At 37.0% G+C, this 72,089-nt stretch overlaps 1 protein-coding gene across 1 annotated transcript; it reads left to right on the top strand.

Moving 5' to 3' along the window:
* The first annotated feature begins 22,404 nt into the window (after positions 1 to 22,404).
* Positions 22,405 to 65,848, top strand: TCTN3 (tectonic family member 3). Its single transcript, XM_044662645.1, has 13 exons — positions 22,405 to 22,878; positions 30,197 to 30,315; positions 32,335 to 32,465; positions 32,747 to 32,855; positions 33,208 to 33,323; positions 34,916 to 34,951; positions 35,261 to 35,335; positions 36,710 to 36,841; positions 38,843 to 38,944; positions 39,431 to 39,525; positions 39,901 to 40,066; positions 46,922 to 47,059; positions 65,379 to 65,848. Exons 1-13 carry the CDS (start codon positions 22,415 to 22,417, stop codon positions 65,613 to 65,615), a joined length of 1,920 nt encoding a protein of 639 aa, XP_044518580.1. The 5' UTR covers positions 22,405 to 22,414; the 3' UTR covers positions 65,616 to 65,848.
* Positions 65,849 to 72,089: the final 6,241 nt, after the last annotated feature.

The following is a 72,089-nucleotide window of genomic DNA, read 5'->3' as shown; positions in this document are numbered from 1 at the left end:
GGCCAATATATGCTTTTTATACATTTTGCTTTTCAAACGTAGATGGTTAGAACTATCCCTTCCACGCTACCGTGATTTTTTTATGGCACAAAACACCTTTATTGGCATGCAATTATCTGAGAGGTATGGAGACTATAAGATCCCATTGTACTGCTAATCATTTACTGATGTTTGGTTTTTAAAAATCAAACAAAATACAGCTTTAAAGGCATTTCTAAAAAAAAAAAAGTGTCTGTCTCAAGAGGAAGGAGTGTGGCATAGTAAAAAGAACATCGGGTTGGCAAAGAGTAGTCAGACCTAATCCCAAGTTACAAGTCCTGAACCTAGCACTTATAGGTTATATGGTCATATTTTATCTCTCTGTGCCTCAATTTTCCTTATCTAAGAAATAGACAGGTAGAGGACCTGACCTTTTAAGGTCTTTTCTAGTGCTAACATTCTCTGGTCCTGTGAAGGCAACTCCTTTCTGTCCATTTAGCTTTGATTTCTTAATGTGTTTTTGTTTCATTTTTAGTGAGTCAATATGAAAGTGGTTCAGTTCCCCACAGACTTTGCTGTCAGTTCCCTGGTCACTGGACAGAAGCTGATTCTTGAGTAACAACAATAAATGAATAGATTTTGGCTATATAAGAAAGTATCCTCTGCCTCCTTTTAAAAATTTTATCGTTATATTCTGTTTTTAGATAATAATCACCCCTCAACAATTCTTACCACCCTCCTGCCCTGCTGTCTCCCGTAGTATTTTTTTAATTGTCTAACTAAACGTTCAGATAAAGCAATTTCAACTGACAGCATGTAACATACTGAGTCTGTGGTTTGCCATTTCTTAACAGAGAAGGAAGTGAGTTTTTCCATCAGCTGAGAACCTCCCCTTAGACTTTAATGAGAAAATAGAGATGATTCTCTTTGATCCCTTTCCTACATCTTAAAACCACTTGGCATTATTCTCTATTTTCTCTTCTTTTCCTCCATTCTTTGATCATGAGATATTGCCTTTGTGTTACTTCTAATTGTATCCTTGATCCCATTCCCTCCCATGTTCTCTAATAGATTGTCCCCATACTTACTCCCCACACTTACTCCTACTCGTCTGTGTGTAATCTTTTTTTTTTTTAAACCCTTACCTTCTGTTTTGGAATAAAGTATTGATTCCAAGTCAGGAGTATCCACTGAACCACCTAGCTGCCCTTATTTAATTTTTAGTATCTTCTTATCTACCTATTATCTACAAATATTCCAAGTCTTTTTGAACCTAAAAAATACAAATCTTGGGGGCAGCTGGGTGGCTCAGTTGATTGAGAGCCAGGCCTAGAGCTGGGAGGTCCTAGGTTTAAATCTGACCTCAGACACTTCCTAGCTGTGTGACCCTGGGCAAGTCACTTGACCCCCATTGCCCGGCCCTTACCACTCTTCTGCCTTAGAACCAATACACAGTATTGGTTCTAACATGGAAGGTAAGGGTTTAAAAAAACATACAAACCCTCTCTAACCCTACCAACTCCTCATTTTATCACTCTATGTGTTAACTCTCCTTCCTAGCCAAACTCCTAGAAATACTTTTTTTATACTCTGATTTCCTCTTATTAGTCACTCAGTCAAAAAACATTTGTTATATGCCATGTACGAGGCACTGTACTAAGTGCTGGGGATATGATAATAAGGCACAACTGTCCCTGCCCTTAAGGAGCTTCATCATTCAGCTGAAACTGCTCTCTCAAAGTCCCCAGAGATCTCAGTTGTCAAATGTGTTGGCTTTTTCTCATTCTTCATCCTTCCTCATTTATCAGAAGTTTTTTACCTTATTGGCTACCCTCTCCTCGTGGACATTCCCTTTCCTTTTTGAGTTTTTGTGATGAGGCTCTCTTTTGGTTTTCCTCCTACCCATGTGACTGATTGCTCCTTCTCATCCTTTTGTGCTGGTTCCTCAAGCAAATCATGCACTCTGACTGAGGATATACCACAAGGTTCTGTTCTGGGTCCTCCTCTTTTCTCTAGACATTCTCATATTTGGTGATCCTGTCAACTCTCATGAGTTTAATGATTATTATCATCTTTATATAGATGATTGCAGATCTATAGTCTCTCTTGAGCTCTAGTTAAGCAACTCCAATTGCTTTTTCAACATTTGAAACCGGCAATCCTATCAGCATCTCAAGCTCAGCATGCCCAACACAGAATGTATTAGGTTTCCCTCAAATGTTCCCCTTTTCCAGTTTTTCTAATTCTGTTAAGGATATCCATATCTTTCAATAACACAGGTTCAAATCCTTGATATTAGCCCTTAATCCTTTCACTCCTGAAATTCGCACCATGGGGCTCTGATGTCTTAAGATATAATTGTTTCATATGCCTACTATATCCAGACTGAACTCCAGCCATGCTTCAGTTCATTCCCCAGCCATTTTCTCAATAGCCAACTTGTCATCACGTATACCTTTTGCCTCCACTCCCTTTGCTTTCCCGTACTGGAACCGTAATCAAATCACCAGTGTCATTGCTCTTGGACAGAAGCTGGCTCCATTTAACATCCCTGTAACTTTCCAACCAAAATATACCTCCCTTGCTACCACTCCCCTATATATATTGCCTATCCTATTTAAATGCAAGCTTTTGGAAAGAGCTATCTATACTTGTGAGCCCTAAGTGTTCTCCTCTAACTTCACACCCACTTGCAATCTCTCTTTAGATCTCATACTGATGAAACTGCTCTTTCCAAAGATATCAATATTTCTCTCTCTTTCTGTCTGTCTGTCTGTTTCTCTCCCCTTCCCTCCTCCTTCCCTCCCTCTGTCTTGTCTCTTTCTCTGTGTCTCTGTCTAGCTGTCTCTCTGGCTCTGGATTTTAGCCTGACTCTTCCCATCTTACCTAGATTAGAAGTACAGCATTCCCTCACATATTTGATACCACTACTATGTGGCAACAAAGTTCTGACCTTCTCCATTTCCAATCTGGGCTGATTCTCCCCTCCTTACTTCTTATTGAGCCTGGTGAATCCTGGGGGTTCATGACAGCTCCCCATCTTGTTGCTAGACTCACTGTAGACATCCAATTGGCTTAGCCCACTGCAGCTTAGAAACCTCAAGCCCAAGCCTCAGCCTCCAGGGTAGCATGTATTGCAGGCGCCACCACCACATCTAGCCCCATGACCTTTAATTGTCAAATCTGTTAGTCTTTTGTACCCTGGCCTTCACTTCCAGCATCCCCTTCCCTGTGCCCCCATGTTTGTGTCTTCTGTTATAAAAATAAGGTAGATGTAGAGGAGAGGATACCCTAAACTGGATACTACCACTGGTAAATGTGTGACAACAGTGATAGCCCAGATAGGTGGCTAGGGCAAGATCAACTGAGGCTTGCCCTAGCTAGATGATATGACACCTCCCTCCTTTATAACAGTGCTCAGGCAGGATCCTTCAGGTCAATGGATGATATCCCTTCAGGTCCCACCTGGGGTTGATTGATAGTGTAGCTTGGTAACGGTTTGTCTCTGACTGCATATCTCCCTTCCCAGAGAAGCTATAAATAACCACTTCAGGAAGGTACTTTAAAGGCTTCGACTGTATTTAACAAAGATGGGGTATTGGGACTGGATAGAGGTATTGGGAAACCCTAACTAAATTTGGTAATGATAAACCCTCAGATCTGTAGGCAAGTATTGAGTCAGGATGGTTAGCTCCTCTGCTCTAGCCTGGCCACAGCCAAACCAGAGTAGGCAAATTGTAGCTTGATGTTTCTGCTTCTTCTTCTTTTGTTAGATGATATGCCTAAACAGTCTTTGGGATATCCACCCCTTTCCACTCTCTTCTTCTTCTCCTGCCCACTTCCCGGATTCCTCCCAGGCCCTGGGAAAACTAGATAACTAAGATGAATAATTTCCTAATATCTAGGGGCAGTAGAATCAGGGATGATGGTCTGGGTACAGGTTGGTGATGTTATCAGGAACAAAACAGGAGGATCTTGCGAGGTTGAGCCCAGCAAGTCACCAATCCCCAAAAGACCAGGATCCACAGATCTCAGGTATCAGGGAAGGAAAGGAACCACAAGTCAGGGCTGCCAGGGTATTTATACCACCCTGGGCCAACCACTTTCTCCTCTGTCCTCACAGCCCTCTGGGAACATTCCGATATCCAACAGATCCACCTGTCAATCAACAGTGTAGACTCCTGGCTCCCAGAGATTCAATATAACACTTCATGTGTTGCTTATAAGTTTGCTCTAAGTTGTGCTTTTCCCAAGTGCCAGGCTGGGTGAGCTCCCTTTTACCCTAGCTTTTTTATTTTTCTTCAAATTAATAATTAATAAATCCTTATAAAAATATAATACTTGAAGTATTTGGATATTAATTTTAAATCTTACAATACATACTAGCTGTGTGACCCTGGGCAAGTCATTTTACCTTGTTTGCCTTGGTTTCCTCAGCTGTAAAATGAGCTGGAGAAGGAAATGGCAAGCCACTCCAATATCTTTGTCAAGAAAACCCCAAATGGGATCAGTAAAGAATAGGACACAACTGAAAATGACTGAACCACAATAACGTCTTGAGTCCAGATCCAGTGCTATCCATTGTGGCACCTAGCTTATGCCCACACATTATCTCACTTGAGCCTCACAACAGCTCTGCGAGGTACATCCTATGAGTATTATTATCTTTACAGATAAGGAAACACAAGGAAACTGGGGAATAATTGAGCTTAAAGGACTTGCCATTGTTTACATAGTTCTCAACTTTAAGAGGCAGGTCTTCCTCACTCTTAACTACAGGAAAGAAACTGCAGTCCCCTGCCAATTTTCCATAGTGCCCTTTCCATTTCTAAAGATCCCTTCTTTTTGCTAGAGAACTCCTTTCCCATAAGACATGGGTGGACGCAATCTGAATCCTGCCCTTTTTTTTTTTTTTTTTTTTTTTTTTGGCCTTATTATCACTGGGACACACAATTAAGCTATTACAACAATTCCGGACTGATTCTGACTAATCACTGCTTCCTCCAGTGGCAGATATGTGTTCCCGTTAAATGCATCACAAAGTGGCTTGATATAAAATGTTCTTGTTTCTCCATAAGAACATTGTCATTACCGTTGGTTGTGCCCTTGACCCAAACTCATCAGCAAATCATCTAATTAATCAATAAGCATTTATGAAGTACTTACAATATTCCGGACACTGTGCTAAGTGCTATGGATACAAAGAAAAATGAAAGACATAGTTTCTGCCTTTAAGGAGTTTATTACATAAATCAGAACATATAAACTATACAGTAGAAAGATGGCAGTCTTAGAGGGGACATACTAGCACCTGAGGAAACCAGGAAAGACCTCCTAAGTAAAGGATCTATACTGAATGATCAATCCATACCATGAGTTATTTATTTCAAATCTTTTCTCCTAATCCAATGATATCTCCAAATTATCTAACCTCAATTTTTTTTAAAAACCCTTATTTTCCATCTTGCAATTGATACTAAGTATTGGTTCCAAGGCAATAAGAGCTAGGTAATTGGGGTTAAGAGACTTGCCCAGGGTCACACAGCTAGGAACTGTCTGAAGCCAGCTTTGAACGCAGGCCCTCCAGTCTATTGACCTGACTATCAATCCACTGAGCCACCTAACTGTTCCTCTAACCTCATTTTTCTTTAGAAAAATCTCTAATCTCATACAAAGGGTCTAGAGTAAGGGTTCTTCCTTTTAAGGCTATCCCACTGGCTCTACCTTTTGCTTGTGTTGGCCACACGCAAAGGGCTAAAAGATAGGTGTCACATTCCTTCATAGGAAAGAAGACCCAGCCTTCTAAAGCTTAACTTACTGTTTTAAATTGGATTGTTACTCGATCATCCTTAGTGCAAATATCAATAATATGGAAATAGGTCTTGATCAATGACATGTAAAACCCAGTGGAATTGCACATTGGCTATGGGAGGAGGAGAGGGAAAGACCATGAATCACGTAACCATGGAAAAATTTCCTTAATTAATCAATAAAAAATAAAATAAATCAGATCGTTACTAACTCCATCCACAGGTAGGATGTCTCAATAAAGACCTATTTTTTTCAATCACTCAAGAGTAAGGTCAAATATCCTTTCCCCCAAATATCATACTGACTTCCCTAAACTGGAAAAGTGTGTAGGACTCTCAACAGTCTGTTGTCAAGCCAAGTGAAATTTTTTTAAAAGCATTTATTAAGTGCTTAACCTGTGCCAGGCATTGTGAAAAATTCTGAGGATACAAAGAAAAGCAAAACAAAACAAAACAAAACAAAACCTCAGGCCCTGGTCTCAAGAACTATGGTAATGGAGGAAACAACATACAAACAACTAGGTAAAAATTAGACATATTCAGAAAAGATAAAAGACACGCTGCAAAGGGAAAACATTAGCCTCTAAGAAGACTAGGAAAGGTTACCTGGAGGAGATAGGAATTGAGCTGCTTTGAAAGAAAAGTCAAGGAAACTAAGAGATGAGAAAATAGAACACTCTAGTGTGAGGAGCAGCTAGTTCAAAGGCACTTTGATGAGAGTTGGATTGTTGGAGTGTTGTGTTTGAAGAACTTTGGGGAGGCCATTATTGCTTTCATATAATGTAATAAAACATTAAATAAAATTAAAATAAAAAACATTAAATAAAACATTAAAAAAATAATAAAACAGCATAACCTAAAAGAAGACCAGAAAGGTAAGAAGACATTAAGTGATATTTGTGCACAGAAGCCTCGTCTCATTTCTTCCATCTTGCCCTGAAGTTGCAGTTCTGATACTTTCTGGTGTAATCCCTGCTTGCAATGTCTATCTTACAGAGGCTGTAGAAACTATTACCATCTCGTTATGGTTACAAGACAGAAACAGTTCAAATAGAAAAATGAGGGAACGCTTTTGTTGGCAATTTGGAAATGACAGCTAAGAAAATGGTTTCATGTACAGCAGATCTCTCTTTGGAGCCAGGGAGAAGATGTGTGATCCATAAGGGAGAGAGACTTTCCTAAATGATAGCTTGAGTGAAGATGGAAGTGATTATTTCCTGCTGTGGTTGGGAAGTGCTGTGTCCAGAAGAAAGCACATAGACATGACCTCTTTTCTGAGGGAGGTGTTTTAAACTTTATCTTATGAAAAGAATTCTGAGGTGAGATTTTACTTGATTTCTGTGGAGAAAAACTGGATGGCATTTAGATTGATTTTTGGAAGTCCATCAATTGGGGAATGGCTGAACAAATTATGGTACATGTTGGTAATGCAATACAACTGTACTATAAGAAACAATAAGCAAGATGATTTCAGAAAGAACTGGACTGATGCAGAGCAAAATGAGCAGAACTGGGAGAAAATTATACACAGTAAAAGCAATATTGGACAATGATTATCTGTAAAAACTTGGCTACTCTCAACAATGTACTGATCTGGGATATTCCCAAAAGACTTATGATGGGGAATGCTATTCACCTCTAGTGAAAGAACTGTTGAAATCGTCTTTCACATTGGTGTATATTTGGTCTTATTCTGGGAGTCTGGTTATGTATGAGTGTGCTCTTACAAAAATGACCAAGATGGAAGTGTTTTGCATGACAATTAAAAAATTTTTAAATATTGGGTTTTCATACATAAAAAAGAAGTTAATTAGAAATATATTGGGGGTTTGAGGTAACTTAGGTTATGATATTGATCATAGCCAAAATATAATCATTCTATGTCTTTATTATTAACTTCATTAGCTAATAACTCATTAATTTCATAAGCTACTAAGTTGCCGTTATTTAGTGAGTTTGACATTTGTTTAAATATAGAAAAATATAGGTAATTGCTGTTAGGAAAAGAGGTTTCTTTTGTTTGTTAAATAATGAATACTTAATGATATGGCCTGGGAGATTGGGTCTCCACCTAATTACTTGATGAGAAAGTTATTACAAATATATTAATGAAAAATAAACTCCTAATATACTACTAAATCATTCTAAATATCTGGAGGACAATATTAAATATGCAGTGAACCAAGAGATAATCTGAGAGAATGAAAATGCACGTGGCTAATCCCAGTTTAAATCAGGTCAAATCTTTATTGTCTACTATGTATCAGGCACTGTGTTAAACACTAGGGATGAAAAGAAAGACAAAAATATCTATCCCTGGATGCTCAAAGAGCTCACAGTCCAATAGGAGAGACATTGTGCAAGTAACTATGTACAATCAAGATATAGAGAGAGGAGGAGATGGAGTATCTAGTTAAGACAAATGCTACTAGTAATGTTTTCTAGAAAGTTAAATTTGTGAAAAGTAGAGAATGACTTTTTTCCATTTCATAAAGATGTTCTAAGTCATTAGCATGTCTTTAAAATAGCCCCAATGGGGGCAGCTGGGTAGCTCAGTGGATTGAGAACCAGGCCTAGAGACAGGAGGTCCTAGGTTCAAATCTGGCCTCAGACACTTTCCAGCTGTGTGACCCTGGGCAAGTCACTTGACCCCCTTACTACTCTTCTGCCTCAGAACCAATACACAGTATTGATTCCAATACAGAAGGTAAGGGCTTAAAAATAAACAAACAAACAAACAAACAAACAAACAAATAAATAAATAAATGAAATAGCCCAAACAAACAAACGAACAAGCAAGCAAATAAATAAATAAATAAACAAACAAACAAATAAATAAATAAATAAATGGATGAATGAAATAGCCCCAGATCTATCCTTAGTTGATAAGGGGAAACAAAAGAATTAAGCTCAATAAAAAGATAAGAGATTCATTAAGAACATTTGCAAAATTAGCATTTCTGCTAATAAAACCAATTGTTTCCATTTTTTGCCATAGAGATAGGAAAATGATAATTAAAAATAATGGAAGGAAAATTATTTTTGCTGCCTCTTTGTTCCTTAAATATAGCTATTTAACATCACTTGGTCTCTTAGATCTTGTAATTTCTACTCCACATCAGGAACACTGGGACCTCATTATCACACCATCTAAAAACAACCCATTCTCACAACTTTCTGCCAAAAGATAAAACATATACAAATGTTCAAGATTGTCTATTTGGTAAACTGCAAACCTTTTATGTAGTATTCTATATTCTATATTCTATTCATATTCTATATTACAGGATATACTTGTACAGAAGAGAGAGGAAATGCTTTTTTAAAATTTCTGTATCTGCATAGGAAACTAGATATTGCCTTTCTCTCTCTCTCTCTCTCTCTCTCTCTCTCTCTCTCTCTCTCTATATATATATATATATATATATCTTTTAATCATTTTCAGTTCCTCTGAAAAGATAAGTACAAAACAACGGAAAATATGATATGATGTTAGAGAGGACTTGTTGCTTTGTGATTCATGTTTTCCTGGAGAGGTTATAAGGAATATTCAGAAACGAGAATAGAGTCCAACTAATAAAACTAATTAGGCAGCTTTCCTCTAGTACCATTGCTGTTGCCTTCTCTATAGAAAGTGCTGGATTTTTTAAAATTAAATTTTAATTTTTTCAAATTAACTAATTAGCTTTCTTTCCTTCTCATGCCTCCTATTGAAAAAGAAAGAAAAACAAAACTTCTTTACCAGATATGTATAATCAAGAAAAATAAAATTCTCTTCACTGGCTTTGACCCATAAAATGTATATCTTAATCCACATACTGACCTCTGTAAAGAACTAACATAATTTATCATGAGTCCTCTGGAATCATGGCTGGTCACTGAATTGATTAGAATTCTTAATCTTTAAAAGCTATTGGTCTCTATAAAATTGTTTAAATTTTTCTAGTTCTGCTCATTTCACAATTCACAAAATTCTCCCTTGCCTCAAATATCTTGAACTCTAGAACTGTTTCCTGGGATATTGTTGTTGAGCTTGTTAAAAGTTGACAGGGGAGTGGCTGATCTTTTTCCAGCTAATGGTTAACCACCCTTTCCAATTTACTCAGGTACTTTTTCATACTTTGTAAAGGAAAAAAAACATTTTGGTACTGATGCACTCTGCCCCTTACTTTTTGTGATTAAATCAAGTAGCTGGAGGTGGGAAACAAAAATCTCTCTTTCCCCCACCTCTCACTCTACCACACATTATATTTGTCATTATGCTGGATTCTGCTCATAGCCACAATGCACCTCTTCACTGCCTGAACAGTGAAACTCTTTTTCAATTCTTAAGGCGATTGTTGAATTTCATTTCTTGACACCATGTCACACCAATAAAATACTGCTTCTAAAGATATAAGGCCAATGTTTCTGGGAAGTTTAGAGCTACTAAAATTAAAGTTTAGAGCTATTAAAAGAATGAAGTGGGGTAACTTCATAAAACAAGTCCAGGCACCCAGAAGTTCAATTTTTGGAACTGGTATTTAATTATTAATCTATTGTTTAATAAATGAAGCTACTGGTCAGGGCAGTCTTTCCTAGTGAAAGATGCACTGAACTGAAGTTACAGGCAGTTTTTATAGGATTACATACATGCAAGATAAAACGTAAGTTTAAACAACATCATGGATAATATATTGCCTTAACAATACCATTAATGAGATATGGCCCTAATGACCGGGGCAAAAATGACCGGGGCAAGCCAGTCTTGTTTTACAGAAGCCAGATGTGCTGTTATCATTTGAGTACAAGATATTTCATATTGTATATTTTAACTTATACTGGATTTAGTTCTTCATTGTTAGTGAGGGATCATTCTTCACATATTGACCATATGTTGTTTTGGAGACTGGTTCCTGAGCCAACTGATTTTCCCATGAGAAAGCACATTCCTGGTGCTTGCTTTCTGCAAGGAGAAGCAGGTTTCTGATTAATACCTTAACCAATAGATCAATGAATCAATATATTTCAAGAGTTTTCCTAATCCTAAGGAAGGCAGTAAAAAAAATTCTCCTTCTATTTAATTCTGAGTTTAAGTTATTGACCAATAATAATGACTTAAATTAATTTTTTTTGGCATTAAACTTAGGATTTTCATTGGTATTGGGAACCCTTAATGGGGAAGTCTTTCTAGAAATGCAAATCAACGTACTTGCTTCTGCCATTTATAATCTTAGAGAATTGTTTGAATCATTTATAGATTAAGTTACTAGTCCAGGGTCAAAGAGCCAATGTGTCAGATGTAGGAGGACTTGAACTCAGGTCCTCTAGACTCCAAGGCTAGCTGTAGTCATCTATTATATAATTAATTATTTGTGACTATCTTTCAGACTCAAATGCATTCTAAATTATCAATAACACAGATTCTAAGAGCAAATTTTGATAGCAGGAATGAATAAATAAATCAAGAATAATAAAACATTTATTAAATGCCAAGTATCATTTTAAACTCTGGGGATACAAATACAAGCAAGCAAGAGAGAATCTGACCTCATGGAGCTTACATTCTGAAGAAGGAAGACAGCAATAAAGGAGGACTAGAAACTGGAAAAAAGTATGCATGTGGGGTATCACAGTTTGGAAATGGCCTAGAAGTACCGACATATCTGATTTTATTGCACTTTGCTTTGTTGCAACCACTTTGTAGAGACTGCATTTATTTTTTTTTTACAAATTGAAGGTTTGTGGCAACCTTACTTCAAGTTTCTATCAGTGCCATTTTTCTGATGGCGTGTGCTCACATCGTGTCTCTGTGTCACATTTTGGTGATTCTCACACTATTCCAAATTTTTCTATTATTATTATTATATTTCTTATGATGACCTGTGATCGATGACCTTTGAAATTACTATTGTAATTGTTTTGGGGTGCCACAAACCGTGCCCATATAAAAGGCAAACTTATTCAATGTTGGTTTGTTCTGACTTCACCAACTGGCTCTTCCTAGTCTCTCTCCCTCTCCTTGGACTTCCCTATTAATTAATTATTAATTTTTATTGCTTATTTTTATGATTAACTATTAATTTAATATTAATAAATTACCACAAATTAATTTATTAATTATTGATTCATCACCAACAGCCACTAATTAAATAATTGTTTATTATTGTTAGCTGGATGTTAATTATTATAATATGTTAACTATATAATAATGCATTAATTATATAATTAGTTATGATATTATTAATTAAGGTGATTGATTAAAACAAATTAATTAATTAAATGATGGTTATGGTTAATAATTAAATATTAGATATTGTTAATTAATTAAGATTAATTCCTAATTAATTGGCCAATTAAAAGCCCTACAATGACCTCTAAGTGTCTGAGTGAAAAAGAGTCAATCAATGTGGCAAACTTCATTTTTGGCTTATTTTTAGAAATTGCCACAACCTTCAGCAACCACCACTCTGATCAGTCAGCAGCCATCAACACCAAGGCAAGACCCTCCACCTGCAAAAAGTTTACAACTCTGAAGATGATTGTTAGCATTTTTTGCCACTATTTTAAAATTGAAATATTCATTTTAGATATAATACTATTATATGCTTGACAGTATAGTACAAACATAATTTTTATATACACTAGGGAACCAAAAAATTCATGTGACTCACTTTATGGTGATATTTGATTTATTGTGGTAGTCTCAAACCAAACCTACAGTATCTCCGAGATATGCCTGAAATGTGAAGGCCTGACTCCAAGCAAAAAGTAAAAGAAGAAAAAAAAAAGACAAGGCAAAAACTTACTCCAAGATATGTTATAAGGAATGTTCAGTACTCCATAAGGAGTCAGACACACAGTCCAGGTGATTCTGGCAGAAAAAAAGATAGAAAGAGTTCAGAAGAGAAAGGTATCAGAGAGGAGGGTGAAAGAAACCAAAGAGGGAGGCTGAGGTATTGATAAAATAGAACTACATAATTTTATCTAGAGCAAACCATTACCTTTCCCTCTACCAAATGGAGCAGAAATCTGGCTAGATTATCAAGATCCTTAGTACTTTCCATTTTGAAAAATAGCAGAGAAAAAGAAATCAAAATGAGAAAAATATGATCAGAAATCATCTACCACATATTTTACAACAATGAAACACCCAAAATGATGTTTACAGACAAGCTAATATTATGAATGGGGTTTTAGTGTAAGCAAAAATTAAAAGACTTTATTTTTTAATTATTATTTTAGCATTTTAATTATTAAAATGGTCAGAGAATATGAACAAACATTGACAAAAGAATTACAAACTATTAATCACATGAAAGAATGTTCCATAACACTAATAATAGGAAAAATGCAAATAAAACAAACTTAGATTTTTTTCTCATACCTGCAAGTTAGTAGAGGTGACAAAAGATGGGAATGGTCAATGTTAGAGGGGTTATGGGAAAATTAGCAAACTGGTGCATTATTATTCTTTCTCGATCTTTATTTTATTCCAGAAACAAATTTACACATAGGTTTCCCAGGATTGCATGATTCATGTTGTCTCCTTCCCTCTCCTCCCCCCTCCCAGAGTTGATAGCAATTCCACTGTGTTGAACATATATTACTACTCAAAATCTATTTCCATATTATTCATTTTTGTGAGAGTAATTGTATAAAACCAAAACCCCAAATTATATACTCAAATAAACATGTGATAAATCATGTTTTATCTACATTTCTATTCCAGCAGTTCTTTCTCTAGATGTGGATAGCATTCCTTTTCGTAAGTCCCTCAGAAATGTCCTAGATCATTGCATTGCTATTAGTAGCAAGTCTATCACACTTGATTGTTTCACAATATTTTAGTTACGGTGTATAATGTTCTCCCAGTTCTGCTTACTTCACTTTGCATCATTTCACATAGGTTCTTCCAATTCGCTCTGAAATCATCCTCTTCATCATTCCTTATGGCACAACAGTATTCCATCACCATCATATACCACAATTTGTTCGGCCATTCCCCAATCAAGGGATATCCCATCAGTTTCCAATTCAAGTGCAGCTATAAATATTTTTATACAAACAGGTCTATTCTCATTTATTTTTATCTCTTTGGGGATACAGGCCTAGTAGTGGCATTGCTGTATCAAAAGGCATGCATTCTTTTAAAGCCCTTTGGGCATAATTACAAATTGCCCTCCAGAATGATTGGATCAATTCCCAACTTTAGCAGCAATGCATTAGTGTCCCAATTTTGCCACATCTCCTCCAACATTTATTATTTTCCCTTGCTGTCATATTGGTCAGTCTGCTAGGTATAAGTTTCTAGAGATCCCTTTTTCTCTATGAAAATATATTTTCCTTTGATATGCTATATTTTTTTCTGGGCTTCTGGTGGAGTAACGAAGCTTGCTTTTCTCAGGATGTCTAGTTTGTCTTTAATTTTTAGGGACTATTAATTTGATCCATGCCTCAGAGGACACTAAGTGTCCTTACTCAATCCTAATACACTTCTGTGCATCATAATCTCATTTCATCTAAGGCTTTTATTCCTTCCAAGTTGATTAAGGTCTTTTCATAGCAGTCTAATGCCCTAGATTGATTGATTCAGTAAAGCTATCTGGGCCATATTCACACCTAGTTTATATCACTGATTGATTAATTTATTCTTGGAAATGATCTCATCTGACAAAAGCAGTTACTTTAAGTGGGCTGGAGTGATTGAAGTGATTGATTGATTCAATTGACTCTACCCTTACATATCTTTCCAGGCTTATTACACATTATTTTCCCCTTCATACATTGTCTTGTCCTGCTAAACTGGGTCTATTGCTGTTCCTTGTTCTTAACATTCCATCTCCTTGCCCTTGCAAAGAATGCCAGAATGTACTCCAGCCTCACTTCTGCCTCTTAGTGTAACCCTTTTCCTCACAGTGATGTCAGAGAGACATGGAAAGACCAAAGGCAAGGTCACTCCAGAAAATCTTCAAGTTCTTCCAGGTCCTACTGGCCTCGATATAGACTTCTGTCAAGAAGCCAGGCAGCTATGTAGACACATCAAAAAAGGAGAAAAGAGAGCTACTTGATGATTTCATGTTGGTTGCCAAGCAGACAATAGAGTAATGATTCGTGACCATTATTCATCTGACAACCATAAGCAGAGAAAACTGGAAATGAGAGAATCAGAAATGAGAAAATCAGAACTATATCTAATGAGCAAACCATGCGGGTGCAAGTCATGGGAAGCCCAGACATGGGATCCTATATAGCAGATAAATAGTCAGTAAAATACCCAGATGCAACCTATAGTCCTCACCTCTCCTTCCCTATAGTGTCTTGGGGTAAGACAATATAATTGATCCCATTTTTCCTGTCTAATCTCATTTCCTGTTAACCATTCCTTCTGTTATACCCATTGCAACTGGCATTTGGAAGCCCTATTCCTTTTAATATTTATTTGCATTGCAATGTACTTGAAGCTGTTAATTAGCTACATGGCCATTTCCTAGGATTTTATCTCCTTATAAGTATGTAGGGTGAGATTTAGGAATAAAGGTATCCTATTTTTATTAAGTCATGCTGAATGAGAGTGAATCTCATTATAGCTGGCATATGAAATTTTAGTAATATTCAAATCAAGCCCTAGACTGCTTTAAAAAAAAAAATCAGAGACTTAGAAAGACACCGATCTTTAAATAGTATGAAGGGGTAGAGTGAATGTACATGTATACCTGGGCCAGACTGGATCAGGTCAACTGTCCTTGTCCAATGTCAGAAGATTTCTGGCACTACTCAATCTTCTTTCTCCTTCCCCCACTCCTGACTACATCAGATTCCCTAGTTCTCTTCAAGGTCAGCTAAAAAGTCACTTCTTAATTCCTGTATGAGACCTTTCCAGTGTCCACCCAACTGCTCATGCCTCTCCCACAGAAACTGTCATGTATTATTTTGTATTCATATATGTGTGCCTATTGTCTTACATGGTTTTGTACTTATTTCTCTGGATTTAAACAGTACCTGACACATAGTAGGCATTTAATACTTCTCGACTTATTGAAATACATACAGCCTTCCTTCTTTCCCAGTCATCCACACCCCAAATCAAATACAAATATGAAGAAAAACATTTAGTTCCTTATATTCAAAAGAACTGAAAGATAACACAATAACAGAGATTGTGTCAAGGAGTAGATACTTTACTGGGATGAAATACAAAAACAGTATATGTCTTTACTATTATCTTTTCTTAGTCAGATGTAGGTAATTTTTGACTTCTCTTCTATACATAAAATTCTTCCTATATCAACAAGGACTTCAGATGTTACTTGAAATTTGCTGGTAATTTACATCTAAAGGCACATTTTAAAAATGAGTCTACCTCTTCTAAGCAGTTCATATAACTGCTTTATCATACTACCTGACTTGTAGTTATAAATATGTCTATAAAAGGAGATGATTTGCTAGCATGATATTAGAAAGGAAACCTAACAAGGTTTTAAAATAGGATTTCCTCACCAGTCATTATAAAAGAAGCTATTTAAAGAGGTTAGCAATTGAAGGAAAGGAAATATGAAAGATGAAATGGATAAATGTGATAATAGAGCAAATTCACAGGAAAAGGGCAATGAAACGGGAATAAGAATGAGGATGACTAAACAGTGGGATTACTGTACAAATCAGTGAAAATCAGATGAAAGAACACAATGAAATCAGTTTTATTTGGCAGCAAGACAGTATATGAATGAACAAAAGAAAATAATGTAATAAAGTAGGGAAAGGGGAATATTTGAGCAAAAGCTGTTAAACACTAAATGTTAGGAGGTAAGAAAGATATAAATTATAGCATGTCATAATCACCATACTGTTTTGCCACAAGAATTCTGAGGTCTGTACTATGTTATTTTTTATCTGGGAGTTATAATTAGGAGATTACTTTGTTACCTGACATTATGTTGTAAGCATTTTTGGAATGAAAAATTAGTTCAAGTTTCAAATTTTCCTAAGGCACAAATATTTTTGTATAGCTATTCAAAATTTTGACATTTGGGGGCAGCTGGGTAGCTCAGTGGAGTGAGAGTCAGACCTAGAGACAGGAGGTCCTAGGTTCAAACCCGGCCTCAGCCACTTCCCAGCTGTGTGACCCTGGGCAAGTCACTTGACCCCCATTGCCCACCCTTACCACTCTTCCACCTATGAGACAATACACCGAAGTACAAGGGTTTAAAAAAAAATTTGACATTTACTTTATGCATAAGCAAATACTCAAAGGATCCATGATCTGTGTATTCCTTCGAATTGATTGGGAACTTCTTGTGAGCTGATTCCTGCTACCAATGCAATTCACAATTAACAGACTATAACGACTAGATCTTAGTAGATAAATTGTAGGGTACTGCCTGAGGCACCCAAAAGTTAAGTTGATTGCTGGAAGTGGCAAGATTCCTCTATATGACAATGATAAAATTTTAAAATTTACAACATTGCCCTATTTAAATGTTGTTCTAGTTGTTAGTTGAGACAAAAACCCAGCAGTTTTGAAACTCAATTTTCTTGTGGCCAAGAATCTGATCTAGCACCTAGCACAGGGATAGACATGGTAAGCCTAATAAATGCTTACAAATGATTGGATGCCATAGAAAATTTTACAATTAACTTAACCATCAGCATTAATTGATCATTTTGCATGTAAAATTCTTGTTAGAAAACTCTGGTTTCTAAGGCAGAAAACTAAGTAGGAATTTAAGATCAACTAAAATGTTACAACAAATGAAAGCTACATCTGGTTACCATCTTAGTTTCTCAACACTGAAAAGATTTTTAATACATTGGTTGGACTGGATAGATAAGAAAATTTAGGTGGTATTATGGAACATTCCTGTTTATGGGTCATCATGTTTTGCCATTTGTATTACTTTAGTTGAGATGATGTCTTCTAATTGAACCAGACTTAAAATATATTAGAAACTATTTTTCAAAGACAGTATCCATTAAATAAGGTGCCTCTTGCAGAAAGCATGGGTTTTGAGGACCCTCACAGCTCAAAGTCTAATTTCTGACAATGAACACAAGAAGGATAATAAGGATCCCAAGATTTCATTGAATTTTTATTTTGTTATCCATCCTAATCTTTTACCCAAAAGAGCAGAGTTTGTCTAAAAAGTCATAAAAGAGGTCTGTCTTCTTTCATTAAGTACCAGTGTTCCAATTATTATTTCAAATATCATCAATAATGCCTTATTATCAATATTAATATATGCATACATATGAATATACCTAATATTGTTTCTTTTTATGCTCATATCAGAATGTTATGTTGAAGAACTAGAGGACTTATTTGGGCTTATTTAACTAATCACATACATTCAGCTACATACATTGACCTAAAAGCACCAGGGTGACTATATACCTCCAAACTAGAAGTTGAAGCAATGTGTGGGATACAGTGGAAGTACACTGGAAGAGGAGGAATGAGGGGACTTGGGTTTGACCTTCCCAGTCCACTCACTAGTTCTCTGTATGATCTTGAGAAATTTATTTCACTTCTGCAGGATTCTCAGTTTCCTTGTCTGGAAAATGAAAAGGTAGATAGAGTTGATAGAGATCAGAGAGAATAGAAAAGATCTCATATATACAAAAAGATTTATAGTATCTCCTTTTATAGTGTCAAAGATCTTGAAACTCAGAGTCCATCATTAGATGGGGAATGCCTGTACAAATTATTTCATATAAATGTAATGGAATATTGTGTTATAAGAAATAATATGAGACATTTTAAAGCAATCTTGGAAGATTTGGATGAATTGATGCAGAGTGAAGTGAGTAGAGTAATATATGACAATATTGTGAAAATGAATAATTCTGAAAGAATTTTGATCAACACAATAACCAGCCATGTCATTTCAGACACAAAATTTCCCCAGTACAGAATCAAGCAGTGATTATGAATTTGCTCCAGGGCACTGAAATTTTTAGGGTGCCTAAACACATTTGGACTTCCTTAGAAGCATAAAAACAAATGTGTTTAGAACCTAATTAGCAAGAACAATTGGTGAAATTGGGAAGCTATCTCTTTTCCTTTTACTATTATTTTCTTCAATCCCAGACTTCCCTGCTCCCCAACATAAACTTCCCAAGCAGCAAACTTGTGGCAACTCATTGTATTATGAAATTTAGTTGCCACCTATTCTAGCTCACCCTTGTTAGTGACATTTTTTTAAGAGACCACTATCCTGGCCAGAGTCTGGGCATGCTTACACAACCCTCCTTACAAAAGGTTGATTGAAGGGTGTGTTTTTCACAGCTTTCTTCGAGTGCCAATATTGCTAGCTAGTTACAGCTTTGCCTCAGCACCAATGATGAATGTGATGCTATAATGGTATGTACAACTCCATATATGCTCTTCCATGCTACATATAATCTTTGTTTTGGTGATGATCTGCATAGGCCAGTATTATCTCCACTTTTATTTCTACCACATGCTTGAAAATGTTTCTTAGTCAATATACCCTAATACATTTCTTAAATGGTAGCAGCTAGGTAGCACAGTGGATAGAGCACTGGGTTTAGATTCAAAAAGACTCATCTTCATGAGTTCAGATTTGGCCTCAGATATTTACTAGTTGTGTGGCCCTGGGCAAGTCACTTAACCCTATCTGTCTTTGTTTCCTCATCAGTAAAATGAGCTGGAGAAGAAAATGACAAGCCATTCCATTACTGAGCAACAACACATCTCTAAAGTGCTTCTAATGTTGGAAGGAATATCTACATCAATAATCCCAAAAATCAAAGGAAGGCAGAACTGGGACAATTACCTATGCCTATTTTTCAAATTAAGGCAACAAGCATTTATATAGCACCACGTACCAGGCACTATGCAAAGTGCTATCTGCTTTTCAACCTGTTTGGGTAATTATCATCAAACAATTCATGGTTGTATTGTTTTACCTGGATACTGTAAGAGGGGAAACTAGATATTTAAGGTATGGTCGCCAGGAATCGGATCAACTCGATTCCAAATTAAAATAGACCCAAGTCAGGATGGCTTTTATGGAAGTTTATTTACAATTAGGAAGGTTGAAGGTGGGGAAATTGAGAGAGAGAAACTCTGGCCTGGACCACCAGATGAGAATTTAGAGGCCCCAGCAGAGGGGACACAGAGGTTAATTAAACAAGGCTACTAGCCACAAGGCCTTTGACAATTAGAGAGGCAAGAGAGGCCTCCTTGAGGCTAGAGCCTCCAGAAACCTCAAGGGAGGCGAAAGGAAGTCAGCCTGACTTACCCATATGACAATTCAGAGGGAAGCAGTATGAGGTCTCACCAGAGATCCTTCCACACCAAGTTCAAAGCACCAACCTCCCTCCACAGGAAGTTACCATCATATTTAAAAGATAGCAGCTTTCGGCACTTCCTGCATCCACCTCCAATTTCAAGTGGACAAATGGCAGCCTCAACACTGTTTTGGACTGCCCAAAGGGCAATCCCTTGTTCTTGATTTGTTACTTATTGTCACATGTGGGTAACTCATCTCCTCCCCACTAAGTTGGGTGGGTTGACATTATTTCTGATGGCTAGAGTCTAACCATGAATGAGGATGAGCTAATTCCATTTACACAACACAGTGTCTTCAAAAGCTTTCTAACACAGCTCTACTAACATAAGTCTTTTCACTAGTGGTTTTTAAACTGAGAATACTAGAAATATCGGGGAGTTTTTAATTCTTTTACTAAACTACAAGAATGCTTTGGATCAATTTTTTAAAAAAGTTTTGGACTTAGGTAATTGTTACCTTAGTAATAGATGTTTCGAATTTTAATAATGTATATTTCTGGTCCTTTTGATCTGCAACACCTATCAAATGGAATTTAGATAGTATGTCTTATAATCATTTCCTTTTGTTTTCTAGGGAGAAGATTGTGTTGATGATCATGAATTAAGATTCACTATACCTATGGAGGAGGAACATGGTTAGGTAGATTAAGAGCTAGAAAGCTTAAGACCTGGAAAGGCAAAGTCTATTTTTATTCAATTTCCAAATCCTAGTACATCTGGTACCTTTCCTCCATTGTTTCTACATCACTACTGTTATAATGATTGTTAAACTGATACAAATGATTGATGAAGAGAAGCCCATAGGTGTGTTGGGTGACAGATAGATGTATGTGTCTTAGTAGAGTTCACTTTCCCCCTTAATTGAAGGTTTCAAGAAGTGTATCCCTGTGATGATATTGAGAGCAGGAACCAGTATTCAGATAAGGGATTTCTATGGGTTGTGGTATACACAGTTTTCCAGGACTTTGTGTAATGGCCAGACCCCAAGAAACCCTTTCTGAACACAGCCCTGCCAGAGTAAGACTTGTAATAATTATTCTTTACATCTCTTCCAAATAGTACCCACATCATGGACCTCCTGCACAACAATCCCCTCTTCTCACTGCCATTGTTCACCCAGTTTAAATTTGAAGACCCAGTGATGACAAATTTATTGTTCCCTATTCTCTATTCCATTTTTGCATAGTTCTTTTTGTTGGAGGGAAGGCAGAAATTTGAATAAAGGGTCAGCCTTTTGGGATTGGAATAGTTTTAGTAAGCCAACAGGTGGAAAATATTGCAGTCAGTTCCAGGGAGGGTTACAGAGGTTTGCTGAGGGAGAACTTGGGTAGTGAAGAAATAGTGGTCTTTTTCCTCTCCTTTCCCTTCTCTGTTTTCCTAGCTACTTCTCAATTCCTTCCCTGCTTCCAACAATCTTTCCCATCCAAAAGTACCTGCACCCTCACCCAAATCCCTCTCTTTTCTGCCTTTTCTTAGTCTCTTTTCTCTTAGTCAGATATGGAACTAATGCATTTTCAACTGAATCCCTTCATTTATTGGGTAGAATCTTATGTTTTAATTTTAATGTTTTAACTTTATTTTAATTTTAGCAGTTAAAAAGCTAGATTTTTCATAATTTTTTTTCTTGCTGACTGTAAGCTCCCTTCAAAAGAAGATAATTTCATTCTTTGCTTTTGTATTTTCAGGGCCTACAACAGGGCCTGGTACTTAGTAAGTGCTTAATAAATACTTATTTACTGATTTCTCATTTAAAAAATTTTAATAAATTAAGGTGAAGTTTTCCTTTCCTTTTTTATTACAGATGTTTGTAACCATCAATTAATTTATTATCCATCCATTCATTCATTCCATTCATTCAGATATCTTTTCTCCAGTGCTGACTTCAAGTTTAGGACTCAGAAGGTCAACTCTGGCTCAGGCAGGTCCCTTTTCCCCAGGAACTGCTTTTTCCTCCTGCACGCTAGGGGACGCTGAAACCTCCTAATGGTAGTTATTCCAAGGCTTCTTGGTCGGCGCTAGAATCTCACTGAATGGCTATACAGGCCCATCTAGCGGAGAGGCTCGGCTCTTCTCGGAGAATCCAAGCACTTCCAATGTTATCTAAGCAGTATCGAGGCGCGGCAACCTCCGCGATTTCTATTGGTGAGAGCTCTGTCATTAATTCCAAATCGCGAATGAGGGAATGCCTACGGGATGAGGTCACAGGAACTGCGTCCTTCGCCCTCCACAAGTCCCGCCTCCAACCGACGCCTTAGCAACGCGCGCCTGGTGACAGAGGCGCGTTCCGTTCCTTTCCCCTGGGCTTGTGAGGCCTGGGCATTGCGGAGGCCTCATGACCCTGGAACCCCTCGAGCTGTTGTTGCTCCCCTGGTTCCTCCTGGTTGGAGGCACTGGCACCCAGATCCAACCGTCATCCCCCTGGGAAGCTTCCACCTCGGCAGGACTGGAGCCCCTGGGGGGGACCCCCAGCACCTCCCCTCCCTCCAGACCTGAGACCCCGGCCACGCAGCCGGGGGTCAGCCTAGAGGAGGAGCCCCGGGTGCCGTCGCTCGAGACCATGACCCCGGACCCCTTCCGAGGTGAGGAGCAGGCAGAGCTGGAGCCGGAAGTTTCCTGGCTAGAAGTTGAGGAGTTTGGAGTAACGGCGCGCCGCTATTGGTATAAGCCCCAAATTGCCCCGATCTGTACGTGTGACTTGCTACAGGATTCCTGCGATGCGAACTGCTGTTGCGACAAGGACTGCTACCTGCCCAAACCCGAGATGATTTTCTCTTACTGCCTCCCAGGAAGTTACAGGTGAGCATCCAGATGCCCAGTCCCAATTGGTGGCGCAGTCCTACATCACTGAGTCACCAAAAAGCAATCAGGGCCAGACTTAGTCCGAATTGTGAAGTATTTGATTGGAGTTCTTATCTCTTCCCCAGAAATTCTGTTTTTCCGTTCCCCCGGGCCTCTTTTCTTAGTTTGTGAGCTCCATAGGAGCAGGGACTTGATTTGTACCCCATTGCTTAGCCAGGTGCCTGACAAAAAGTAGATTTTGAATAAAGTTTCTGGACTGACTATTATTGGGTTATAGTGAACACTAAATTGTCATATAAATTACTTGTAGATAAAGGACTAACTTGCTAACTTGTTTTTGATTGCTGGTACTTTAATGCTTATTCAGAACATCCAGGATGAGTGTAGAAGAGCCACCTGTGTGGGCATGCTGCTGGGAAAGCATCATGCTACCTGCGTGACTTTGGGCAGGTGACTGTGACTTTATGGTTGCCTTATATGATCAATCTCCTGTTTTCCCATCTTTAAAATGAGGGGTTTGGACTAGATGGCCTCGGGTCTGTTCTTGTTCTAGATATATGATCCCTTGATAATCTCTACTAAATTGAAACCTATGACTTAGTTGAGAAGTCCCAGAGTTGCCTGAGTCACACAGAGGATAGATAATTTGCTTACTCAGGACCACATTGCTAATAAGTGTCAGAAGCAGAATTTGAACCAGTTCTTTGTGACACAAGTACAATACAGTTTACTGTACCATATCTTTTTAAACTAATCCTATAAATATTTTCACTTGGTCAAGGCTACCCCACCTCCTCCAGGTCTGCACACAAACAGTATTTTCTCACAGCCTACTCTTAGGTACTTACAGTCTTAATTTCTGCCCCGTGCCATTAAAATTGTTCTCTTAGAGATCACCAAATTGCCAAATACAACGATCTTTTTCATTCCTCATTTTCCTTTATCTTTCAGTTATATTTGCTGATGTTGACCATCCTCTACTACTGGAAAAAACTTTTCTTCTTTGGTTTTAGATATCAATCACTTAGTATTAAGCACCTACTATGTGCAAGGTACTCACCTAAGTTTACCAGAACAAAGAATGAAACAGTTCCTTGTCACAATGAGCTTATATTGTAATGGGAGAGACAAGTTCATATAAAAATACATGTAGCATAAATATAAACTCAATAAATATACATGTGTATATTTGTGTATAAGCACAAAGTACTGTAGGAGGAATAACACTAGAAATTGGGAATATCAGTAAGGTATCCTGCAAAAGGTGATGCCTTAAAAGGAAAGAGAGATTCTGGAGTGTAAGGAGGTAGAGAGGGAGTTAATTTCAGTTCTGGAGTGTTGTGCTTGAGGAACAAAGAGAGGGTTAATTTGTCTAAATCACTGTGTGTGGGAGAATGTAGGAAAATATAAGTGAGGTAATGGGGTCACCAGGGATATTACAATAAACTAAGTGGTTTGTGAGAACACACTCTAGGATTTATGAGAGACTGGACCAGGGTGAAGATACCAGAGTTTTACTGGATCTCCACGGGAATGGCAGTTGATCTTAACTGTCACCCAGCTTCCACTAGACCAGAGTATAGTAACAGGTTAACACAGTAAAAGGGACTTAACAGCTTTAATTATGTTAGACTAAAAGGTGGGAAAGGATTTCTATACTTAAAATCTTAAGGGGTAAAACCACAGGGCAATGGGAGGACTTATTCTACTCTTATCTAAGTGATCTACTAACAGGGCCCAAGGAGCTGTAAATGGAGTCTCTGGGTTTCTGCCTCAAACCTGGAACCTGCCAGGCTTGAGTACAGCTAGGGCTTTTGTGGCTTTGGGATTCTCACTGCAATCCACTGATGATCTCTGGATGCCAGGAGTCAAGATGATCTCAGGTACCAAGTAGAGAGGGTTCTACTTGAAGCACTGTCCTCTAGTTCTCAAACTTCTCCTCTCTTGGCTCTGTAGATTTGTCCCTTTTCTTAGATGCCACACCACACAGGATCCCAGGGGAAATCGGAAGCAGGGTGTCCTTTGCTCTGAGATCTCCCAGGCTGGCAACAGTTTTTGCCCACACCTAATGGAGTCCACACTCAGAGCACAGACAGACTTCTTCCTCCTTCATTCCAACCTGGAATTCCCAGCTCCAGCTCCTTCCTGCTAGGTACCTCCTAATCAATATATAATCAATACCTAATAACCAGCTAATCTAATCTTACTCATAACAAGAAGTCATAGCCACTGGAGGCCCAGCAGGTAGGTTGGCGTCAGATTAGTTAAAGTGTTAAAAAGACAAGTAGAAGAATTTATATTGCAGAGACATTTGGAAGCCACTAGAGTTGGTTGAGTAGGAAAATCAGATGGTTGGTCCCATTTGAGTCTCAAGGAAATCACTTTGACACAAAGTATGGGATGGACTGGAAGAACAGGAGGTTTTGCTATTATCTAGGGAGGTGATGGTGAACATTTTAGAGTTGAAGCACTGGGCCCCACCCCCATCCCACCTCCCAGACCTAGTATCATGTCACCCCCCACTCACATCCCATACTCCCTCCATTGAATGTTAGGTGTTCCCTGCCCCTCCTCCCCTTACCCCACACTCCCTTTGGGCTGCTGGATGGAAGGGCCAGTGAAGGAAGGAATGTCCTCAGCAAGTGTAGAGAGGGAGAGGGGAGTGGCCCAAGCACTCTACTCCCCTCCAGCTCTGCCAACTGTGAGCCATTCACCTTACCCCCTGTGCACTGCCATTGGATTGCTGGGCAGAGGGTCAGGAGATGTGAAAAAATGTCATTTTACTTGGTGGAGAGGGGGAGGGGAGCAACTCTGCCCAAATCCCTCTGCTTTTCCAGTAACCTCTGAGTGGGGAAAAGGGTGGGGAGGGCAGCCAAGTGTCAGGGCAATGAGCACCTGAACTAAGGTACAGGGATATTATAAAGGTAGAAACAATTGCTCACTAATTAGGCACATGGGGTGGAGTGGAATAAAGATTCCACTATGATAGCAAAGAGATACACTTGGGACACCTCCACATCCTACTCTTAAGGTTCTCCTGCCTCTCTGATTACTTTCTCTTTGTCTCCTTTACTGGACTCTATCTTCTTCCCAACTTCCTGAGTATGCCCCAGTCCTCCGTTCTTGGTCCTTTCTTATCACCCTTCACCTTCTCCCTTGGCGTCTCATTCTATTCCATGGCTTCAGCTGCCACTTTTATGAAGTTGATTCCCAAATACTTATCTTTTGTTTTGATCTATTCTGAGATATAGACTCCCATTTCCATTTGCCTACATTCCTCCTAAATGTTTAAACATTTCTTGGCTTCATTATTTCTATATGTGACACCACTTTTCACCCAACCTTCCATACTTCCTAGTATGGGCACTTCAACTTCATCTGCTTAAACAGTTGTAATCACTTGTTCTTAGGTCTTGCCACTTCTGTTCCCTTCAATTCTTCTTTGTATCTGTGCCAGAAAAATCTTCCTTGGCTCTGCCACTCCTCTATTTTAAAATGTTCAATGGTTCTATATTACCTACCAAAAAAAAAAAAAAAAAAAAGGTCAACTTGTTTACCTGGCATTTAAGGCTCCATGTCACAGTCTGACTTATCCTACTTTTAGACCATATTGCTGCCCTCCACCCATTTATCTTCCCAGTCAAATGTGACTTCACATTTGTTCCCCAAAACACTTTGTATTTTCCAAATGCTGTGCCTTTGCTCATTTTCTTCCTACGCCTAATATGTCCTTTCACTCTTGAATCCCTATCTGTCCTGTAAAGCCTGTCCAAATGTAATCATTCACCACTCAGTAAGCCTTTAGTAGTTAAACTCTGATGGTATGCAAAGCACTCAAGTTTGGAACTGATGGAGATTAGTTTAGATATATAATTCCTGCCCTCCTGTAGTCTACTCTAGTAGGGGAATAAAAATGCAGATAACTAAAATACTCAGTGTAACAAATAATCATTTTAAAGAGTTGCAGGCAAGTTCTACTAACCACTGTCAGCAGTATCAAGGACAATTGGTGGTAGTAGTTGTGTAAAATATATAGGATGGGAGTCATTAAATCAGCTGGTACCAAGATGTTATCAGAAACATTAAAAGAATGTTTCTTCATCAGACTAGAGATAACATTTAACTAGGTAGGTGGCAGACACAAAATTATATTAAGGAAATAAGAAATACATTTGATCTGTCATTTAAATGACAAATGCATAGTGAAGTAGTTGTAAGTGCAGTCAGTTAAGGGAGAGGAAAAAGAGAAGCAACAAATTTAAAAAATAATATTATGGGGCCATTTAGGTCTGATTGTTACTGAGAAAGGAAATGAATTTAGAGATCTTTTTCTATTTGCTCAATTCATTTTATATTTTAAAGGTATTACCTCTAGCTAAATTTGAATGTTCCACTGGAGTTCTCCCAACCAAAAGAGGAATCCTCTGATGACATCTAGATTTCAAATTACAAGTCTATTTTATCAAAATGACTTTTTATTCCTTAGACTTCAATAAACATTTTAACTATTGCTTCATATAAAGTTTAGGAGTTTTCTGAGAAAGTAGTTGTAGTTATTGTGTATGTTATTTTCCTGCCTCTACTTAGGTCATTCTACATCCTGTAAATCTTCCCATGCTTCTAATATTCATCATTTCTTACAGTACGGTTATACCTAATTACATTCATGCACCATAATTTTTTTTACTCAGTGATCTATGTGATGTCCTTCCAGCTGATAGTGATATATCCTGCCTGAAATTTTTCTAGAGCATTTTATTTGGGTCTTTGTTTTGCTCTTATTATTCTATCTTATAGCTCATATTTGTGTATGTGTTAGTTCTTTTCTCCACCTAGCTAGTAGATTATGAGCATGGCTGTTTTTTATCTTTATATTCCTCATTACATAATAGGAACTAAATTTATGTGTTTTAAAATTTGTGGGGACGTCTAGGTGACTCAGTGTATTGAGAGCCAGGCCTAGAGGTGGGAGATCCTAGATTCATATCTGGCCTCAAACACTTCATAGCTGTGTGACCCTGGGCAAGTCACTTAATCCCCATTGCCTAGCCCCCACCACTCTTTTGCCTTGGATCCAATACACAGTATTGATTCTAAGATGGAAGGTAAGGGTTTAAATAAATAAACAAATAAATAAATAAATAAATGAAGATTAATTTGTGGAGAAAGTGGTAGGATAAGGCAGGAAGTTACCTGACTTTCATATTCCCTGACAAATAATTTAAAATACCTCAAAGTGAACTTTAAAGTGGCAGAAATAATTAAAAGTTAGGTTAAAGTAGTCATTCTATGTAGAGAGCCATAAACAAACAATTTGATCTGTAAATCCTATCAAATCCAGCTATAGATGATGATTATAACCAATTTATAACTTCTTCCATTATTCAAAGTTTTCCTGTGTAATAAATCATTTTAATTTAAAGAAAATGGGGATTATGTGGGAAGCCATTAAGAGAAATTAGAATCTCAAATAGATGTCCAGATCTCTTTATCATCTCTGATAATCTGATAAGGACAGTTTAGTTGATAAGGAAATAAGGACAGGACAAGGGAATTGTCTTTTACCTCATGCTTCCAGCTCTAGCTCCAGAAGCATGGAGTTTATTATATATGTTTCAAGACTCATTTCACACAAAAGAACCCCCCCCCCCGAAACTTTGCAGATGTGCAGAAGTTAGAAATTATGTCACATCAAAACACAAAACATCGGCTTCAGAATAGACCAAAGCCAAGGCTGAATTTTGACTGGCTTCTTATCAGGAAGCCAAGTTAGGAGTATTTTTCTCAGGGTTGAATTGCCCCTTGCTAAAGTTTGGCTTTGGCTGTAGCTGCATTCCTGGGCAATTAACCCTTTAAATTCAGGTTTGCTAGGAACTTAAAGCTTTTCAATAAGGTCACAATACTTTTCAACAAGAAATCAAAAGGATCACAAAAGGGGTCAAAAGAGGAGTCTCAGATTTTTATCTATCATTGGCTTCCCACAAATAGATATTTTTATTTGGACCCACACACAGACCAGCAGAGCTGTGTGTTGGCCTTTCTCCTTATAAAATAGGTCTGAGACTGGAATGTGTTACCTGAGATAAAAATCCAAGATTCCTCTCTTGACTCCTTTTCATAATTCACACCTTTCTTTAAAAAGCATTATAGTCTTATTGAAAAAGCTTTGAGCTCTCAGTAATCCAGCAGAAAGAGGGGTAACACTGTTCCCCTTTGGCCAGGAATGCAGCTGCCTGGTACAGCCAAGGCCGAACCCTTAGCTGGGGCATTTTTCCCAGAATTAAAGTAAACTAATGGGTCTCAAAAATATTGTTTAATACCTTCAAGGCTGAGAAATTCAGGGGCTTTCTGTCCTAACAAAATGTCTCAGACTTCACTTAATGATAACACATATAGTTGATAGTTTAGCATAGGTTTTATTTACATCTTGAAGCTTCTAAGGCTTTTGTTTTGACTGTGGTAAAAATACTGCTCTGTGTAATTGTGGGAAACTTTCTTGGGCTTTTGGGGGAAGGGAATTTTTAACTTTCTATATAATAAACTGGTGACTCCATTGTACCTTGGAGCACTTTGAGCTAACAAGCCATGCTTCCAATCTGTTTCGTTCTTTACATCCGACGACCACCCTAGGCCACTCAGAAAAGTCTCTGGTTATAGAGCAGGATCTCTATAATTCTACCAAAGAAAACTTGGAAGGACATTAGGAAAGATTTGACCTCCCAGGGGCACGGTCTTGCCTGATTGAAGTGCAGATACCTCCAGCAAATACTGCCAAATCAACAAACATCAAGCCCTGGGGACACTTATATTGGGGTATGGACTGTGTTGGGGTTGGGAGATTGATCAGAAGATTGAGGGACCCTCCACTGGCATTGAACATGGGGCTTAGGTGGCACCGAGCAGACGTGGTCCTAGATTGTGGCTATGGGTAAAGAAGAGAAAGCACAATCTGGTAAGTATGATGCAGGGGGGTCAAATTGATTACATTATTACATGAGAAAATGATGTAAAAATACTCAAAATTTTTTGATACTTAAGATACCTAAAGTATTTAAGATTCTTAAGGTACTGAAGATATTTAATATCTTTATTATTATTAGAGCAATGAGAAGGAGCATATAGGGAGAGCAGAGAGTAAGTTGAATATGATGGAATGACTCATATTCTTAGAAATTTGACTCATTTCTCTATGTGTTTGAGAACTGAGGCCCCATGTCAGAGACACTTGTTATGTTTTTCCATTTAATTATAAAGCTTAGGCCATTTCAAGGCAGTAGTTTACTTTAAAGTTTTTCACTCTCTTATGTCTTCACAGGTTAATGGACTGGGTGTGTCTAGAAAGTTCCATTTTCTTCCTTAGTAATTCCCCATTTCCTTCAAAAAATTTGGTGTCAGTAAATGGTATCCAGCAATTTTGTATCCAAGTGAACAACCGTGAGTTAAAAATATTCTCTTCTTACTACAAAGTGTATGTGGATGTTGCCATTATTTTTGGCTGATGTTTTTGGTTGCTTCCTTTCTTTCCTTTTTTTCAGTCAACTTTTTATTTTTTCTCCCCTCTTCCCTCTCTCTAACAGACATTTTCCATGGGTCAGGAGTCTTGATAAATGGTTTAAAACTTTTAAGACCTTTAGGCAAGTGCAAAAGGCATATCAAACATTTTTAACGAATCCTCCATTAGCTTGTGTTACTACAAGAAGATAGTGTGCAGAATTGAAGTTATTATATAACCAAATCTGAGACAACACTGTAGTATTACATTTATTTGTTACAGGCAAATGTGACAGTTAAACCATGCATTTGCCTTTTCAATATACTGTTATAAATTTTAAATACAGTATACAAAATTAACAAGACTTGAAATTTCTCAACAAACAACATAATAAAGCAAAACTATAGATATATTGAGATAGACATTTTACATATTCAAGATCAGCAGATTTTGGCAGAAAGGAGGGAAATTTTAGAAACTGTTTTACTACTACTAACACCCTTGTCTTTAGTTCTTTGTTGAATAGGGAGCCCTTCAGTTGTTTGTGTCTTAGGCTTATTAAACACTATGCTATGTGTTTGATTGCTTCTGAATTTTGCTTATCTGGTCACTTCCACTGACCTTATGTTAAATATTTCTTCAAAGTAGTCTTCAAGGTTTTTTAGAACTCAGAGAAGGTATATAGAAGAGCAGTTTCTGAGAGATTGAAAGCTTGGAGACCTAAGAATATAGGTGGAAGGTTAAGTTTCTCTCATGTTGAAAAATAGCCTGGAATATTAAACAGAGATTGGACTTTGAGTTAAGAAAACTTGGGTTAAGATCCCAGTTCTGATAGTTGAGAATTGTGTGATCATTGGCAAGTTGCTTAATTCTCTGATTGTTAGTTTCTCCACCTGTAAACAAAGGATAATACTGTCGTATCTACCTCACAAGATTATTGTGAAACTCAAATAAGATATGTATGAAAGAGACTTTCAGACCTTAAAATGACAAGTGGAAATATATTCCAGCTGTTATATTTATAATAATAAATTGAAGGAGCATTAGAACTAAAATAGTAATTTGAAATGGAGACCGTGTATCATATTTTAGTGCTACTATTTTGCAAAAAAATAAATCTACATCAATCCCCAGAGATGCTCCAGTTGAAGATAATTTAGACACCTAGAATCTTAGGAACATTCACAGATTCCAGTCCTGCCCAACATCTTTCCCCTTCTATTCTGATTTTCAGGAATGGAGGAAGAGAGAATGAGCTACCATAGAGGAATTTACTCTTTTTTTCATCATATTTTCAGAAGGCATAGAAAATATGACAGAGAGCCAAAAGTGTTTATCATTAGCATTCCCTTCCAGCAGAAATTAACTTCATACACCATTGAATAATTTTTCTTATATCTTGATGGTTTCAAGGAAGGGAAGTTTGGGAAAGCTAGAGAACAGAGTTGTACACTACTCTGGAAGAAATGTTAGAATTCTGTCCTAGAGTAAAAGGGACAAAACCAACAGAAAACCATGAATCTGTGAGATGTAGATAACATTAGGATTTAGAGGAAAGGATAATTTAATGATAAAAAGAAATTCTGTCTTGCTATAGTGTTTGGGATAGTAGGTTTTTTTTTTTTTTTTTTAATTTTATTGAAGAGTAGTTTTACATTGGGCAAGCCATTTTCTTGCTGAGCTTGATTTATTTATTTGTTCATTTTTTGCTACAAATCATCAATGAACAAACTTCTGGCTACCAAGAATTTGGAATATGCTTAGAAGTAAATTCTGAAATTCATTGCCTTTCCCAATAACTTGAAACAGAGCTCTTATAGACCCCTAATCTTTAAAAACAACAACAATAAACCTCAATTTACAGACCTAAAATAAATAAAACTCTTTCCTACTAGTTACTAAAAGATGTTTCTGTCTTTAAATCCCTATTTATTTATCTTTAAAATATTTTTATTTTAAAGCAATATTGAACTATTTCCAGCATCTTCAAAAAGTTAATGAGACCAACGTACAAACCTTGGTGGCACAGTATGGAGCCACAGCATTCTTCTCAGTACCTCAATCCATGTCATCTTTTTCTTCATTTTATATGGTGAGCCTATGGGAAAGGGTTATGATTTTTTTTCTTTAAGGTAAACAATTGGCAATAGGTTGTATGGAGGCTTCTTAATAATTATTTGGACCTTAGTTATTTGGAATGGAGATAATATTTGCTCCCTATGTGTTTTCTTTTTGTCCAGCATACCCTTGCAATTCATGTATTCTGCAATAGGATCAGCTGCGTTTTGACTTTTTTTCTGTGATTTTCCATTCTCTTATGTCTTACTTAGGCCATTTGTCCCTACTAACAAAGAACTCCTCGGTTTCTTTTAGGCTGGAGATCCCATTCTGATCTACTTTCCCCAGTGGTCACTACTGAGTTTATTCAAACAGCCATTAGGAATAGGATCTACTGGACTTTGCAATGAAAAGAATCCTGCAAGTGAGTAAATTGAGGGTAGTTTGGTACTGTGCTCAAATTTAAAATAATTTCTCTTTTATTCTCTTAATTCTTTATGTTCTTGTGGGAGCAGAAACACCAAAGAAAAACAACTGCTTGATCTCATGGGTCGATGGGGATATGATTGGGGAAGTGAGCTCTAAGCTATCATCCTAGTGCAAATATCAATAATATGGAAATGGGTCTTGATCAATGACATGTAAAACCCAGTGGAATTGCTTGTTGGCTATGGGAGGGGGGTGGGAGGAGGAAAGGAAAAGAACGAATCATGTAACCATGGAAAAATATTCTTAATCAATTTTAAAAATTAAAAAAAAATTCTTTATGTTCTAAGGATTCCTGGAAAGTAGAAGTACCATCTGCATTCGTTTTTTTAGCAATATAAGAAGTAGTTGTACCACAGATCCTTCACTCAGGGTCAGCTCTTATCATAACTTCATGGTCTTGAAGGTATGTAACCCATTTTTTATCATTGTATTAGTTCTTTTAGAGCAAGGTATGTGTCATTCTTACCTACTATTAAGTTCAATTCAGCATAAATGTGGGTCCAAAAAAGCCCACAGTTTTTATCCAAGTCTTCTATTCACTAACTGTACAAATTTGGGCTCTTGGCTTAACCTCTCTCTTGAGCCCCAATTTTCTTGACTATAAAACAAGAAAGATGATATAACCTTATCTCTTAGGACCTTTCCAAATCTAAAATTCTAAAATCTACAACATGTATACGTATGTTTCTGACTACAAAAATTTCCTAGTTTTTCTTTCTTGCTAGTGAAAAAAATATTTTAAAAAAGAATGTTTTTATTTGCACCATGTATTGGTTTCCTATTAATTTCCTGTGGATGATACCATCTTTGTTTTGAGGGGTCTGTGGTCTAAATGCCTGCAGACCTCTCAAAACAAAGATGATATATCATCCACACACACAATGAAAACAATTTTAAATAGCAACAAAATTCATATTAAATACAATTAACAATGTTGATATTAACTTATTGAAATGAAAGCATGCATTCTTTCTTATTAATGAACAGTAAACCACTAAAATGTAAGTTATTGAAGTTGAATTTTCAGTTTTATTTCAGTAGGATTTGAATCCCAGTTTTCAATGTGATCCCAAGTCTAGAGATAGTCACTTGGGGTTTTTAACCTTTTTCATTTCATGGGATCCTTTTGGGAGCCTGGTGAAAGTTATAAATGCCTTTTCAGAATAATAATTTTTAAATAATTAGAGGAAATGTAAAATTCAGTTAAAAGTTAATGAAAATAAATATACAATTTTTCTTTCCTATCCAAGATTTGAAATCTCTCCAACTTTGGACCTAGTTTAAGAACCCTGTCCCAGATCCTACTTCCTTATATCAAAATAAAGATTATTTGCGGAATTAATATAAATTATATTCTTCTTTCCTCTTTTAAAAGGAAAGTTTTGAAAACCCATTTTGGTTGGTACCAGCCCCACCCTTTTACTGGGCATGCATGCATACTATGGGAGGACACCAAAAGCCTCATGGCTTCCTATTAATCTGGAAGAGGCTTGCCTCTTGTGCCCTTTGACTCCTAACATCTGGAAGACTGTCCTCTGGCCCGGAATGAGGTCAAGTCTGTCTAACCAGAGAGACCTAGAAGGAGTGACATCACCAGAGATTTTAAGAGAGGGGTTGGAGAAAAGAGAATTCTCTTGTTCTGAAGACTTTTCCCAGCATGGTGGCTTTTGGCTGACAAGTGGAGATAAGCATGGCAAACTCAGATTAACTAGACAGGGCCAGGTGATCATGTGAGTCTCTTTAACTTCAACTTTTGCTATTTATTAAATAATTATAAATGTATATACTCCAGAGAATTTTAATTATAACAGTTAGTTGAACTAAGTGCTTTATTATCCACATAAGGTTGATGGAGTACAAACAAGAGAGTATGTGGCCAGTAGAGGTATTTGGGGTAAGGAAGACAACCATTCTTGTAGTAAAATTTTGCTGCAGGATCCTGATGATTTCCTATACCAAGAGCACCTTCATAATCCTCTTTTCCAATTATTTTAGGTTCCAAAAGGTGTGACAGATCTGCAAAACATGCAGGTGAGGACCTGTTGCATCAAAAGGGACAGAGAAAATCTCAGCTCTAGATTTGAGACAGGAAATGTCTCAAATCACTTACGGGTATGATGTTGGATGGGGAATTATGAGCCATGCATGAATTAGGGATAAATACTCCAAGGAAAGTAGAATAATTCTTGATTGAGGATGTAGTCTTTCAAGGGGAAAGAGAGGATTCACATCTTCTAGGTAGAAAACTCATCTACATGAAATGTGAATCTGAAAAATAATCCATCACCAGGATGAGGTCTGTGTTCTTTATTGATTGGCAGTTGTTTCTTTCTTTTCCAGGTGCCTATAACACTTACTTCAGAGCCCATTTCACCTATACTAGTTGGAGACACCTGCCATAATGTTGTTTCTAAGGTATAGAGCTAGTTTTGGAGTTTCTTTATCTACTTCCAGAACTAATAAATATTGATTTACATTCTCAAAAGTACTTCAGCTTCTCTTAGCTACAAGGTATGCCTACTTGTATGTCATATTATTACTGAAATTCTCAAGAGATGGCGGTTCATTATCTTCTTGACCTAAAGTGTCACTTAATCCTATTTTCTCTTCCCCCAGGCTTAAAGTATTTTGAAACTCTTCCATTTATCTCACATATCCCATCAGTTATGTCTTCTTTATTATTCTGTCACATTTCACAGATATCTCCCTTTCTATTTCTGTAGTCAAGACCCTAACCTAAATTCTGATCACAATGATTATAGATTACTGTAGTAGCCTAGATAGTGTCTATTCCTCCTATAATAAATAAAAATTAATCTTGGGGACTTTATATTAAATTTATAAGTATTTATTAGTGAAGAGAAAAAAAAGGTTGCCAGCCTAACTCCCCAAAGTCCCCAGCTATGGTTGCAAGTCTTAGTTCCTGGATTCCCAGTGTGGTCTCCTGCTGGTCCATTGCTGCACCACTTGCCAGAGATGGCTTTGGGATGACTCACCAGTGAGGGAGCTTCTTTCACAAACCAAAAAATGGCAGAGAAACCCAGCCTACTTTACCAGCTAACTTTTTAAGATCAGACAAAACCCTTCCCCAAAGATTTTCTAATTTGCCAGGGTTTCACTTCAGTCCCTACACATCACATTCCTTGACTACTACCAGTCAGGAATCTCACCTGCCATGCTGGCAAGTTAAGATACATGGTTCTGTGATCCCTATTAGGTAAGTCTTCGGGGATTGAGGGTCCCCTAAATATTTAATTCACACATTTCAACTACTCAACTTGCTTATAAAAACAAAAAGCATAATTTTGATCATGTCAGAATAGACTCAGATCACCATGGTTATCTCAATTACTTTTATACCAAATGCAAATTCATCAACCCAAACTATTTACATGTACAAGGGAGGACCTTCATCTACCATTAGCCACCATTTATATCTTAATTGCATTAGCTTAGTGTGCTTCTTACATGACTTTGTTACATTCATCTTTATATGTTGTCTACTTGTAATACAACACCTCTTTATTCTATCATGCATCTTCTCCTTTTTCAAAATCTTCCCCTCAGACCACCTCTTTCATGATACTAGCCTTCAGTAAACCAGACCTCGGTTATTGTTACATTCTCTCTTTAAAATTGCTTCACCATTTATGCTAATGTATTTTGTAGTAGGTACTTATTTTTTAATATTTTCCTTTGTTTTCAGTGCCTCTAATGCCTAGTATATTGCTCTGCATTCAGTGAGTATTCCAATATTTTTGACTAATTTTATCTTCTGTTTCATTTTAGGTTACCTATGACATAGAGACTAATGGAACTTTTGGAATCCAGAAAATCTCTGCCTCTTTCAACTTTACAGACCTGTCTGGAGTTCCAGAAGCTTTTTTAGAACAGCATATCACTATACGTTTCAATAACAAGGTCCTTACATTCTGGGATATTGGGGTCTGGTGGGAAGAAAAAATGTAAGAAACAGAAGAGATTCTTTTAAGAAGGTTTGGAAATTGGAGGAAGTAATTGAATACCTATTTCAGCTTTTCCTTTGTAATCTTTTCACCCAGTTCTCCATTATCCTTGACTAAGGGAGTGAGAGATAGCCAAGTAACTAAAGTCCAGAGATAATCTGCCAACCACATTTTAGTCTAAATTTTGAATATCTTTAACCACTGCACCTTTTTTTTATTTTAATTAAAATTTGGTAAAAACTCATTGATTTTTCTGAATTATTTTTCTATTTCTTGATAGGTTTACTAAGGATCAATAAGATGTTAAAGGAAAAGTACATCAGAGGATAAAAGAAAAAGTGATCTAAATACTTCTAAATAATTGGAGAATTTATAATATTTCAGTGCCTTCTCCAAAAAATAAGGAAACATGAAATTTTCAGTAGAAATCAATGGTTGGTAGTTAATATTGTTTGAAATGAAACAGATCTTCCCTAGAATGATCTCCAAACAAAAATTTCCTCTCCATAGGGGCAAACACTGTTTCCCTCTTCAGAGATAAATAAGATTTCTCTAAAGACAATATTTATTGATATTTTGTCCCTGCTCTTCTCTGGTGCCACCCTTAACCACATTTTTTAAACTATAAAATTGAAGTAATCTCAGAGCATAGAGTTGAGATAAGTCAAAAAGTATGCATATTCAGTGTTTCCTAGTTAGCTTTGTAAGAATTTTCTCTAAGCTCTCATAGTCTTTGCTCACTGGATTGCCTATTTCTAATGTCAGGTCCAGACAGAACTCTCTTGGAAAATTATGGTTCTTTTCTGTCAGAGCTAAAACTCCTTGCCACTAGGTTGGAGCTCTTTTCAATTCAGCAATTATCTCCTGAGCTACACCCAAAGAAATGTCCCATTTTTTCCATTGGTTCTAGGTAGTCATCATGGTATTTATTTGCCTTTACTGAGTCTCCCAAGTTAGTACCTCTTGAGTTTTCCCTAGCTGGCTATGCTTTCTGAACCCTTTGGATCTCTTATCCTTGTATTGTTCCTTTACAAGTACTAACTAGCTCCTGTGGAACCTTCATACCTCACTGGGGAAGAACTCCCACCATCATTAGAAACAGCTTGGGAAATTCCAAGGTCAATGTTTCTTCTCAGATAATATTTACAGAATGATTGCACATCTACAGTTCAGTTATCTTTTAATTCCTTTGGATCAGGGAAACTGGACAAATCTCCAATTATTTGAAATATGGTTTTTATTTTTCCTTGCCTCAAGATCATTGGTGGATTTATAAGGTAGTAGATTTGGGGCAATAAGGGAATTTAGAAGCCACTGAGTTTAACCCCCTCCTCTTGGCTCAGAAAGGTTGAAGTGACTTCTTTTGTAGTAATTAGCAAATGGGATTGAAATCCAAGAAGGAAATACAAATACTTTTTGCCTTGGATACTTCCTTGTTTTATGACTTTGGGCAAGTCACTTAATCTCTCTCAAGTTCAGTTTCCTTACCTATAAAATGGGAATAATAGTAATCACCTCACAAGGTGATTGTGAGGCTCAATTGAGATAACATATGAAAAGGGCTTACCTCACCTTAATATGCTCTATCGGTATGAGCAATTAGATTTAAGACTCCTGTCTTCTAATCCACCATACTTTCTGCTGAAGATGTTAGCCAAAGCTTATTTCAGCATTAAAATTGTGGAGATTTGTTTTTTTTTTTTAATTTTTTTTAAACCCTTAACTTCTGTGTATTGACTTATAGGTGGAAGAGTGGTAAGGGTAGGCAATGGGGGTCAAGTGACTTGCCCAGGGTCACACAGCTGGGAAGTGTCTGAGGCTGGATTTGAACCTAGGACCTCCTGTCTCTAGGCCTGGCTCTCAATCCACTGAGCTACCTAGCTGCCCCCAGGAGATTTGTTTTTTAAGAGTTCCTAATTAATTTTTCTCCATGATTTACTATTTTTTTTCCTTATAGGATTTTCAGCAAAAAAAGTCTTTCTCTTTGGAAAGAAGTGGAAATCCTGGCTATATTTTTGGAAAGCCTCTCCTGGTTTTACAAGGTAATTCCAGTGGTACGGTATCCTCCTCAGAGTAAAGTTTTGTTTTATTAAGGCAATCCAGAAATTCTAAAGAACAAAAGGAAATTCTATTATTGTCAATTTTCTGGCTTCTTCAAATGTCTCAGATCTCTTATCTCATTTATGTTTTTATCTAGTTTTTATCTATTGATTTTGCTAGATTGTTGTCTAGTCAGATATCTCCAGTGAAATACTGGGCCAACCATAAGATCTGAGACATATCGTAGGTTGGATAAAGGTATACATTTAATGCTTTTTTTTGACTGGACCATTTATATGTTAGTGGGTGACTTAAGTGTTTTTTGAAAATATCATACTCTGATTAATCTAATGAATTAAGAAGAAGAAAGACAAAATTGAGTCCTTTGAAAAGTCTGAAGTTTATCAGGCATAAGTTCTGTTAGAGAAGCAGATTCCATATTTTCCATTATTTTCTACTTTTCTTTCCTTGTTTTTTCCTTGACCTTCACTCCATATCTTCACAGATGACTATCTCACAGAGCCACAGTGATGGAAGTTGCTCTGTGAATAGAGAGAAAGTACAATTCGGAATGAACATGATGACTGGTTGCACATTCAGGTAATGTACTCCAGCATTGCTTTCATCGTTATATTTCTGCTCTAGCTAAAAGTATGTTCCTAAAGGCTTGGAGATTCAGAGAAGAGAGGGAGAAAGGACTCTTCATCATCTCCATTCTGAGTGTGAAAACCACAAAAAAGACTTCCAGGGTCACTCCCTCTGGACAGGGTATATTGTTTCTTCCAAGACATTAGACAATGCTAAGGTTATCACTACTGTGTGTTTTTTATCCATTAATCCTCAACTTTTGCTGAATAGCAGAATAGGAAAGGAGAAAGAATGGTCTGCAACCATCATCAAGGTGCATATCAATTAATTTCCCAGACCATCCTTCTTAAATTTCTACTCTGATCTTCTTCCCATGTGCATTTACAGGATAGAGAACAGAGAGTGTGACAATTTGCGGGAAGAGCTCTATAAGACACTGAGTGGAACACCCAGACCTCTGTATCTAGGCATCGTAGGTAATTCAGAGCCATTCAGAAGAGGAAATTGGGTCAAGATCTTCACCAAGAATTGCAGTGTAATGAATAATGAACAGGTAATGAGGGAATTAATCTACTTACTTGAGACCGAATTAACTTTGTCAGTTCAATAAAACATTTGGATATGTGTAGAGGGTACCATCAGAATCAGTCCTGTTTACCCATATAGAGTTTCTAGATAAGAAAGGACTCCTTGTATAGAAGTTAGTGCCACTAAAAGGAATTTATTTCAATATTTCAGATGAGGTTAAATAGGTACTCGGTTTGCCTTAGTGTGGCATCATGTTAAGTACTCTGACTTGGGAAGAGAACAAGCATTTATTAAGTACCCACTGCATGTCAGGCATTGTCCTAAGCAGTTTTACAAATATCTCATTTTGGGAGGTAGGTGCTATTTATATTAACCCTCACTTACAGTTGAGAAAACTGTGGCATACAGAGATTAAGTGATTTGCCTAGAGCCACACAGTTAATAAGTGCCTGAGGTCAGATTTGAACTTAAGTCATCCTGACTTCAGGCCCAGTGCTCTATCGACTGATGAAGGAAATAAAGTGAAAGATGGCAGCCCTTTAACCAAAAAAAAAAAACAAACACCTAAGAACAAACAATGAACATGAAAACCACATCATTTTTGCAACAAAATTTCCCTTGTTGCTCTTCCCCCTCCCAGAAAGTCATCCCATAAGACAATTTTTTTTTAATAAAAAAGAGGATAAAAAAATTAGCAAAACTGAACAGCACATCAACAAAGTCTGAAAGCATATGTAATGTTCCACCTCACCATGGACATGGACCACTTATCTCTGCAAAGAGATGAGGGGGCTGTGTCTTCTCTTAGCTCTTTGGGACCATTCTTATTCTTTGAAATTTTATGACATCCAATTCCTGCTGTTAAGGAACTGATCATTCCATGGACATTGTCGCAGTATTTGTTTCTCTTTTCTTAGCACTGCTACTTTATTCTGCGTCATTTTCCTTATCTTTCCATACTACTCCATATTTGTCACCTCCTCTCTTTTAATAAAAGTGAACTGTATTTCATCATCTATTCTCAAAAACCAAGATAGTCTTTGCATTTGATCCGAATTCAGCTGTCTTTGTGTGGCTTTTATTTACATTATTGTAGCCATTCTTCTTACTCTGATCAAGTCTCCCAAATCTTTGATCAGCTCACAGGTCTGCTCATGTTTATCCTTTTTTTAATTAGATTGACCAGTACTTTGTCAATTTTATTTGTTTTTTCAAAGTACCAGCTTCTGGTCTTATTTATTAATTCAATAGTTCTTTTACTCTCAATTTTGTTAATTTCTCCTTTCATTTTTATGATCTCTAATTTAGTTTCCATCTGGGGATTTTTAATTTGTTCACTTTCTAGTTTTTTGATTTGCATGCCCAATTCATTGATCTTTGCCTTCTCTAATTTGTTAATATATGCTCTTAAGGATATACATTTCCCCCTGAGTACTGCTTTGGTTGCATCCCACATAGTTTGGTAGGATGTCTCATCATTGTCATTCTCTTCTGTGAAATTATTCATTGTTTCTGTGATTTGTTCTTTAACTAACTGATTTTGAAGAATCATATTATTTAATTTCTAAATAATTTTTGATTTGCCTATCTATGTACCCTTACTAATTATTATTTTTATTGCATTATGATCTGAAAAGGTTATATTTATTATCTCTGCTCTTTTTCATTTTTTGCCAAGTTTCTATGCCCTAGTACATGGTTAATCTTTGTGAATGTACCATGTGCAGCTGAAAAGAAGGTGTATTCCTTTTTGTCCCTATTTATTATGCTCCACATATCTATTAACTCTAATTTTTCTAGGATTTCATTTACCTCTCTTGCCTCTTTCTTATTTATTTTTTGGTTTGATTTATCTAGATCTGATAGAGGAAGGTTTAGGTCTCCCACTAGTATAGTTTTACTATCTCTCGTTCTTGAGCTCCACTAGCTTCTCCTTTAGAAATTTGGATGCTATACCATTTGGTGCATACATGTTGAGTACTGATATTTCTTCATTATCTTTACTGCCTTTTATCAGGATATAAATTACCTTCCCTACCTCTTTTAACCAGATCTATTTTTTCTTTGGCTTTGTCAGATATCATGATTGCAACTCTTTTCTTTTTTTTTTTTTCTCAGTTGAAACCCAAGCGATTTTGCTCCAGTCTTTCATTTTTACCCTATGTATGTCTACCTGCCTCATATGTGTTTCTTGTAGGCAACATATGGTAGGATTTTGGTTTCTGATCCACTCTGCTATTTGCTTCCATTTTATGGGCAAGTTCATCCCATTCACATCCAGAGTTATGATTATCAACTGTGTATTTTCCAATATTTTGATTCCATCTCCTTGTCCTGTCTTTTCTTCTTTCATTATTTCTTTCTACACCAGTGTTTTGTTTTTAATCAGTCCCCCTACTCCCCTCCCTTATTTTACTTCTCTTTCTCCTCCCTCCCTCCCTTCTTATTCCCCTCTTATTTTTTTTATGGTCTTTTTAAAGCTACCCCCTACACTCTCCCTCCGTCGTATTGCTTCCCTCCCCACTAGTCCATTTGTTACTCTTTTACTTCTCTATAGGGCACAAATCAATTCTCTGCCCCAATGGATCTGATTGTGCTTCCCTCCTTGAGTTAATTTCAATGCACATAAGAATAAAGTATTTCCTGTCTCCAACCTCTTAACCCTTACAGTGTATTGGTCTTCTCCCCTGCTCCCACCATGGGCTTCTTAATGGAATATAAATTTACTCCATTTTGTCTCTTTTCCCATTTCAAATAATATTATCCTCTTTTTTTACCTCTAGTTTTATATATATTTATACATACACATATATCTTGACATTTCATCCTATACAGTTTATCACTGTTTCCTCTAAGTATACTACTTCTAGCTACCCTGTTGATAATAACAATTTCTAAGAGTTACCAATATCTTCTTTTCTTATAGGGATACAAATCATTTGAACTTATTGGGTTTCTTAAAAAAAAATTTTCCCCCGCTCTCTTAATTACCTTTTGGTGATTCTCTTGAGTTCTGTGTTTAGACATCAAATTTTCTATTTAAGTCTAGTTTTTTCTTTATGAATGCTTGGAAGTCTTCAGTTTATTAAATGACCATACTTTCCCCTGCAAGGATATACTCATTTTTGTTGGGTGGTTGATTCTTGGTTGTAGATCCAGTTCCCTTGCTTTCCAGAATATTATATTCCATTCTTTCTGGTCCTTCAGTGTAGATATAGCCATATCCTGTGTTATCCTAACTGTGCTTCCCTGGTATCTGAATGACTTCCTCTTAGCAGCTTGTAATATTTTTTCCTTTGTCTGGTAGTTCTTGAATTTGGCTATAATATTCCTGGGAGTTGTCAGTTGTGGATTAAATGTAGCAGGTAATCTGTGGATTCTTTCAATCTCTACTTTTCCCTCTTGCTCGAGGATGTCGGGGCAGTTTTCTTGTATAATTTCCTGTAGGATGATGTCCAGGCTTTTTCTTTTGTCATGATGTTCCAGTAGTCTAATAATTCTTAAATTGTCTCTCTGCGATCTGTTTTCCAGATCTGAGGTTTTGGTAATGAGATGTTTCATATTTTCCTCACATTTTTTATTCTTTTGATTTTGTTTTATATATTCTTGCTGCCTTGTGATGTCATTTGCTTTTAGTTGTTGGATTCTAATTTTTAAAAATTAAATTTCATCCCTGGATTTTTGATCATCCTTTTCCTTCTGGTCTGATTTTCTTTGCAGGTCATCTTTCACCTTCTTTGCCTCATTTTTAGGCTGGTCAGTTTTGGCTTTCAAGACACTGTTTTCTTTTTTTAGTTTATGTATTTCCTTTTTCCATTTGTCTTCAGCCTCTCTTGATTGTTTTTTGAGTTCTTGAGTTAATTAAATTTTGAGTTCTTGAGTTAACTGAATTTTGAGTTCTTCCAAAGCCTGTGTCCAATTTGCTGGAGTTTCTGTGTTTTTTCTTGGAGTTTCCTGGTCCTCCTTTGATCCATTTGCTCTTTGTTCATTTCCTAGATAGAAGCTGTTGATTGTAATTTCTTTTTTCTTTTTTCTGTTGTTTACTCATGTTTTATCCTCCCCCCCCCCCCCCGTAATTGGCTATAATCTTGGACCTCTGATTATTTGCTGGATCTGTGGGTTTGAGCTATTCGGTCCTGGAAGGGCTTCTTCTCTGCTCTGTTGACTCACTAGATTAGTGGGCCCTGAGGCCAGATCTTCCCCAGCTGGTAGTAAAAGCTAAAGATGTGATTTCGGCTACTTTCACTGCAGTCTATAGGGGAGGGGTGTTGGGGCTTCCCTGCCCTCTGAAAACTTCTTATCTGCTGTATTGATAAGATTTAGCTAGAGTGAAGTTTTTTTGCAGTTTGATGTGCCCCAAGGGAGTGTTTGGTCTTCCTTTCTGAGCTTCTCCTCCAGCTACCTCCCTGTTGTCTGTGATCAAAGCCTTGAGTCTAGCACAGCTGTGCCAGTGAGGCACTCCCTCTGGACTAGCACCTTTACCCGCCCAGAGATTCCAGGATCTGTGGAGATTTGGCAGATTAGGTGTGGGAGGGGACCTGGATCTTCCTTTTTCCCTTTCCCCTCGAGCCCAACAGTTCAAGAATTCAGGCTTTTTTTTTCCATGTACCTTTTAAGTTGGGTTTAGCAGGAGGATCCCCCAGCTCTGTTCCATTGTCAGATTTGGTTTTCTGTCCTCTCAAAGCCCTTTGTCCTTGATCGGTGTTGAAGGGTTTACAGAGCCTTGGAGTCTGGAGAGTCTGGAGCCTTGCTGCTTCTAAGCTGCCATCTTCCCAGAATCTTGGTTTCACGCTTAAACCATTTCATTATAATCTTGCTTAAAAGGGCCTCTTACTGAATTTTCTATAAATCAGTTTTTCTCTGCCATGCTTCTTTATTTTATGAGGTTATAATGCTGATCACTTTCACACCATCCTCAGGATTGAGATTTTATGAATGAGTTTATATTCTGAAATTTGTAATAGAAGGGCAGCTAGGTAGTGCAGGGGAGAAAGGGTTGGACTTAAGAGTCAGGTAGCCCCAAATTTGAATTCTGCCTCAGGCTCTTACTAACTCGGTAACACTAAGCAAATCACTGACCCTCTCCCAGCTTCAGTTTTCCCATCTGTAAAATTCTAATAAGTAGCACCTGCTTCACAGAATTGCTAAGAGGATCATATTAACATGTAAAATGCTTTGAAAACATTAATGTTTATATGAATTCAAGGTGCTGCCACTATTGCTATTGTTATCATATTTGTATTGCATTATTGCATTGGCTACTATTTATCTCCCATTTGGCAAGAAGACCAACTCTGATTTCTAAACACTTAGTCTCTCTATTGTATCTGAATTACAAGGTGGCTTATGTTGACCAAACTTAAGAAATGGCCCTGTTCTATGTCAGTATTTTTTCTATCCATTTCTGTGTGTGTGTGTGTGTGACATGATTAAATAGGTTAGGTGGGAGTAACCTTCACTTGCACAGTCATCTCATTTTTATTCTCATTTTTTAGGTTTCTGTGTAGTCCATGTTTCTTTGACCTTTCTCTTTTTTTACTCTAAAACCAGGTTTTCTGACATTTTTTTTCTCCCTTTTGTCTTCCTTTCCATTGAAGTCAAAGAAGATTAAAATGTTATGCTGATTTCATTAGGTCTTCATTATGTTTTTTTACCTCCTGAATGTCCTGTCATCTGAAATTCAGCACATCCAAAACTGAATTCATTGTCTTTCCCCTAAACCCTCTTCCCATCTTCTAACTTCTCTATTACTACCCTTCTTCCCAGTCACCTAGGTTTGCAAACTAGGTGCCAAACTTGACTCTTTACTCTCACCTCTATCATTTGCCAAGTCCTATCATTTCTACTTTTGTAACATCTTTCAAATATATCTCTTCTACACTTAGTCATTGGCCCAGGGCAGGCCTTCATAACCTCACCCTTGGATTATTGCTATCACCGGGACAGTTGGTCTCCCTCACTCAAATCTCTCCCTATTCTAGTTCATCATCTATCCAGCTGCCAAATTGTCCTTCCTTTAGCTAAGATCTAACTAAGCCACTCTTGCTAGTCAATAAACCCTAATGACTTCCTATTATTTCCAGGATCAAATATAAAATCCTATTTGATTTTCAAAGTCTTTCATCACCTGGCCCCTTCCTCACTTTCTAGTTTTTTTTACACCTTGTGCGCCTCCATGTACTCTGAGGTCCCAATGACAGAGGCCTTCTTATTTCTCAGACAAGATACTCCCTTTCCCAACTCTGGGCATTTTCCCCGGCTTACCCTGACCCCATGCCTGGAACTCTCTCCCTCCCACCAAAGTTCTACCTTCTCTTAAGAAGCCTTCCCTCTGACAAGATCTCCAGCTTGACCTATATTGTGTATATATTGTAGGAATATCGTTGTTTTGATGTTTCCCCCATTAGACTATGAACTCCTTGTGAACAGAGACTGTTCTCTGCCCTTAGCATGTTGTCTGGTACATAACAAATCTGATTGGCTAACACATCCTCTGCACAATATTAGTTCATAAATTAAAGTTGTTTTCATGTTAGTCTATTTGTAACTGTTTATCTTGAACACTGCAACATGAGGTAGTCAAAAGTATCCCATGAAATTGTATTTCTTGTTGCCGCTAACTCTTTATTTGTTTCTCTAAGGGGAACTCATGTGCCACTTTCATAATGAACTGAAACTTCCCTTTTTTAGTTTCTGTGATAGAGAAGAATGTCAAGATTGATGCTCTTCCATTTCCCCATAGTCTGTCCAATTAATGGTCACTGGCTAAGAATCTCATATGTAGAGTACCAGCAGCTGTTAATATAATATTGCTCATGATGTCATGTTTACTCAGATTCTTGGCAATTCCACTGAAATAATGATAACTTCCTCACTACAGGCTAAAAATTGTACCTCGTGCTGTCTCATACCATTTTCCTTGGAGATCCAGATAGTGTGGGCTCTTGTAGGCTCCTGGACCAACTCACAAGCTCATGTGCTAGGGGGCCGGTACAAGTATCAGTGCAGCTTTATAAAGGTAAGTTGTTGCTTTGTCCTGGACTTAATATCTTGCCAGTGTCACTGCACTTGAGGCGGGCCAGATGATTCACTAATCCTGTAATGGGCCCAGGAGTTAAATTCCATTTCCTCTCACTCCTATGCTCTACTGCCTTTTGATTGGAAGTGATCCATTGCTAGTATGCTAACACAGCCCATGCACATTTGCTCGACTTTTAAAATCTCCTCCCTAGTCTGTTGTTAATGTCTTCTACCACAAATTGTATATTATATAATTACTTAAGTTTTAACTGTACTGAATTCAATTAATGGATACATTTTCCCTGACTGAAACTTAGTTAGTGACAGAATTTATCCAGCTTTTAATCATTCATAAACCAAAGTCATAGTCTAATATTCTAACATCCTCTACTTTTTGACAATGTCAGTTATGCTATAGAATATAGTCTATATTCATCATTTACTGTTTCAATTTAAACTTTAAAATAAGCAATTTTAGTCTCTAATAAAAAAGGATGGAAGACTTTTTTGTTTAGGGCATGCCTCATAATTACTTTGCTTTCATAGGATCATAGATCTAGAACCAAAAGGCACTTTAGAAATTACCTTACCCAGCCTTGTTTTGTTAGGAAACTGAAGCCTAGAGGTTATAATGACTTGCCCAAAGTCACACAGGTAGGAAGTGGCAAAGTCAGGATGTGAACCCAAATTCTCTGACTGCAAATCCAGCACTCTCTTCAGTACCCCCTACTGCCGGCCTTTGCAAGATTATTGGGAGGAAAGATTTATAAACCTTAAAATGTCACATTAATATGAACTATTGTTATCATTATCTCTTTTTCTTCTTTAGCATCTGATCATTAGCTTTGCAGATTCAGAAATTCCATTTTATTAGTTTATACAGAATTTAAATCCTAGTGAATCGATTAATGTTTACTGAAGTGTCAGTTTATTAATTGACAATGGGGGGGCAGAGCTTCCAAGATGATTGGGTATTTTTTATTTATATTTATTTTACATATTTATAATATATTATATGTAATTTATTTATATAATTTATTATTATTATTTATATAATACATATAGTATTTGCAATATTTATTTCAAGTTAGCACATTCTTCCCTCAAGAGAGGAAAGCATTCATTTGAGTGTCATGAAGCTAGTAATTTGATACCTCTGAATCTTAGAATTCTTTTCTTTACAACAGGGATAGTGTTCTCTTTCTTTATTCATAGAGTTGTGAGATCAGTTGCATGTAAAAGACATTTATTTTCCTTATAGGAAGTAGTTTGGAGGGCAAAAGGGACTTGTGGAAATCTGGAAATACAAATGCTATACCAGTCTTAAGTTCATTCCTCTTATTCACTTTGTTATGATTTTTTTCCTCTTCTTCCGTATTATGTTCCTTCAGTTATTTTCTCTTAAGATGGTTGTCTTGCTATTGGCACTCTTCCCCTTGCTCCTGATCCCCTCTTTTTATTTATTAATACTTTCTCTTTGGGGTTTTACTTATTAGTACTTTTTTCTCTCCTACTTTTATCTGGTTATATAATTCTTCCCCACTCCCCCCACCCTTTTTTCTCCTCAGTTAGTCAAATAGATTCCCTTCTTCTCTGCCCCTTCAGCTAGGCTTTTAAAATTTCTTTTTTTGCATCCCTTTCCAAAAAGGATTTCTCTCACTCCCTACATTATCTATCTTCTCTTCGTTTACTCCAGACCTTCAGGCTCTTATTCATGTCCCCAATAATCATCTGGTCTCTCTCTTTTCTCTCTGTTCTTTATACAGTTAAAGCTTCCAAGGTATCCATTTTATCCTCTCTGTTCTAGGCAGTTTCCGTCACTGCCTTGTAGAATTTGCCCCTTGGATTCTCCCATTCCATTGTATCTTACTTCCAGAGTAATGCCAGTGATTTCAGGTTTCAGAGAAGATACTGTCCCAAAGGTAGGGCTCCTTTCTTACTAAGTCCCTAATTATACAACCAGACACTGATATATATATATATATATATATATATATATGTATATATATATATATATATATATACTCTCACCTAATTCTTTGATTTTCCCCATTTGCCTCAATATCTTTCCTCTCTGGATCCTTGTTCTCTCATTTCCCCCAGGTGCCAGGGTTCCAATCTTCCCATTCAGATGTAGGGCAAGTAGATTTTTAAAGCCTCAAATCCTTAAGGTGATAACCAAGAAAAGTCCCCATCCCCCTTCACAAACCATCTCTCTTCCCTAATAAAAGTTTTTATCAGTGGAATACCTCCTCCCACCAAAATAAAATCTTTTTCCTAGCTCCCTTTTTCAAACCTTTCCCTTTCCCCAACCATTCCTGTAAGTTCTTCTCTTTCTGAAACCTCAGGGATCACTTTCCCCTGTTGCCAGTCCTTGATTTGGCCTTAGCACATCACTCCTCTCAATCCCCTACACCCTTCCTCCCTTTCATGTACCCTCCCAGTCTATAATACAACCCTACATAAGAAGCATTTACTAGTTGGCAGGATGCCACCAGGTTCTGTCCAGAATACCCTCCTCAATGTTCCTGATTTCTACCTGCACCCCTGTCTCCTTGTGTGCATTTAGGTCTCTCTGGTGCTCCTTGGCTACTGTATTCACTCCTCTTGAATTTCTGCTGTTTGAGGTGTTTAAGATGCAAAGAATATCTTCAGTTTTGGTTTTCTTTCTTAAAATGTTTCTAATGTCTCCTTATTACTGAATGTCCATCTTTTTTTTTAACCCTTTCTTTCTGTCTTAGAATTGTTAAAAATATTGATTCCAAAATAGAAAAATGTTAAGGACTGGGCAGTTGGGATCAAATGACTTGCCCAGGGTCACACAGCTAGGAAGTATCTGAGGCTAGATTTGAACCCAGATCCTCCTGACTCCAGGCCTAGCACTCTATCCACTGAGCAACCTTGCTGCCCCCCATCTTTTTTCATATGTTTAATGTTTCACATATATTTGCAGTATGGATCACCATGGGCTCCTGAGCTCCATTGTTGTTCTGAATATATTATTCCTTTCCCTCCTATGTTTTCTAGTGGATACAGAATAGTCTTGTTCAGATTGCCTTTGTATTTGAAGGTCTTTATTCTGATTGTTTGCAGAACTTGTTTCTGAATTGAATTGTTAAAATTTAGCCACCGTGGTCAGGCTTGGATATTTTTCTGGAAGCAAACTGAATCTTTTAATAGGTATTTCACTTTCTATGTTCATAAATTCTGGGCATGTTTCGCCTACAATTTACTTGATTTTAGTATAATTATTTTTGTGCTGCCATGTTCTTCTGGGAAACCTATGATATTTGGAAAGTATCTATACATCCTGTCTTCAAGATCAGTATGCTTTCCTTGTGTAGTGAGCACATTTTCTCTTAGTGTTTTTTGCTTTTATTCTACATTATCCTTCAATTCTGTGTAATTGGATCCCCATTCTGTTGTTCTCACTTTCATTTCTTTGGTGAGGCTCACTGTGTTGAAATTATCTCATATTCTGATTCCCCTGACCATCCCCTCCCCCAGTTAATATAGTATGTATATGATTAGTTTATTAGTATATGGTAAGTATATTTGCCGGTATAAATAACAGTAATGAGAAGATTGTAGTTACTTGCAAACTCATAAATTATGGTAGCAGAGAAACCATTTACATCTGCCTTATAAATTAACTGAGGCCATACACTGAGACTGAACTAAATTAGAAGAAGCCAGCGAGGCCCCAATATAATGCTCCCTTAGTCCTATCTACTGCCCTTGGTCTGTAAGCAACAGATTAGCCCAGACATGCACATTAAGAGCAACAGCACATTATGTAAATTAGATCACCCTGAGTTGGCCCTGAGCTAACCTGAAGATGTTGTGGATAAGAATTAGACTCCCCCCATAAGAATGGGACACCAAATCCCCAGCACTGCTCCTCTTGCTATGGGTCTGTGTTGCCTGAGTGCTCCAGCTCTGATCTTTGGTTACACAGGTGCCTCTCTGTGCCCCTCTCCCTCCTCTGCCCCTTTCCCAATGCTTCTTCCCTCCCTGCACAGTCCTAAGCTATTCCTGAATTCTGCCTCTGTATTCTCTGTGCCTTATGAAAGTGTGATTGATGTATTACCCCCTGCTTGCTGCCAGTGTGGCCTTTTCCTGAAAGTTTCCAAAGAGCCAGGCATGATCACCCTGACCCAGTGAGCATCTTTTTGGTGGTTCCTTTCCTTTGGCCCATAGTCTCTAGGGCTGAGACTTACCTTGTTCTTCCCAGAGTCAATAAGCAATAGTCCAGCTCCTCTCTCTTCTTGGCCAACACTGCTGCCTTTTCTTATCTGGCCTGCTTGAAGCCACTTGCGCTAGGCCGGTGTGTCTTGGGCGGAAACTGGTTGGGAGCTGTGTAATTAGGATTTTGCTCCCCAGAACTCTCTTTCCCAGCTTCCCATGTTCCTTCTCACATTATGTACTAATGTAAGGAAGATATAAGTTTTGTGTAGCTCTGCTCTCTCTCTTTTCTTGGGAATGTGGCTGGTGGAGGTTGGGTGAGTGCCAGGCAGGAGAATTTTACTCACGTGTTATTTACTTAGGCTTTTTCTTTTGTTCTTTTATTTCTTCTACTTCAGGTTATTATTAATAAATCTTATAAAATTTAATACTTGGAGTTATTGGATATTAATTTAAGTTTTACAGAGCCTGAGCTGGAGAAACACTTGCAGTGGCTTTAACTCTCTCTCCAACTTTTACTAATGAATAATTATAATTTGATATACAGTCTCCAAGAAAATTTTAATTATAACAAATAGTTCCATTATGTTTGAATTATTATTGGCTCTGCAAATTCTGATAATTACATCCAGTAAAATATTGAGAGACTGCTTCAAGAAATAATGTTTCATCATATTCTCCAAAATATTTCCCTCTCTACCACCAGTACATGTAGTATGAACTAAGAGCTTTCATGGTTCATGAGCTTTGGCTACCAGGAAGTAAAGTTATTTTCTTTTTTTTTTTTTTAATTAAATTTTATTTATTTATTTTTTTCAACAAGTGTATGTGAAAACAATTTCCAACATTTTTTGAAGAATATTGTCTTGTTAGTCAATCTGCAAGGTGTGAGGTGGTACCTCAGAGTTGTTTTGATTTGCATTTCTCTAATTATAAGAGATTTAGAATACTTTTTCATGTGTTTATTGATAGCTTTGATTTCTTTATCTGAAAATTTCCTATTCATGTCCCTTGCCCATTTGTCAATTGGGGAATGGCTTGATTTCTTGTACAATTGATTTAGCTTCTTATATATTTGAGTAATTAGACCTTTGTCAGAGTTTTTTGTTATAAATATCTTTTCCCAATTTGTTGATTCCCTTCTAATTTTGGTTGCATTGGTTTTGTTTGTACAAAAACTTTTTAATTTAATGTAATCAAAATTATTTTATATTTTGTAATTTTTTCTAACTCTTGTTTGATTTTTAAAACCAAACTTAATTTGTTTGTCTTAATTATTCCAGGGGAGGAGAACATTGGACTTGCTAAATTATACTAATAACTTTTTATCCAATATCCAATCAACACATAGGCAAAAAAAGTTTGTCTTTTATTTTAGAATGCATTTTTGTTATATCTGAGTTGTAGTGTATCTTAGAACAGAGTGAGTGCACAAAAAATGATGAGTAATTACTAAATAATACAGTGAAAATCATTTCTAGTAAGAATTAGAGAACTATTCAGTTTTTTTTTGCCCCGGCCCCCTGGCTTGTACCATATGCATGGAATGGATAGCATTCTTTTTCAGACTTAAACATAGATTTGGCTTAGTAGTACCTACTCAATTCCCCTTACATATGGGTCAGTCTTTAGTTCATACCTTTTCTAGGAGTCAAAGAGGTTTTATTTTTGTGGCCCTTCTTGGTAGCTGAACCTGAGTTTGGGGGAGCCTCCAACTGCTTTCCTATACAGTTCTCTGTGGGCTCAGACAGTACTGAGAAGTAAGAGTAATTAAAGTCAGGAATTTGAGACACAGATATTAAGTCAAGTGACATTAGTTAAGAGTAAGATATCATGTGGGTAGAGTGTCTCTAGAGATAATGCCAAGGTAACCAGATTGTGTTTAATGTTCTTCCATTTTTATAGGAAACATGATCTCTTAACATATGTGGAAAGTAAATATGAGTTGGCATAGGGATAGGGAGGCTGTGCTGCATATGGTGTCAGAGATCCTCATTCAGATGTTGGCTCTGCAACTCACACCTAACTGACCTCTATGGGCTTCAGGTTCATTATCATTAGAATATCAACTCCTTTGCTTAGGGATTGTGTCATTCTTTGTACTTGTGATCACAGTGCCTTTTACAGTGTCAGACACTTAATAGATTGTGATTAATAAATACTTGCTGACAGATTGATAAAGGTTGTCCTAGATGACCTCTGAGATCTCTTTTAGCTCTAAATCCACATTCCTATGATTTTTTTTTTTGCTTTTTTACCTTTATCATGCATGTCTATGCTTAGCCCTTCTTCAATCCCAAGGTAGATGTGACTTTAGATAAAGAAATCTTCATATTTCTATCATATTTGCTCTTGTAGCACCAGTTTTTCAAAAGAGTATTAGAGTTCTTGCTTTTTAAGAGTAGTTTTTAGAGTACAAAGAGGAATCTAACTGTATTAGGCATTTGAAAATGAACTAACATCCTGGGATTTGTAGAGCAGAAGGACAAGCATTCCCTCTCAATACTGAGATTTGCTTGGGACTGGCAAAATCTTTCAGCCAAAAGGTGGATTTAAGTCATATCTGGAGAGTTTTTAAAGGGACAAACACAATCTTGAGGGAAAGAGTGAGAGTGAGGACTGCAAGAACTGAACAGCCACAGTAGAAAGATGGTTCCCCTACTTCCTTCTGGGACTTAAACAAGATGAGTTGGAAAAAAATTAGTGGCACAAGAGTAATAACTGAACAAAGAAATGAAAGGAGGGCTGAATTGTGCCAGTGAAGGGAGAGATCAAGGTGAATCATTACATTCTACAGGCATCTCAGAATAGAGGTCATGGGGTTACATTCACTTCTTCAAGGACTAAGGGAAGTTGTTGGTTTTTTAAAACAAAAACAAACAAACAAACAAACAAACAAAAACCCTTACTTTCTATCTTAGAATCAAGCCTAAGACAGAAAAATGGCTAGGGCAGTGATTCCCAAAGTGGGCGCTACCGCCCCCTGGTGGTTGCTACAGTGATGGGGGGGGCAGTGATGATGGCCACAGGTACATTTATCTTTCCTATTAATTGCTATTAAAATTTAAAAAATTAATTTCTAGGGGGCTAAGTAATATTTTTTTCTGGAAAGGGGATGGTAGGCCAAAAAAGGTTGGGAACCATTGGGCTAGGGAATTGGGTAAAATGACTTGTGCAAGATCACAGCTAAGAAGAGCCTGAGGCCAGATCTGAACTCAGGTCTTCTCAACTCCAGACCTGGCATTCTATCCACTGTGCTACCTAACTGCTCTTGACTGAGGGGAATTCTAGGGAGGAAAAAGTCTGCTTCCCCTCCCCCCTCAGTTTCCCTACTTTTACCTATACTGTAACAGACACTATTCTGTTTTGACTAAATATTTTATGTATCCTGATTTTGCTTTATATTTAAAGAGGAAAGGAACTAGCTAGAGGTATACAAAACTCTATAGACAGACCTGTGTTTGAATGTTAGGAATTTTTCTAGTTGGAAACTGACCTCTTATAATTGTACTAATAACTTTTTATCCAATATAAATGCCTTATAAAAGCACAGAAAGGGGCCCAGGAGACCTGAGGACCATCCTATTGCCCATAATTATTATAACAGGATCTGGCTAACTAAACATCCATACTCCAATTTGAAAAAGGAAAGTGGAACAAGAAAGAAATAATTGAGGCTTAGGTGAGAGTCATCTTAGCCTCTTCCAGAGGAGAGGACGGGATAGAAAGTGTCTTTAGAAGTACTACCCACTGGAGTTACCCAACAGATATTCATTACTATGTGCAAGCTGTTAGAAATAAAAAGAAAAAAATGAAGAAGCCCTTACACCCAAGAGAGCTTGGGAACATTTCAACTAGGAAATGGTGACATTTACATAGATCAGTAAATATGAAGTAATGGAAAATAAGTTTTCTGAAGAAATGTCTGTCTTCTTCAATTCTCCTTACCCTAAGGAGCATAGTTTAGCCTCTGATTGAAAAGTAGTACCTTCAGCAGAAATGGTGACAAAGGCAGATTAACTATTCACCAATGAAATTTCCACTATAAAAGGTTATCTCTTTTACAAGTCATTTACTGACTGTGGTGACATTATTACTTAATGAATTATTAGACAATGCTAGTACTTTGCCCTTTTTCCTATGGTAATTTTTGTTCATGGTCTCTGTAGAAGACTCCCCAGACTCCAAGTTCACCAAGTTACTTTTATTGTTTTATTACCTCGTTAAAAAAAAAAAACTTTTTGAAATTAGACTCAACATTATGGATATGTGCATATTTCTTTGAGTCTTTTATGTGAAATAACTAAAAGCTAAATTGTGTTATTTATATAATTTATTTGTGATTTCTAATAACACCATTGACCTAGTGCATCTCACTAACTTCTAATATGTGGTCATTAGATGGGGACTTCATGAGTTTGAGGAATTTAAAATAAGGAGACTTGATTAGTTTCTCCTACCCATTTCATTTCCTTCATTTGGTGGCAAATACCTCTTTTAATTATATTGCAATAACTAATTCTGGAGTTTCCTGCATTCTATTTAGGGAAGGGGAAGGGAAATCCTTCATAAGACTTAGGTCTAAAAGGGATTTAAAGGATGTTCTTTTAGATGATATAAATAGAATGCCAGGGGCCTTCAAATCAATCCAGGTTGGAGTAATGGTATCACAGCAATAAAGATTGTCCTTCAGCCCTCATTTTCTATATATGAAAAGCCTCATTTCTACTGTATAATAAAAATGTTTCCTCTTTTCATAGAATTCCAGAGTAGTAAGGAATTGGAAGCGGAAAGGTGCTGCCTTCCCTTTCAAATCTGTGCTTGGAAATCTTTGAGCATAGGAATTGGTTAAGGAGAAATGAAGAGTATGAAAGAAAATGTGTTCCCTCCTTTATTCTCAGTCAGCTCCAGCTAACCTTGCTAGGTACTGTGATGCCAGATATATCCTGACTGATTTTTTTTGTCTATAGTATTACTGAGAAAAAGAGGGAGAGTTCTTGGCAGAATTTAGGGGGAAAGAGAGAAGCAAGAGGCAGTTAGCATTTACAAAATCCATGGCAGTTATCTGTCATGTAGCTTCATAATCTTGAGAGATTCTCTCACATGAAGGATCAAAAGGCTCGAGGAAGTGTTTGGGTTCCCCCTTTAGGGTTCTACAAGTGAAAAGCTAACTCCATAGTCCTTAGTGTTGGAGAAATAAACTTCTAATATGCAAAGATTATAAGATGGCCTTTTTTGTTTTATAGCTCTAAAATGCACATTTTTTAATACCGAAAGTCAAGTGTACTTATACAAAGACATAATATGAAACAGTATTAATTCATTTGTTCTCTTGAAATGAAGATAGCAGTTAGTAGTTGAACATTTCTAAAAAGCAAGAAAGGGGTCATAGATCTGTGGGATACAGCCAAGGCAGTACTCAGGGGGAAATTTATATCCTTGAGTGCATATATTAACAAATTAAGGAGGGCAGAGATTAATGAATTGGGCATGCAACTCAAAAAATTAGAAAGCGAGCAAATTAAAAATCCCCAGATGAAAACTAAATTAGAAACACTAAAAATCAAGGGAAAAATTAATAAAATCGAAAGTAAAAGAACTATTGAATTAATAAATAAGACTAGAAGCTGGTATTTTGAAAAAACAGATAAAATAGACAAAGTACTGGTCAATCTAATAAAAAAAAGGAAAGAAGAAAACCAAATTGACAGTATCAAAGATGAAAAGGGAGACCTCACCTCTAATGAAAGGGAAATTAAGGCAATCATTAAAAACTATTTTGCCCAATTATATGGCAATAAATATAACAATTTAGGAGATATGGATGAATATTTACAAAAATATAAATTGCCCAGATTAACAGCAGAAGAAATAGAATACCTAAATAATCCCATATCAGAAAAAGAAATTAAACAAGCCATCAAAGAACTCCCTAAGAAAAAATCGCCAGGGCCTGATGGGTTCACAAGTGAATTCTATCAGACATTCAAAGAGCAACTAATCCCAATACTATACAAATTATTTGATATGGTAAGCAAAGAAGGAGTCCTACCAAATTCCTTTTATGACACAAATATGGTACTGATTCCAAAGCCAGGGAGATCAAAAACAGAGAAAGAAAACTACAGACCAATCTCCCTAATGAACATAGATGCAAAAATCTTAAATAGAATACTAGCAAAGAGACTCCAGCAAGTAAAGAAGATCATCCACCATGATCAGGTGGGATTTATACCAGGAATGCAAGGATGGTTCAACATTAGGAAAACCATCCATATAATTGACCATATCAACAGTCTAACAAACAAAAATCACATGATCATCTCAATAGATGCTGAAAAAGCCTTTGACAAAATACAGCATCCATTCCTATTGCAAACACTGGAAAGTATAGGAATAGAAGGACCTTTCCTAAAAATAATAAACAGTATATACCTAAAACCATCAACAAACATCATATGCAATGGGGATAAATTAGAAGCCTTCCCAATAAGATCAGGAGTAAAACAAGGATGCCCATTGTCACCTCTATTATTTAACATTGTACTAGAAACACTAGCAGTTGCAATTAGAGAAGAAAAAGAAATTGAAGGTATCAAAGTGGGCAAGGAGGAAACTAAGCTATCACTCTTTGCAGATGATATGATGGTCTACTTAAAAAATCCTAGAGAATCAACTAAGAAGCTTGTAGAAATAATCAACAACTTTAGCAAAGTTGCAGGATACAAAATAAATGCACATAAATCATCAGCATTTCTATACATTTCCAACACATTAGAGCAGCAAGAGGTAGAAAGAGAAACACCATTTAAAATCACCCTAGACAATATAAAATACTCGGGAATCTATCTACCAAAACAAACACAGCAATTATACCAAAACAACTACAAAACACTTTCCAAACAAATAAAACTGGATCTAAACAATTGGAAAGCCATTGATTGCTCATGGGTAGGACAAGCTAACATAATAAAAATGACCATTCTACCCAAATTAATTTGCCTATTTAGCGCCATACCTATCAAGCTACCAAAAAACTTCTTTACTGAATTAGAAAAAACTATAACAAATTTCATTTGGAATAACAAAAGATCAAGAATATCAAGGGAAATAATGAAAAAAAATGTGAAGGAAGGGGGCCTAGCAGTACCAGATATTAAATTATACTATAAAGCAGCAGTTATCAAAACAATATGGTACTGGCTAAGAGATAGAAGGGAGGATCAGTGGAATAGATTTGGGGTAAATGACATCAGCAAGACAGTGTATGATAAACCCAAAGAGCCCAACTTTTGGGACATGAATCCACTATTTGACAAAAACTGCTGGGAAATTTGGAAAACAATATGGGAGAGATTAGGTTTAGATCAACATCTCACACCCTACACCAAGATAAATTCAGAATGGGTGAATGACTTGAATATAAAGAGGGAAACTATAAATAAGTTAAGTGAACACAGAATAGTATACTTGTCGAGATCTCTGGGAAAGGAAAGATTTTAAAACCAAGCAAGAGTTAGAGAAAATTACAAAATGTAAATTAAATGGTTTTGATTATATTAAGCTAAAAAACTTTTGTACAAACAAAAACAATGTAGTCAAAATCAGAAGAGAAACAACAAATTGGGAAAAAATCTTTATAACAAAAAACTCTAGGGGGCAGCTGGGTAGCTCAGTGGAGTGAGAGTCATGCCTAGAGACAGGAGGTCCTAGGTTCAAACCCGGCCTCAGCCACTTCCCAGCTGTGACCCAGGGCAAGTCACTTGACCCCCATTGCCCACCCTTACCAATCTTCCACCTATGAGACAATACACCGAAGTACAAGGGATTAAAAAAAAAAAAAAAACAACTCTGACAGGGGTCTAATTACTCAAATATACAAGGAGTTAAATCAATTGTATAAAAAAATCAAGCCATTCCCCAATTGATAAATGGGCAAGAGACATGAATAGGCAATTTTCAGGTAAAGAAATCAAAAGTATCAACAAGCACATGAGAAAGTGTTCTAAATCTCTAATAATTAGAGAAATGCAAATCAAAACAACTCTGAGGTATCTTCACACCTAGCAGATTGGCTAAAATGAAAGAAGGGGAGAGTAATGAATGTTGGAGGGGATGTGGCAAAATTGGGACATTAATGCATTGCTGGTGGAGTTGTGAACTGATCCAACCATTCTGGCTGGCAATTTGGAACTATGCTCAAAGGTCTATAAAAGACTGCCTGCCCTTTGATCCAGCCATACCATTGTTGGGTTTGTACCCCAAAGAGATCATAGATAAACAGACTTGTACGAAAATATTTATAGCTGTGCTTTTCGTGGTGGCAAAAAAACTGGAAAATGAGGGCATGTCCTTCATTTGGGGAATGGCTGAACAAATTGTGGTATATGCTGGTGATGGAAAACTATTGAGCTCAAAGGAATAATAAACTGGAGGAGTTCCATGTGAATTGGAAAGACCTCCAGGAATTGATGCAGAGCGAAAGGAGCAGAGCCAGAACATTGTATACAGAGACTGATATACTATGGTAAAATTGAATGTATTGGACTTCTGTACCAGCAGCAATGCAATGACCCAGGACAATTCTGAGAGATTTATGGAAAAGAATGCTACCCACATTCAGAGGAAGGACTGCAGGAGAGGAAACATATAAGAAAAACAACTGCTTGAATGCATGGGTCGGGGTGGACATGATTGGGGATGTGGACTCGAAACTACCACACCAATGCAACTATCAACAATTTGGAAATAGGTCTTGATCAATGACACATGATAAAACCAGTGGAAATGTGCGTCAGTCATGGGTGGGGGAGGTGAGGGGGTTGAAGGGGAAAGTAGGAGCATGAATCATGTAACCATGTTAAAAATGAATATTAATAAATGTTTGAAAAAAAAGAAAGGGGTCATAGAAATTAGAAAACATTGGAGCAGTTAAAAATTTGTTGGCTCTGCCACAGTCTCTTTAAATCCATAAGTTTATTTCTGAGAGTTAATTTAAATTAATTTGTCTGGTCTGATCTGATTTAAAAAATCTAAATCACATTTTCCTGTTTTTCATTTTCCTTATTTTTAATCTTCACTTTTGATGATTCTTGCCTCTCTTTAAAATTCCAATTTAATTACCAGCAGTCAAATTCCATCTTCTGAAAGCAATTGTGCTCTTTGCTTTAGGAATATATACCTGATTTTTTCATCACAAGGCCTTAACTACTTGTGACTTTCTGGTTTAAGGAACTCTGTAGATGAGGAAAGCCTTTCTCCCTGTACACATTGGCAGCTTCTCTGCATCTTAAGCTTATTAATAGCAAGTTGTTTAGGTCAGTAAGAGGTTAAGTGACTTGCCCGCAGTCACACAGTCATTGTGTCAGAAGCAGGAGTTGAACCCAGATTCTTCTGATTCTAGGATCAACTCTATATTATATCACCCTGACTGAGAATTAAGAAAGTGAGTGAAAAATGAGTGAAAGGAAGACAATTTGGTTTCTTGAACCAAAAGTCATGATTACATAATTTTAGAGGCCTAATTTGAACCCAGATCTTAAGAAGTCATCTAGTCCAAAATCCCCCACCTTCCACCTTGCTGAACTGTTCACCCACAGTATGAACCTCATTTACAAGAGTTCAGTCCCTACTTAAAAGACTCAAAATTTGAACTTAATCATTAAGAACCTTTTCAGTCTAAGATAGGGCAAAAAAAATAAAATCCATAATAACAAACTAAATTTCTGTGGTTCTTTTTTAAAATAACTGAAATCAAAACATTAATTTCAACTAAAGCAATTAAAAAGTCAGGAACAAATATGTACCAATTCAACATTTTCCTCTTGTATAAATGTTTGCCTTAATAAAAGAAATAAATGATTAACCTTTTTTTTTTAACCCTTAACTTCTGTGTATTGGCTCATAGGTGGAAGTGTAGTAAAGGTGGGCAATTGTGGTCAAGTGACTTGCCCAGGGTCACACAGCTGGGAAGTGTCTGAGGCTGGATTTGAACCTAGGACCTCCCGATGATTAACCTTTAAGGAGATTTTTTAAAAGTTTTCTTTTCCTTCTTTTGCACTAGTTTTTTTTTTCTTGTCCAATTGAACCTGCACATAAATCAGAGAATAAGTTTGAAAAAGCTAGTGGGAAAAAAAGCCTTCGATTTCATCCTCTTCAAATCTGACACACAAGAACCTTGCCTTCTAGATGGTATTGAAGTATTCCCATAGGTCTGACAGGTACGATTAACTTCTGTTCTTCCCTAATTCTGTCTAGACTCCAGAGAGTAGCATCTACTTTTTTCCCTCTCAGACATTCAGCATAATTGTAAGTGCAAACTTTCTTTACTAGAAAAAAAAAATGGAAATTTCATAAGAAACGAGAGAGGAAAAAAAGGAAAATAGCTAGTTCCACAGGTGTCAGTGCCAGGCCAGAGGGTCACTGGTCAATGTAGAGAGCAAGGACCAGGGTTGTCTGTTAACAAAAACAAAATATATGTCAGAGTCTGCCAGGAATCAGCAACATCTATGTCAGTCAAGCAGTGAATCACATGCTGATTGCAAAAGTTAAGAGTTAGCAAGGAGGCAACAACAAATGTCAGGAGTCAGGGCGCACTAGAAGTCAAAGAACCTTACAGATAGTCTAATTAGAAAAGGATCAGACATAAGTAGTGTGAACTCACAAAACAAATACAGCTGGTCTGTAATAGGTCAAGGTAATAGTAGCAGGAATTTATTGCCAGAGTTGATGAAACATAATCACAGAAGCACTTTCCTGCCCATGCCTCTGGGCTTTTCTGTGGATCCTGTGGGATAGAAATTAGTCCTAAGAATATAGGTCCTTGTGGATAGAAACGGCAGTAAGGTGGGAGCTAAAGAGATAGAAGGTAGCATTAGTTTCTGGTGAGCAAATCTCAACATCCTGAAGCAGCTTTGGCCATTAGAACTGTTTAGAACTTTGATCACTGGGTGTCTCTATTCAACATGACTTTAAAAGGATAGAGGTTTTTTTGTTTTTTTGTTTTTTTCACAAGATAGATCCAGAGGCTTTCCAGATCCTTATATCAGGGTTATTTGGACTTAAGATTATCTCAGTGATCCAACTTTTAAAAATTTTTTCCAGAGCTGCTTCTTCCTATCTCATCTAGGATAGAAGTGGAAGTTCAACAAACCAGGTCCCACTACTGATTTTTTAGCACAGAAACTTTGACTTCCATTTCTTTTAAGGATTTTTTTTTATCAATTATATATATTAACAAATTTCCACATAAGTTTTCCAAAGTTTTGTGATCCAAGTTGTCTTCCTCTCTTCCATCCCTCCCCCTCCCAGAGCTGGCAAGCAATTCAATCTGGGTTATACTATCATATAAAACACATTTCCATATTGTTTATTTTTGTAGGAGAATAATCATATAAAACTAAAAATCCAAATAACTACAGTGAAAAGTCATATGCTTTGATCTCCACTCTTACTCTAGTAGTTCTTTCTCTGGAGGTGGATAGCAGAATTGTTCTGGATCGTTGCATTGCTGAGAACAGCTAAGTCTTTCATAGTTGATCATTCCACAGTATTGATGTTACTGTATACAATGTTTTTCTGGTTCTGCTTACTTCACTCTGCATCAGTTCATGTAGGTCTTTCCAGCTCTTTCAAAATCATCCTGTTCATTATTTCTTATAGCACAATAGTATTCTATCACCAACATGTGCCATTATTTGTTCAGTTATTCCCCAAGTGATGGACATCCCTTTAATTTCCAATTCTTCGCCACTACTAAAAAATGCTATAAATATTTTTGTATAATTAAGTCCTTTCTCTCTTTTTTAATATCTTTGGGATACAGACCTGGTAGTAGTATTACTGGATCAAAGGATCATTGTTTTATAGCCCTTTGGGCATAGTTCCAAATTGCCCTCCAGAATGGTTAGATCAATTCACAACTCCACCAGCAATGCATTAGTGTCCCAATTTTGCCACATCCCCTCCAACATTTATCATTTTACTGTTTGACTTCAATTTCTGTCCTGGACTAATGACCTTCTGTACTTTAAGGGCTCACCATATTGTTGCTTGAGCCCTCTGCATCTTAGAACTCCCTTTAGGTCACAGGAACTTTTTAGATGGATCCTCATCTCAGTTCCCCTTATTCTAGATTAGATTAACCCTGAGGTATCACAGCCTCTTCAGAAGTGAATGCATAGAAAGGGATTGAGTTCTGCTAATTACTGAATTGTCAAGATCAGTATGTAGACTAGTTCGTAAAAGGCATGAAATGAACTGGTACTTTTGGTGAGTGCTTCATTAAAAAAAAAAAAAGATTGCATAAGTTTCAGCCCCCAGACATACATTCAATTCTTTGTTGTTTTATACAAATGCTATTTGAGAACACTAATCCCTACTTTCCCAAATATACACATATATACCATACTTTTGTGGACCCTGAAGCATCATGTGATCTGACAGGGAGCTGCAGAGCAATAGTTGAGCCATGTAGTTTTCTGTGCTCTGAAGCAGGCTCCCATTAGGGGAAAGTTGAGTTCTTTCTCAGGGGATTATAGTTTTTCATGGTCTAGGCATCACGGACAAATACACAGGTTTTTGATGGCCTGTGTGTTTGAATTGGCAGTGTGACATTCATTTTGGTGTTTCAAAATAAAGTATTATCCAGGACTATTTTATAAGTTGAAGGCTGAAAAGAATTATGGAGATGTAGCAATTTACTTGTAGTTTTTCCTCACTGAGAGAAATACAGATGGATTACAATCTGTACCCATATGTTTTACTGATACTTCTTGTCACATCACAAATTAACTCCCCTTCTAACCCATTCAAGCCTTCCCTTGAGATCATGCAAGATTTTTTTAATGACAGTGATTAGGAGATTCTGTCTAAATCCTCCCTTCCAGATACCCTCTCCCTGTTGTAACAGGGTAGGGGTAGGGAGCAAGCTGGAGTTTCCTTTTAGTGAACTTTTATTTATATCATTGCAGCTGTTGAAAAAATTGTTTGAGTCAGATTATTTTTATGCGTATGACTCAAATCTTCCAGTGTTTTTCTGAATTCCTTATTTTTATTATTTCTTACTGTACAATAATATTCTGATGTTCATTTGCCATACTTTTTTTTCAGCTATTTTGCAGGTAACTTTGTTTCTAGTTCTTTGATAGAAAAAAGTGCTGCTGCTATGAATATTTCAATTTACATCAGGTTGTTCTTTCTAGTTTTTTATTTCCTTGGAGTGTATGTCCAGAAGTGCGATTGCTGGATCAAAAAGTATGGATATTTTATTATTTATTTATTTTTAAGGCCTTGCCTTCTGCCTTAGAATCAATACTGTGTATTGGTTCCAAAGCAGAAGAGTGGTAAGGGCTAGGCAATGGGGGGTTAAGTGACTTGCTCAGGATTTCACAGCTAGGAAATGTCTATTATTTATTTTTGAGGCTAGGTCTTCCTATCTCATTGAGGCTAGAAATAGAAGAGTCACTTATTGGATCCTGTCTCTCTGATAATGAACATGTAACCTCATGGATAAAATATAAACTTCTTAACCCGGCATTTAAAATTTTGTTCAGTCTGGCTTTTTCTTTTTCTTTTAAGCTCTTACCTTTTACTTTGGAATCAATACTAAGTATGAAGTCTGTAGACCTGACTTTCAATCCCCTGAGCCACCTGGCTACCCACTGCTGCCTACCTTCCCAGCTTCATTTCATATTGCATGCTCTATCCCTAGTCATGCTGGCCTTCTGACTGTCTCTTGGGTGTCTCATTCTGCCTGTCTACACCATGGTCTTTGACAGGAGGTCTCAAGCCTCCCTAAGTTCCTCTAGTGCTCCCTCTTACATGAGGCCTGTGCCAATCCTTCCTGTTGTTAGCATGAAGTTACTCTTGAAATAATCTCATTTACTTTGAATATACTTTGTATTTCTGCATCTAGTGAAGATTGTATCTCCCAAATAGAAATTCAGCTTTGTGAATCCAGGAAGTCTTCAAATCCACAATGCCGCTACGACACAAAGGCGGTTAAATATGTTGGGGTTTTTTTTTACGTTCTTTTATTAATTAAGTTGTTTGTTGGTATTTGTTGAATCAAATTAAAATTATATGCCTAAAGCCAGCAGGCTGCTTGACGTGTCATTTCTTTCTTTCTGCAGTTACCATCATCTGTGCCAGAAATATCTTTGACAACTTTTGTGTCCTTCTCTGATGTCACAGTGAAGCCAGGTTTTGTAAAGGCACGACCAAAAATAAACTGGATATTACCATTGGCCTACTTTATTCCCCCTGCAAGGGCACGGAATGGAGAAATGGAATCTCTAAGAAGCTTGAGTACTCCTCTTGTCCTTCTGTGTATGTCATTACATGGCCTTCTTAGCTTAGAGATGAACTGAAGAAAGGAGAAGAATCACATTGCATTTTTCCCTAATGGGACTTGTAGGGTTGCATTCCTGCTTGTGCTATAGGATTGAGTCTTATTCATTATGAGCAGGAAAAAATGTTTACATCAATTATGGGATAAGAGGGAAGGAGTCTGTATATGATGGTGTTTCAGAAAAGATAAAAATGGGGGCAGCTGGGTAGCTCAGTGGATTGAGAGCCAGGCCTAGAGACAGGAGGTCCTAGGTTCAAATCTGGCCTCAGACACTTCCCAGCTGTGTGATCCTGGGCAAGTCACTTAACTCCCATTGCCTAGCCCTTACCATTCTTCTGCCTTGAAGCTAATACACAGTATTGACTCCAAGATGGAAGATAAGGGTTTAAAAAAAAAAGAAAAAAAAAAAGATTAAAATAATTCTGATCTTAATTCTTTCTGGTAAAACACTATCTGAGAAGCAGCAAAGAATCGTACTAGACTAGATTTGGAATCTGAAAGGAATTAAACCTCTAACATATACTGACTGTGTGTTCCCGGGCAGCTCTTGTGTCCTTTCTCTGCCCTGGGCAGCACTCTACTACAGTTGCCTATCTTTATTGATATTAGAATTTTCCTACACCAATGAAAACCCAAGTCTGGGCCAGAAAAACAGAACTTAAGCATGGTCTTAAGCAGAGAAGAGATAAATGTCCTTCTAGATAACCAAATCCAGATTCAAATCAACTGTTACAGAAATAAGAAGTTAAAATGTTAACCCAAAGTTAAACTTGACAGTAACTGTTGTGGAATGCAAAAGGACTTAGTGTTCATAACAGAGAAGTATTGACACCCTAGCTTGACTCCATTCAAGGCTATCCTTTTTTTGCCTATCCAAGAATGGGAAAAGCAGTTTTCTTTCCCTTTTCACAGTGTCTCTGGTGTAGACTCTCAGCTCACTTTTTCTGCAGTTAAGGGCAGCATTGTTTGTCCACCTCTACCTTTCCCCTTGCCAGGGTCAGGGAAATAAAAGTGATCAAGTACTTGGTGTTGCACTAATTCATAGGAAAAGAATACTGAATTTAGATTTGAATCCTGACTCTACCTGTCACTTAACCTAAGATATAGTTACCATATTTTTAAAATGAAAAAGACTAGAATAGGTGACTCCTTATGTCCTAGTTCCAAAATCTATGTTCATATGAAATCAAAGTTGAAGACTACCCTGGAATCTGTGTTTAGTTCTGAACCATTTAGCTTTTTTTTTTATCAATTACTTGGAAAGGCATAGATGGCATGGTTACCAAAATTCCAGACTGCTTAAATCTTGGAGAAAAACTAACATACTGCATAATTGAGTCAGAATCCAAAAAGATCTGAACAGCTTAAAACATTGGGTCACATCTAATAAAATGAAATATAATAGGGATATATGTAAAATCTTACACAGGTTAAAAAAACAACAAAAGTAGCTTTATAAGATGTGGGTAAACATGGCTACAGAATAATGTCTCTGTAATAAAGAAGTAATGGTAAGAAATATTTCACTCAAAATATCCAGAAAATGCATAAAATATTTAGGAGTTAACCAGCCAAGACAAAAGTAATATTTATAGAAATAAAACTCAGTGTGTCAACAATATGTATATAATATGGCAGCCCAATAATACCACCTTGGGCTTCCTTAAGAGAGGCACGGTTTCCAAAAATAAGGAGGTATAAGAGTTTTTCTTTACTATGTCCTGTTCAGATCTCGTGCTAAATATTATGTTCAGTTTTAGAGATCACATTTTAGAAGGCTATTGATAAACTGGAAAGAATCTACACAGATTCTTAACCTTTCTTTGAGTCATGCCTCTGCACCCTTCCTCAGAACATTGTTAAATAAATAAAATACATAGAATTACCAAGGAAACCAATTACATTGAAATAAAATTTTCAAGATTAAAAACAAACAAACAAGGCTACACAGCCCAGGTAAAGAATTTCTAATCTTGAGGAAGGCAACTAAAATGATCTGGAGCCTTGAGTTCATGCCATAAAAGGTTAAGTTCAGGAAACTAAAAGTGTTTAGCATGGGAAAGGAGAGATGGGGAAGGGTGGTGTAGGTCCTAATAGTATTTCAAGGCTAACAGGCAAAAGAGGGATTAAAACTGTTTCTGTTTGGTCCTGCAAGGAGTCAACGGATAGAAGTTAGTCTTAACCCTGGAAAGGTAAATTTAAGTAATTGAAATAGACTTATGATGATGTGGTGCTAACATTCTTTTTTTTTTTTTAAACCCTTAACTTCTGTGTATTGGCTCCTAGGTGGAAGAGTAGTAAGGGTGGGCAATGGGGGTCAAGTGACTTGCCAAGGGTCACACAGCTGGGAAGTGTCTGAAGCTGGATTTGAACCTAGGACCTCCCGTCTCTAGGTCTGACTCTCAATCCACTGAGCTACCCAGCTGCCCCTGGTGCTAACATTCTAATAAAAAGAAAATAAACGTCCATTCAAAACCTTCATAACTTCAAAGATTATGGCAGAGATTAAGTAAGAAAGACATCTTTTAAATTTGAGGTAGAAGAGATTTGGCATTAGTGATGCAAAAAAACAAAGTAGGATGGAGTGGGGTGAGGGAGCATTGAAACATTCTTTAAAATGCCCAGAACAGAAAAGCAAGACATTTTTGAAAGTGTATAAAATTCAATTATACTTTAAAAAATTAAAAAGTCAGCAGTATGAAATGCATAGTTTCATATGCAACCTTTTTGTGTGTTCTGTGTATAAGGAAATGCTCTTTTTTGGAACTTAAATTTAAAATAAAGCCAATGATTTTTTTAAAATGGCTTAGTGTTCATTTTTTTTCTATTCCCTTGCTAATTTGTTCTCTTCAAATATTTATTCACTGCTTTCAATATCTGTTGCTTCTATTCTCTTACCTCTCATTCACTTCTCAAGCCTTTGCAGTCTGACTTCTTTTTCCATCATTCAATTGAAACTTCTCTTAGGTCACTAAAGGCATTTGGGCCTTTTCTTTTGGTCTTTTCTCATCATCATTTTCTTCCCTTAGGAATATTGTACTAAATTTTAAAGAATTTACTTCCAGAACTGTTTTACATGATTGCACATTTAAACATAGATTATTTACCAACTGGAGGGTGGGAAGAAAATTCAAGATTCAAAAAAATTTTTTAAATGTTGGAAACCATTTTTACATATAATTAGGGAAAAAAATAAATTTAAAAAATTATCTCTCAGGTGCAGCCATGTATCATAATGGATAGAGCACCAGACCTGGAGTCAGGAGGATCTGGGTTCAAATTAGGCCTCTAACATTTTCTAGCTTTGTGGCCCTGGACAAGTCACTTAATTCCAACTACCTCACCCTTGCTGCTCTTCTGTCTTAGAATTGAGATTATGAGAGAGTATAAAGGGTTAAAAAAAATTTTTTTTTAATTTTAAAAAATGTATTCCCTGGTATATCCCCCCCTCTCTCCTTCCCTACACCATAGAAGGAATTACCTGACCAAAAAAAAGTGTATCTATAAATTATATGTTTTGTGTTTCTATTTGCCAGTTCATTCTCTGAAGTACATTCGCAAGTTGTTGTTCAAATATTAATTCTGGAGTGGGGTGGAGCCAAGATGGCAGCATAGACTTACCTGATCTCTATCAAATTACCCTCCCCAAAACTATATGATAAGACATCTCAGAATGAATTTTGGATCAGAATAACCAACAAAAAGATGGAGTAAAATAATCAGTCAGCCTAAAACAACTAGTGCACCAGGGTAGAAGTAGAGGCCAAAACAGCACACCAAGGCAATCACCACCATAGCAACAGGCCCTGGGGGCACAGAATCAGCAAAAGCTTTTCTGAGCTTTTCCTGCTTGTCATTTCTTACCACACAGTAGTATTCCATTACAATCATATGCCATAGCTTACTCAGCCATTTCCCAATTGTTGGGTATCCCCTCACTTTACAATTCTTTGCCCCCTCACAAAAAGAGCTGCTTTAAATATTTTTGTGCATATAGGTCCTGCCCCCATTTTTTGTCTCTTTGGTATATAAGCCTAGTAATGGTTGCTAGGTCAAAGGGTAGGTACTGTTTTATAGCCCTTTGAAAATAGATCCAGATTGCTCTCCTGAATGAGTGACTTAATCAGTTTACAATTCCCTCAACAATGCATTCATATCCCAGCTTTCCCACATGCCCTCCAAGTTTTGTCATTTTACTTTTCTGTTATAATAGTCAATCTGCTGGAAATGGGGGGGGGAGGGTTCCTCAGAGTTTTAATTAGCATTTTTCTAATAGTACTTTAGAGCATTTTTTGTATGACTATAGAAAACTTTAATTACTTTGTTTGAGAACTTCCTGTTTATATCCTTTGACCATTTATCAATTGGGGAATGATTGTATTTGAGAAATGAGGCCTTTATTCAAGAGGCCTTGTACAAAAACATGTGCACCATTATGATTCCTGTATATTACTTTATTTATCCTATGTATCCCTCTTTAGTTTCTGACCTCCATCTCCCCCAATTTTTCCCTTTTTCTATCAGCTCCACCCCGCCCCATCTCTTATCCACTTATCCTCCTATTTTCCTTTAAGGAAGATGGCTTTCTATACCTAATTAATTGTGCATGTTCTTCCCTCACGGGGCCAATTTTGATGAGAGTAAGGTTTACATGTTCTCTTCCCTACCTCTCCCATCTTCCCCTCCACTGTGAATGTTCTTTCATGCCTCTGTAAAGAATTACATTAAGGGTTTCACTAAATATGTGGGAATTCTAAAATAATATGGTGGTCGCCGATTTAAAATATTATAGCTCAAGTCAAGATGACTTTTAATAGCTTTTATTTACAGAGGTAGAAAGAGTGAAAGTAGAGAAATACAAAAAGGGGGTAGAGAAGATGTCTAGCCTATTCACACTAAATACTGCTCAGGTGCTCAGCTCAGCCTGGCAGGGCTTGCTAACCCTTGACAGGGGGACCCGGTGTTCCACCCACAGGGCCTCCTCCTCCAAGAGGGGAAGTCTCTCCTCAGCTAATCTCTCTCCAGAAGCCAGGAAAGGAAAGCCAGCTACTCACTCATTCAAGAAACAATCCAAGAGTCAAGGTCCCAAGTCGAAGCTGAGATCTAAGTCCCAAGTCACTTCCTGAAGACCACTCCCAAAGATGACCTCTGAAGATGACCTCCCAGCAGAGGAAATTAAGGACTTTTTATAGTCACTTCCTGTCCCTTCCCCTCTTCACAGGGGTCAATCACTGCTTCCACATTTCCTAGCACTGCCCAAGGGGCAGTGTCTGTGGGATCCACTTCTCACCCTCTGAAGGTGTCAACTTTTATCAAAGGATTCACAAGTTTCTGATTAAAAGGGTAGAGTTCTCCAAGTAAGTGACTTGTGAATTCTCTTACTTGATAACAAAGTGTTAAGTAGGGGTTAAGTAAGTGTAAACTCAAAATGGACACAGAGAATAAAGAATTCCCTTTCACACCTTTATGTTCAATAATTTACCACATTCTATTTTTCTCTTCACCTTCCTCCTAATTCATTGCTCTTTCTCATACCTTAATTTTATTTTACTTTTTAGTATCATCCCATCATATTGAACTCACACTCCTGCCCTTTGTCTATGTATACTCCTTCTAAATACCCCAATTATGACAAATTTCTTTGGCATTACAAGAATCATCTCCCAATGTAGGGATATATACAATTTAATCTTATTGAAGCTTTTTGATTCTCTTTCCTATTTACTTTTTTATGATTCTCTTGAATCTTGTACTTAAGAGTCAAATTTTCCATTCAGCTTTAGTCTGTTTGAAAGTTCTCTATTTCATTGAATACCCTGTTCCCCTGTGGCTGCAAGTGCTGGTATATGCTGGGCTCCTTCTCACTCTGCCACTGTACCCCAAGACTGAAACTGGTTTTGTGTATAGGTAATGCAACAAGAGTCTTGTACCTAGAGGAAGCAAAGGGACCCCTATAATCTCCTTCTGAGCAATTGTCCAACCCCTCCTCTATCTTTCCATCTGTAGGTGAGAGTTCTGAAAGAAATGCTGCTTCAGTTACACCCAAGGCCCGTTGCCTCCATGGGATCTGCCATGGTGTGCTGTGCTCCACTTCCACTCTGGTGCACTAGATCTATCATGTAGGTCTGGAAAATTACTACACCTGGTCTTTTTGTGGGTTATGCTATTTCAGAATTCATTTTGAGGCATTATAATATTGCTTTTTGGAAGATAATTTGGTAAAAATCAGATAATCTCTGCCATCTATGTTCATCATTTCTTATGGCACAATAGTTTTTCCATGTACTATCAATTGGGGAATGTTTTGTATTCTTGTGCATTCAGATAAATTCTCTATATATTTGAAAAATGAGACCTTTGTTAGAGACCCTTGCTATAAAATTTTTTTTCTCCATTTTGTTGTTCCCCCTTGAATTTTGGATTAATTGGTGTTGTTTGTATAAATCCTTTTTAATTTAACATAACCAAAATTATCCATTTCATTTTTAATAAT

Source organism: Gracilinanus agilis, chromosome 2 (assembly GCF_016433145.1).
Source record: "Gracilinanus agilis isolate LMUSP501 chromosome 2, AgileGrace, whole genome shotgun sequence".
NCBI lineage: Eukaryota > Metazoa > Chordata > Mammalia > Didelphimorphia > Didelphidae > Gracilinanus > Gracilinanus agilis.
Note: the sequence above shows the minus strand (reverse complement) of the source record. Positions and strands in the feature narration are given on the sequence as shown.

What these genes read in the sequence shown, in the direction of transcription:
- TCTN3 (XM_044662645.1), top strand. Translation starts at nt 22,415, where the DNA reads ATGACCCTGGAACCCCTCGAGCTGTTGTTGCTCCCCTGGTTCCTCCTG. An exon ending in TTGTATCCAAGTGAACAACC is followed by an intron (nt 30,316 to 32,334) that starts GTGAGTTAAAAA and finishes TTTATTTTAAAG; the next exon opens with CAATATTGAACTATTTCCAG. An exon ending in CAATGAAAAGAATCCTGCAA is followed by an intron (nt 32,856 to 33,207) that starts GTGAGTAAATTG and finishes TTATGTTCTAAG; the next exon opens with GATTCCTGGAAAGTAGAAGT.